This window comes from Zingiber officinale, chromosome 3B, assembly GCF_018446385.1.
Source record: "Zingiber officinale cultivar Zhangliang chromosome 3B, Zo_v1.1, whole genome shotgun sequence".
Taxonomy (NCBI): Eukaryota; Viridiplantae; Streptophyta; class Magnoliopsida; order Zingiberales; family Zingiberaceae; genus Zingiber; species Zingiber officinale.
Window position 1 is genome coordinate 49,677,135 of NC_055991.1, and position 72,089 is coordinate 49,749,223.

At 39.5% G+C, this 72,089-nt stretch overlaps 1 protein-coding gene and 1 long non-coding RNA gene across 5 annotated transcripts; both read right to left on the bottom strand.

Annotated features, from left to right (window-relative positions):
• Window positions 1-16,020: 16,020 nt before the first annotated feature.
• LOC121968278 lies at window positions 16,021-17,227 on the bottom strand. The gene is made up of 3 exons (XR_006108038.1): window positions 16,848-17,227; window positions 16,374-16,714; window positions 16,021-16,081 (listed from the first exon to the last, which is right to left on the bottom strand). It is a non-coding gene; the product is annotated as an uncharacterized LOC121968278 (long non-coding RNA).
• Window positions 17,228-28,424: 11,197 nt separating this feature from the next.
• LOC122056475 (FT-interacting protein 3-like) lies at window positions 28,425-33,129 on the bottom strand. Of its 4 annotated transcripts, none has more exons than XM_042618447.1 (3): window positions 32,934-33,129; window positions 31,084-31,808; window positions 28,425-31,000 (listed from the first exon to the last, which is right to left on the bottom strand). In XM_042618447.1, the coding sequence occupies exons 2-3, from the start codon at window positions 31,704-31,706 to the stop codon at window positions 28,588-28,590; spliced, it is 3,036 nt and encodes a 1,011-aa protein (XP_042474381.1). In that variant the 5' UTR covers window positions 31,707-31,808; window positions 32,934-33,129; the 3' UTR covers window positions 28,425-28,587. The 4 variants fall into 4 exon arrangements, with proteins under 4 accessions (XP_042474381.1, XP_042474382.1, XP_042474379.1 ...); XM_042618448.1 differs by having other exon boundaries at window positions 32,885-33,129; XM_042618445.1 differs by lacking the exon at window positions 32,934-33,129 and having other exon boundaries at window positions 31,084-32,055.
• Between the last annotated feature and the right edge of the window lie 38,960 nt (window positions 33,130-72,089).

Consider the following 72,089-nt stretch of genomic DNA (forward strand, 5'->3'; position numbering starts at 1 on the left):
CCCAAAGGCTTTTACACCACTTGGTGGTTCTACAAGCTTCCAGATTTTATTAGAATACATATATATTCTAATTCTATTATTCATTACTCTTTGCCAAGATGCTTCATATTTATCTTGGAGTGCTTCGTTATATGTCCGGAGATCAGGTTCATGTCCTTCAGGGATCGAGTTCAAAAACTCTCCCAAAACATTAATCTTTTAAGGTTGCTTTAACAACCCTCCCACTACGACAAGGCATCTTCTGTAATTGTGTATCATTTGTGATACGTGTTGCAGTTTTCTTGTGGTATCTCATCTTGTACAGTTGGTACTAGATTAGACATGTCTTTTATTATTTTCTTAAGAACAAATTTACTTATGAGCACGTGGTTCATTATATAGTCCTTTTCTAAAAATCAGTCATTGATGTTATCAATGACCTTCTGATTTTTAAGACTATAAGCCTACTTTTGTTTATCTAGGATAACTTATAAACAAGTGAACTCCTATCCAACTTATCTCTCTTTAACATATATGCTGGATTACCTGAATCCGAATATGCTTCAAAATAGGCTTACGCCTATTCAGCAATTCTATATGAGTAGAGAGTTATGACTTGGAAGGCACTATGTTCACTTTCATTTTCAGAGTTTATCCTTAAAACAAATTTGGTAATTTTCTGAATAACTCATCATCTATCTAATTATTCCATAAGAGTTCTTTACCTTCTTTCTACTACACCATTCTGTTGGGGTGTACCAGATGCAGTTAGTTGGGATCAACTTCTGATAAGTGACTCCTAAAATCTCTCAAGAGGTACTTGCCACTACGATCTTCCATAGTGACTTTTTACTTTATTTCTCCACATCAACCTTGTACTCTTTGAACTAATCAAAGTACTTAGTCTTGCGGTACATTAAGTAAATTTATTTGTATCTTGAATAGTTGTCTATAAATTAGACAAAATATTCAATACTACCTCTTGTCTGGATAGTCATAGGATCACACAAATCAGAATGAACCGATTTCAACATATCTTTGACTCCATACCCCTTGGACTTAAAAGCTTCTTGGTTATTTTTCTTCCAAGTAAGACTCGCAGGTTGGAAAGATTTCCACTACCAATGAACCCAAAAGTTCATCAGCTACCAATGAATCCTACTCAAGTATAACCTAGCTTTATATGCCAAAGATATAATTGGTTCATTTCCGAAGGTTGCTTTCTCTTAAAATTAGAAGATGTGTTACTAATTTCCATTTGTTGCATCGTGGGAGTTATTGGATTATAAATTGTCAACCATCATACCAGAATAGATAACTTTCCTATTTTTCTTGATAACAACTTTGTTATCAAAATAGACATAATATCTATAATAGTTTAGAAACTGAAATCAGGTTCTTTCTAAACTTGATACGTAAAGACAATTACTTAAAATCCATATTTTATTCTTATCAAAGGATAAACATCTCCCACTGCAACAGCTACCACTTTTACAGTAGTGCCCATGTGGACAGTGATTTACCTTTCAATTAGTTGTCGGGTTTCCTGGAACCCTGCAATGAATTGCAGACATGATTAATGGCATCTTGTATCTACACTCCAGGTTCTGGTAGATAACACCACTGGACATGTTTCAACTAATGAATTAAATACATCTAAATTGTTCTTAGTTTTAAGAAGACAGTCTACCTTAATGTCCAAGTCCTATTTCCAATCATTACAATTGGGACTAATAAGTCTTTTTCTATAGTATGACTACTAGGGATTGACAAACATCCTAAGAATTACAAAAATATTTGGTCAAGATCAACTCCTTAAAATCTCCATGAATTTTGTGTATACAAAATCGAAGAGGAGATTTTATTCATTAATTTTATTATCTCGTCAACTTTACTTTATGACGAATAAAATTAATAGTTGATCTGTCTTTGATCAAATATTTGGTCAAAACTTTTTGAATTTAAAATAAAATATTGATTCCTCAAACAATATTATTTAAATTCACCAACACCTCAAACACCGTGAATTTTGCATGCCACGTTAGTGTGGACGTATACAAATTCAACATTTGTAAAAGGAGGGTTTTACCCATTAACTATCTTGTCAACGTATCTTTATGACAAATAAAATTATCTCAAACACCGTTAATTTTGTATGCCACGTTAGTGTGGACGTATACAAAATCAATCATTTGTAAGAGGGGTTTTAACCCTTTAATTTTATTATCTTGTCAACCTAGTTTTATGACAAATTAATAGTTGGTTTCATTTGGTCACACAAATAATAGCGATGACTCGATGGGAGGATACTATTAGATGTGTCTAAGTGTATACCATTACTTGACACTAAGTCCATTAATAAGATTATGCCCCTTCCGTTGGGGAAGATCACACGCTCTTAATTAACTTCCTATAGTCATCCAAAAATGGAAGTCTGTTCTAGTGATCCACAAACAAGCTCATCCGTTATGGAGGAAGGCACTCAGAGCCAACGCGCAAGCTTGTTTGCATCACTTACAAACCAGTAATGGAGACCATGAGATTTATTTAAAAATCCCTCTCCCACTTAGTTATTTATAAATGAGGAATTTTAACTATGCTAGCCTACTAGTCATGTATACTAACATGCACACACAGCACAATATAAAAGCAATAAATAGAAAATCTAATTTTCAACTATTATGGCTTTTATCTCTAGTTGTCCTCCGTGTGTTGTCATCCCAAGCTGCTGCCATATTTGGCCACCGGGTCTAGCTGTCGCTTCCATCTTGCTACTAGTTCCGCTGCGCCTCTGGTCCTTAGAAGGTTCCACGCTTTGCAAGATTCGATCCGCGATATACATAGAATTTTACATTTTGATCCTATATTCCATAAAAGGAATGTACATGTATCTAGATCAAAAATAAAATCCTAATAAAACTAAATACAGCTCCTGCTGTATTTTAATACAATCATGCACACACAGATAAATGCCCTTGACATGTCCAAGGGTCCAATCACACACATAATAACTAAAAGCCATAATAGTTGGATCCTGCATCCACAAAGTTAGCACATCCTACTATTAACCTGCCTAAATTATATATGACATGTGCATAATTAAACTAATACCAAATACACAGAGGCAAAACCCTAGCTCTGATACCAATTGTTGGTTGCTACTCGGAAAGCCTAGAGGTTCCACTGTACAAAAATTTTGTACAAAGGTCTGAACCTTTTCCTAGCTACCATGTGTTCTTTTAAATTAAATTTTGGATCGCCTGCGGAACTTAACACGTTTGATCCAAAACTTAATCTATTTGTTCTTTTAGGTTTTGACTTGGATCTCCTGCGGAACTTAACACGTTCGACCCAAGTCTCCTTAAGTTATTAATTCCATTAAATATTAATTTCCATAAAAGGTTCCCAAGTATCGACGTGGCGAGGCACATGGCCTTCTTGGATATGGGAGCAACCACCACCGACTAGACAAAACCTTTAATAGAAAGCTAATATTTAATTTCCTAAAATAACTTTAGGTTAACCAAAGAGAACAATCAAATCACAAGGAAAAGAAAGAAACAAAAGAACACAACTTCGAAAAACATATTCGAAATTCTAGAACGTAAGCCTCTTGTATTTGGTATTATTTCCATAAATAACTAGCATGATGCGGAAATAGAAATTACTAGTTATACCTTGTAGAAAAACCTCTTGATCTTCTACCGTATTCCTCTTCTAACCTCGGACGTTGTGTGGGCAACGATCTTCCGAGACGAGAAACCACCAATCACCTTCTTCTCCTCCTAGCTAGGTTCGGCCAACAAAGAGGAAGCTTCACCAAGGAAGAAAAACAAAATACTAACCAAGCTCCAAGAGATGCTAGCTTTCTCTCCTTCTTCTTCTTCTTCTCCGAGTAGTATCCGGCCACCACAAGAGCTCCAATAGAAGGGTAGGGTTCGGCCACCACAAGAGGAAGAGAGGGAGAGGTTGGCCGGCCACACCAAGGAACAAAAGAGGGAGAGGAATAATAGATGTTGTGTCTTGTGAAGGCACCCTCACCCCTTCTTTTATATTCCTTGGCCTAGGCAAATTAGGAAATTTAATTACAATAAATTTTCCTTAATTTCCTTGACATGATTTAATTGAGAGAAATAAAATAAAATTTCCCAATTAATTTCAAGTGGCCGGCCATTATTGGAAAACAAAGAGGACAAGTTTTAATCAACAATTAAAACTTCCTAATTTGTTTCCGGAAATTTTAAAAATAAAATTTCTCTTTAAAATCTCTTCATGGTTGATAAAGGAAATTTCTATAATTTTAATTTTATCAACATGTGAATAATTTTAAAGAAAAATAAAACATCTCTCCAATCTACAAATAAGGAAAGAGATCTAATCTCTTTCTTTAATCTTTGTAGATCTTTTACAAGAGAGATATTTTAATTTTAATTCTCTTTAAAATATATCTTCCACATAATAATAAAAATTAAAATTAAATTTCTTTTTAATTTATTTTGGCCGGCCCTACTAGCTTGGGTTCAAGCTAGGGCCGGCCACCCATACCTAGGCCGGCCCTAGCTTGATCCCAAGCTAGCTTGGCGGCCCCTATTGGGTGGGTATAGAAGGTGGGTATAGGTGGGTATAGAACTCTATAAATAAGAGGCTACGATAGGGACCAAGAGGAGGAATTGGTTTTGGTCTCCGATAAAATTAAGTTCGCCTCGAACACACAACTTAATTTTATCAATGATAATTCATTCCACTAGAGAATTATCATTGAACTACCGCACCAATCCCAAATTACATTTTGGGCTCCTTCTTATTATGAGTGTGTTAGTCTCCTGTGTTTAAGATATCGAATGTCCACTAATTAAGTGAGTTCGACAACTCATTTAATTAATATCTAAGTCCAAGAGTAGTACCACTCAACCTTATTATCATGTCGGACTAAGTCCACTGCAGGGTTTAACATGACAATCTTTATGAGCTCCTCTTGAGGACATTATCAACCTAGTATCTCTAGGACACAGTTTCCTTCTATAATCAACAACACACACTATAAGTGATACAATTTCCCAACTTATCGGGTTTATTGATTCAACGAACTAAATCTCACCCATTGATAAATTAAAGAAATAAATATCAAATATATGTGCTTGTTATTACATTAGGATTAAGAGCACACACTTCCATAATAACCGAGGTCTTTGTTTCTTTATAAAGTCAGTATAAAAGAAACGACCTCAAATGGTCCTACTCAATACACTCTGAGTGTACTAGTGTAATTATATAGTCAAGATAAACTAATACCTAAATACACTACGACCTTCCAATGGTTTGTTCCTTTCCATCATGGTCGTGAGCTACTGTTTATAATTTATAAGCTACTGATAACATGATTTTCTGTGTGTGACACCACACACCATGTCATCTACAATATAAATTAATTGAACAACTACATTTATCATAAATGTAGACATTCGACCAATGTGATTCTTATTTCTAGATAAATGTTTATACCAAAAGCTAGGCTTTTAGTATACACTCCAACAGACCCGACGCCTATTGTTCCCTCTACGGGGAACGCGTCCTCACCTACTCCACTCAGGAGATTTACCTGTTGCCAGTCCGGTCCTCCAGACCGACTGGACTTTTCGCCTAGGGTTACCACCCCCTAGGACCTAGGGTTACCGCCCCCTAGGGTTTTTCTCCACCTAGGGTTACCGCCCCCTAGGACCTAAGGTTGCCGCCCCTTAGGGTTTTCCTCCACCTAGGGTTACCGCCCCCTAGGACCTAAGGTTGCCGCCCCTTAGGATTTTCCTTCACCTAGGGTTACCGCCCCCTAGGACCTAAGGTTACCCCCCCTTAGGATTTTCCTTCACCTAGGGTTACCACCCCCTAGGACCTAAGGTTACCCCCCCTTAGGATTTTCCTTCACCTAGGGTTACCACCCCCTATGACCTAAGGTTACCCCCCTTAGGATTTTCCCTTGCCTAATCGCAGTTAGGACTTTCCTGAAACCTTATTTAACCATGTTAGATAACAAGGAACCTTAACTTTGAATCTCTTTGCCATTATCAAAACTGAGGTTCGATCGTCGGATGCTTACTGCACCAACAATCTCCCCCTTTTTGATTATGGCAACCGAAATTCAAAGTTAAGTAAAAATGCAATAGAGATGCGCATAAATAAGCACAGGCATAAATAAAGCATGGCACATTCACAACAAAATTTTCGTTTTAATTTTCTTTGATTTTTAATTTATAATTTTCTTTGAATTTCTTCCTACTCTCCCCCTTTGCCATATATCAAAATACCCAAGAGAGTGAAGAAAATCTTGGCCTTAGCTTAACTTTCAAAGATAATTTTCAATCTTATCTTTCAAAGAGAAAAATAAAGGGTTAAGCATACTTTTGTAAGACTTTTAGCTAGGTGAAATCATAATTTTGAACGGAAAATTCTTCTTTTAGTTTGAGAGATACTTTTAGCTGAGATAAAGTTATTTTATCTTTAAACAGTAACTTAGCAAATTTTTGTGATATCAAAAAGATTTAGTTTTTCAAAAAAAATTACTTTGATGAAATTTTGAGAATGCTTTGGAAAATACTTAGCTTTTTCAGCAGAACTTAGTATTTGAAAACAATTACTTTGAGAGACACTTAGCTAAATTTTTTGTGATATCAAAAAAATTTAGTTTTTCAAAAAAAATTATTTTGATGAAATTTTGAGAATGCTTTGGAAAATACTTAGCTTTTTCGGCTTAAAAATGATTGCGTTGAGAAAATATCTTGCCAAGATAATTTAAAAGTTAGGTCATAAATAATTTTAATTTTAAAGCTAAGTTAAAGATAGCTTGAATTTTTGAAGATATGCCAAAAATAGTTGTTAATTTTAAGGTCAAGTCAAAAAAAATTTTAAAGAAAAACTATTTTAACACCGACTCAAAATCACTCCCCCTTAATTAATGCCTTAATAAATTTTTGAGTTCAGGAGTTCAAGCATGAGAGGTTACAAAATTATTTTCCTAATTTTCCAACTCACTCATTCTAGATTAACAAGCATGTTTAGCATATGAGTGAGTGTGAGATGGAGTTTACTTTAATTTACAGCATTAAAAATATTAGTTAGAATTCCAAATAAGTGACCATTATTTTGAAGAAAAATTAATTTTAGAATTTCAAAGAATTTAAAAACTTCTGAAATTTTTCAGAGGATATTTCAAATGATTTTTCAAATAATTTTTTAAGTAGTTTTGAAATAATTTTGAAATTAATTTTTCAAGGGATTTTTCAAATGATTTTGAAATGATCATTTTCAAATGATTTTACAAATAACTTTTGAAATTAAGTTTTAAAAGATTTTTTTTTAAAATGATTTTAAAAATATTTTTCAAATAATTTTAAAATGAAGTTTTAAGATTTTGAAATGATTTTGAAAAGATTTTTCAAATAAATTTTAAAAGAATTTTGAAATTAAGTTTCAAAGATTTTGAAATGATTTTGAAAAGATTTTTAAATAATTTTGAAAAGATTTTTAATAATTTTGAAATGAATTTTGAAAAGTTTTTTTTTTTTAAATAATTTTGAAATGAATTTTGAAAAGATTTTTAAATAATTTTGAAATGAATTTTGAAAAGATTTTTAAATAATTTTGAAATGATTTTTGAAAAGATTTTTAAATAATTTTGAAATGAATTTTGAAAAGATTTTTAAATAATTTTGAAAAGTTTTTTAAATAATTTTGAAATGAATTTTGAAAAGATGTTTTAAATAATTTTGAAATGAATTTTGAAAAGATTTTTAAATAATTTTGAAATGAATTTTGAAAAGATTTTAAAATAATTTTGAAATGATTTTTGAAAAGATTTTTAAATAATTTTGAAATGAATTTTGAAAAGATTTTTAAATAATTTTGAAAAGTTTTTTAAATAATTTTGAAATGAATTTTGAAAAGATTTTTTAAATAATTTTGAAATGAATTTTGAAAAGATTTTTAAATAATTTTGAAATGAATTTTTAAAAGTTTTTTAAATAATTTTGAAATGAATTTTGAAAAGATTTTTAAATAATTTTGAAATGAATTTTGAAAAGTTTTTTAAATAATTTTGAAATGAATTTTGAAAAGATTTTAAAATAATTTTGAAATGATTTTGTAAAGATTTTTAAATAATTTTCAAATTATGTTTTAAATCAATTTTAATTTCTTAGTCATCTCACCCGATCTAAATTTTCAATCAGGGAACCCTATAATTGTTGTGAGATGAATTGAGGTTCAATTTAAGGGTTTGGTTTAACTTTGTGTTAGATTCAGGTTTAGCTTTGGGTTCAACAAATAAGCATTCTTTGGATAAACTTCTGGGCTATGGTGAGTCACAAGGAATTCATTAAAGTAACCATGCCTTCGAGGTTTTCCAAATAGTCCTACCCATTGAACTTAATACTAAACTTTGGTCTAACTAGTTAGGATCCATTTAAGGGTAGCTTCGGTCAGTTCCACTTGGCCAAATGTACCAGGTCGAAGCCATATCTTCCTAGACATGCGATGCCCAAGCTTCCCTAACGTACTATCATCCAAAAACTTCACCAGTACCGTTGGTTAAGTTAAACCTAATCCATTTTAATCTAACCTTAATTACCCTGCCAGGTAATCTACTCTTGTTTACCCTTATCGGGTGGATTAATTTCGGAGGTGCCAGCTATTCTGGAGCCTCCTCCTATGTTATTGATTTACGTTTTATTAAGTTAAGTAAATAAAAGGTACTTGATTATAACTTGGTTTGTACTGTTTAAGTTTTACTTTAGATTTATAACCCAAGTCTAGATTTCGTGATTTGACTAAATTATTAACAATCTTCTCTAATTTATCAACTTTATCTTTTAAAATATTATTTTGTATTTCTACTTTTCTAAGAGTTAATTTCTTATTTTTATTTGAATTAATTTTGTTCATTACATTATTAGCATGCATATCTAATTTTGAAGAGAAATCTATACTAGAGCAAGCAGGATTAGTTAAGCTAGTGCGATCATGTGTTGTAAAAACTGGATTTTCATATAATGTAAATGTACTAACCTTGATTTCTCCCTCTGGATTCTTGGGTCTTCTTTCAGGGCATTGTCTTTTGCAGTGACCCATTAGTTTGCATTTGGAGCATTTGATGTATTTCTTCCCTCTCCTGATTATTTTCTCCTTCTCCTCCGATTGTGTCGGTCGAGTCTTACGAGTGGGGCAGTCGTTTCTATAGTGCCCTCTCTCCCTACACTTAAAACAGATTATGAGAGATTTATAATTTGAATTTATAATTTTACCTTTTAGATCTGTGATAGGATCCTCCCCCTTGACCGTTGCCATTTCAAATTCTGACTCAGATTCAGATATCTCGTCTTTGGCCATCAGTGCTATGATATCGGTTTGCTCTGATTTTTCTGAGTCTGGTTCGGAGGTTGACTCTGAGGATTCAATTTCAAATTCGGACTCAGGTTCTATTCGATCTTCTAACTCTGAAGGGATCTCATAAAGCTTGAGCACTTTCTCCCAAAGCTCCTTAGCATTGTTGAACTTTCCAACTCGATCAAGATCTGAATTTGTTAGTCCGCATAGGAGAATGTAAGTTGCTTTTGCATTTGCCTCGAATGTCCTTATTGTTTGTGCATCCCACTTCTCACAGGTGATGAGTACACCTTCTTTGGTGGGGAGAGTGAATCCAATATGGATTATGGTCCATATTTCTGCTTCGGTCTTTAATTGATGCTCCACCTGGTCTTTCCAGTATCTGAAGTTCTCGTCAGACAACAATGGTAGGCATGTGGAGTTGTACCCATCTTCGTAGGCCATTAGAAGAAATCTCATAAAATAAACACAATAAAACTTGTTCCAAGACTTAGTCTTGGATTAGTAGTGCGGGAGAGAAATAAAGATAGTAATTCAGGAATTTCGAAAAAAATATTATTAAAATAATATTAAAATAATATTAAAAAAATATTACCACAAGTTTTTGAAAATGCAATATTTTGCTAATTCCAACCAATGGTGAAAAGATGAAAATTAATTTTTCAAAAGCAGTTTTGGAGGGAAAAAAACGAAAGGGGGGGTGAACAAAAAAAAAAGAGACGTGCTAGAAACAGTTTTATTTTTAACCTATACAAACGACAAAGCCAAAAAAAAATGCTTGAATGGTGGTTGCATCAGTTCAAAGAGACCCTGCTCTGATACCAATTGTTGGATCGAGACGTGCTAGAGGGGGGGTGAATAGCACTCGTGGCTATTTGTTCGATTATCGGAATCGTAAAGCGTTCGTAGAGTAATTAAAGCAGCGGAATAAAACAAAACAAACACACAGAGACAGGAGGATTTTTACTTCGTTCGGAGCCTTGATCGACTCCTACTCGAAGGCCCGTGATCCTTGATCGCTTCCGGTGGGCAACAACTATAAGCTCGATAAAATGATTACAAGATGAAGTACAAGTAACTGGAAAAACTAGTTATACCGACGACAACAGTAGAATATTGAAGCTTCGGGTCGTCGGAGACTTGTTGCAGCACTTCCGGGCGTCTTTCGGAGCAGCACGTTGAAGAGAGAAGACTTGGAATTCGTTATTCTGGTGCTGCTGCTCGAGACCCCTTATAAAGGGTGTTCAAGGCGCCTTGAAGCCCTTCAAGGCGCCTTAAACAGGCCGAGTCACCCGCGGAGATCAGCACAGACTTGGTCGAACTTCATCCAGTTCAAGGCGCCTTCAGCCTACCCAAGGCGCCTTCAACCTTCGACCCAAGGCGCCTTGAACTTCATCTAAGGCGCCTCCAACCTTCTGCGCTGGCTTTTCCTGGTTCGCACCCGAGGCGCCTCCAAGCTCCATGGAGGCGCCTCGGACACTGTTCATCCGAGTTGTAACTTGCTCCTTTGTTCCTGCAAAATGTGTTAGTCCCAAACACATACCCTGCAAAACAAAGTTAGCACAGAAACATAATGAATGATAATAAAGGTTTTGACAGCATTCGAACTGTCCGGGTCTGACTTCAGGTTTCCAACCGGAAACCCTAGGTCGACCCGACGCCTATTGTTCCCTCTACGGGGAACGCGTCCTCAGAGATTACCTGTTGCCAGTCCGGTCCTCCAGACCGACTGGACTTTCCGCCTAGGGTTACCACCCCCTAGGACCTAGGGTTACTGCCCCTAGGATTTTTCTCCACCTAGGGTTACCGCCCCCTAGGACCGAAGGTTGCCGCCCCTTAGGGTTTTCCTTCACCTAGGGTTACCGCCCCCTAGGACCTAAGGTTGCCGCCCCTTAGGATTTTCCTTCACCTAGGGTTACCGCCCCCTAGGACCTAAGGTTACCCCCCCCCCCCTTAGGATTTTCCTTCACCTAGGGTTACCACCCCCTAGGACCTAAGGTTACCCCCCCTTAGGATTTTCCTTCACCTAGGGTTACCACCCCCTAGGACCTAAGGTTACCCCCCTTAGGATTTTCCCTTGCCTAATCGCAGTTAGGACTTTCCTGAAACCTTATTTAACCATGTTAGATGACAAGGAACCTTAACTTTGAATCCCTTTGTCATTATCAAAACTGAGGTTCGATCGTCGGATGCTTACTGCACCAACAGTACCCCTTCAGATGGAGAAGATCACACATTCCTAAATAATTTCCTATAATCATCCATAGAGGAAGTTTGATCTAGTGATCCGAAAATAAACTCATCTGATATGGAGAAAGGCACTTAAAGCTAACGCGCAAGTTTGAATGCATCACTTACAAACCAGTAATAGAGATCATGGAATTTATTTAAATAATCCCTCTCCTACTTATTTAAATTGAAGAATTTTATCATACACACACATCACAGCACATACATCGTAGCACACACATCACAACACATAAAACAGCATATAAAGGCAATAAATATGAAAATAAAATTTTCAACTATTATGGCCTCATCCAACGCTGTCCTCCAATATGCTGCCAATGGATCAAGCTATCACGTCTATCTCGCTTCCTTCTCTGCCGCGCCTCCGGTCCTCCAAATAGCACCACGCATAGCAAGGATACAAGCTGCAACAAAAAAATAAAATTTTACATTTATCGATCCTATATTCCACAAAGGAATTTACATGTAATCTAGATCGAACAGAATGCAAAAAAATACTACGGCAACCGGCTGCATTTAATTATTATAATCATGTACACATAACAATATCGACATGCCCGAGGGTTCAAATCATACACAAACACACAAAGCCATAATAGTTGGACTTAGGACGCTTACAACCACAGAGTTAATCTATCTTGCACATCCTACCATTATCCGACCTAAATTCATATATGATCAGTGCATAATTTAACCGAAAACCAACTACACAGAATCAGAAACCTCGCTCTGATACCACTTGAAGGCGTTGGAATTCCGTTATGTTTAAATTCCCACGTATAAAAATTATACAAGTACAAAACTATTCCTAGCAACTCGCATGTTCGATCATACATGTGTTTGATCAATCAAGCAAGTTTTTGAATGATCAAAGCACACCTTGATCGAAGTACAAGATCGTTGGCCTCTTGTGTTGGTATTCCAAAATCAATACAAAGAAAACTAACTAATTACGCAGTGGAATTAAGAACTAGTTGTACCTTTTCTTTGTAGCTAAAAACCTCTTGATCTTCTATCGTATTCCTCTCCTCTTCTTGGACGTCGTGTGAGCGATGATCTACCAAGACAACACCACCCTCCTTCTCTTCTCGGTTTCCAAACCGTCGGCTACAAAAGGAGGCTCTAGGATGGGGCACCTTCTAATATTCTTCCTCTTCTCCAATCCGCCGGCCACCAAGTAGGAGGGAGCGCTGGCCACCAAGGAGGAGGGGCGCCGACCACCAAGGATAAAGGGGGCGCCGACCCTAACAAAGGAGAAGGGGAGGGGCACTGGCCCTAGGTGAGGAGGAAAGGGAGGGGCGCCGACCACAAGTAGGAGAAGAGATAAAACTAGGTTTTAGGGGGCCACCACTTACTTCTTTTTATAGGCTTGCCGTCGGTTACAAAGAAAGAAAAAATAACAGAATTCTATTTAGAAAAAATCTTCCTTTCTATAACCAAATTAAACCAAATCAAGTTAAACCAAACCAGGTTAAACCTAATCAAGTTAAATCAAACCAGGTTAAACCAAGTTAAGTTAAACCAAACTAGGTTAAACCAAACCAGGTTAAACCAAACCAAGTTAAACCAAGTTTAGGATGGGTGGATGCGAGGCTTTATATAGAGGCTACAGTAGGGACATAGAGGAGGAATTGGTTTAGGCCTCCTGATGGGCTTGACCTTCCTGTGTTCAGCCCGAACACCCAACCCAAGTCCATCAATAATAACTCATACCACTAAAGGGTTATTATTGAACTACCGTACCAATTTCATATTACAAGATGAGCTCCTTCTTATCATGAGTGCGTTAATCTCCCCGTGTTTAAGATATCATATGTCCATTAATTAATTGAGTTACTAACAACCCAATTAATTAACATATGATTCCAAGAGTAGTACCACTCAACTTTATTATCATACCGGACTAAGTCCACCTGTAGGATTTACATGATAATCCTTATGAGCTCCTCAAGGGGGCATCATCAACCTAAATAATTAGGACACAGATTCTTTCTATAATCAATAACACACTATATAAATAATACTATCTCCCAACTCATTGGGCCTATTGATTTAACGAATAAATCTCACCCATTGATAAGTTAAAGAAATAAATAAGTATATGTGCTTGTTATTATATAGGGATTAAGAGGACACACATCTATAATAACAGAGGTTCTGTTCTTTTACGTAGTCAGTACAAATTGAACAACCTCAAATGGTCCTGCTCAATACACACATAGTGTACTAGTGTAATTTTATAGTCAAGACAGACTAATACCAAATTAAATTACAATCGTTCCAATAGTTTGTCCTAATCCATCTTGGTTGTGAGCTACTATTTATAATTTATAAGGAACTGATAACATGATCTTCTGTGTGGCACCAAACACCATGTTATCTACAATATAAATTAAATGGACAACTACATTGACATATATATAAATATAAAATGCAGACATTTGACCAAAGTGATTCTCATTTCAAAATATTTCAAAATAGATGTTCATACAAAAGCTAGGCTTATAGTATATATTCCAACACTAACGTCAATGAAAAAAGGATGAATAGGAAACCTAAAACCACACAGAACTTGTTCCTAGAAAATTACCACACTTTCTGGAGGAGGAAGATGAGGATGATCCCTAGGAGTAGGAGTCACCATGTATGAAGGGAAGTTGTAATTCCATTGAAGCTCACAAGCTTCCGCTGCAGAAAACTCGAAAGAGCATTGGGTGTACCATTCATAAAGGGTCAACATTGTTAACAAAAAGATGTAAGAGGAACGAAAATAGTTAGCGGAGATGTCACGCCCCAAGTAGTCCCTGTCCGAAGAAATTTCGGCAGCATCTCCCCTGTACGGCGGACAATATGAATCTCAGTATACATATATCTATACCTCGGCCACACTCGGCCGGAACAATACAGTACAAATAAGAAACAAACCACGCAGTTTATATCAATATTCCACACAGCTCAACATATACTCAATCCACGCAGTTTAATAAGGAAGAACGATATAAAACCAACAAAGATATACGTACACATCATACTCCACTACAACGAAGAAAACAAATCCACGAAGTAGTGTGAAAATCTGCAGCGGAAAACAAAAGCAGCAAACCCAAAGGTTCGACATAAAGTCCACAATACAAACCCACAATACAAGTATATAAGACGCAAAAGCAGAATAAATCCGACAAAGAAAATCCTCGCACTAATGGGGCTAGCGACTGGAATATCTCCCGACGGCCTCAACCTGAAAAATAGTAACAACGGGGTGAGTTCAAAGAACTCCGCAGGTAAACTAATAGATATGTACAGCAACATATAACTACCAGTAATATCCTAAGGTACAGTCTCCTAAACTATAGGACCTACAGTACAGTCTCCTAACAATATAACAGGTATGCATAGCTGAATAAACTGTAATGAGTAACCAGAAGCATGTAATACAGTTTACAGCAAGAATAATAAGAAATGCATAACTGAAATAAACTGTACTCACCTGCGAGGCTTGGGCGAATGACTGTGGACATACACAGATAAAGATAGTCAGAACAAATACGCATGTATCCTGTATGCATGTCAATCATATGCAGTCACCCAAGTGCATCATCCAATATGCAACAATCACAATAAATGCAATCTGTGCATATGATGCAATATGACATGGTCACCCCTGTCAGCCATCTCACACACAATGGTGAGACCGCGTGGGTAGGGCTGTGACACCGTGCACTCTGCCATCACTACCCCTGAAGAGTGACCGAGTGGACGGGATGCTGTCGGAGTACACCTATCCTCCTACCTCAAACATAGTGAGGGAGCGCAATGCTCTCAACTCCCGGTACGCGATGACGGGGAGGGATCCCGGCTGCAACCCCGCTGTGTCGTGCTACCCATGAGCACCCCGGCGGTGCACCACCGAGCAACCTACCATACACACCCTGAGTGTTGTGCCACTACCCATGCAGTAGACACGTTGTGTGCAGGCCCTCATGTAGCCGGCCGACGAGCTCAACAATAATGGAGTCGTCAATCGCCCAGCATGCAATCATGTGGTATGGTGCATGCGGCTACAGAATGTCATACCTGAACGTATCCTCCTCCATATACGTAGGTGCCAAAAGGTAAACACAGATGCATAATAGAGATATAAACAACATGAATCCAACAATATATAACAAGTATCTCCAGCATCTAATCATGGGTAGATAAGCACTATAAGTAACCATAACCACAAGCACATATACACATGGCAAGAGATAAAAGTAAACCAGACTAATGTAAAGCATCTAACAGTAGAAGCATGTGATAAGTATCAACTAAGCTAAGACCAGGGAAGAAATAAATCTACCATCTATCACTAGTAATTATATATAAACTATACATATCATAAGACAGTATCAAAAGATAAGTCAAAGGGTACCCGCCTCAAATAGAAGTTACAATCCCAAATCCGAAGTCAACGTCGAGATGCTTGTCTCGAATCAGAATCCTGCGTCAAACAATATATATATTTTATTTAGATAAATCCAAAAGAATAGCTAAATAAAATCCCTAATAACAAATTAGGGAAAAACCCTAATCAATATCATCTCAACCTTCCTAATTTAAATCTAATAGTTAATTAGGGTTAATTACCCTAACCCTAATTAACCCATTAGATTAATTCAAACAATTATATCTAATCACAATCAACTAACCAATTACACTTAACCTAATCCATCTAGGACAGTATTCAAATTCGAAACATGATCTACAACAAGATCAATTATCCTATTCCTTACCTCAAATCCAAAGTGATCACCAATAGATCACAATCAAAGGTGTTGCTGCCGGTTAGGGAAAGCTGCTGGATACACCTCAAAGATCACAATCCCAGCCTCACAGCAACAGAACCTCACTGGATCAACAATGCATCAAGCCAAAAGTCCTTAACTGAGCTGCTGTTGATTGCTGGAACCAGGAAGTCTTCCACAGAACAGGGCCTTACTGCTGGATCACTCGGATCAAGAAGGAAGAATCAACAAGCAGATCACTGATCTCAAATCAAGCAATCCAAGACATCAATCAACCCTTCAAGCCTCTGCCCAACAACTCAATGGATCCCATCGTCATCAACCGAAACCTAATCAACCGCAAGAAGATGAGGATCAAGAACAGGGTATCGGTGAACAGAGAAGAGATCGGGGGAATGGCTCCTGGCGATCTAGGGCACAGATCAAAGAACAGGAAAGAGGAATAAGGTTCGGATTGCTTACCCATTGAAGCCCTAATCGCCCCTTCCACGCCGGTGATCGGGTGGCACGGCTCGATCCAGATCCGGCCAAGGAAGAGATGGATCGCACTATGAGTAGTGCGAGGAGAGAAGAACGGAGGTCGATCGGTTGGGAGGCGACGAATCTTGCTCCTCACCGTGCCCTAGCCACCTCGCCGTTGACGCTTAGCCGCAGAACTCACGGGACAAAACCCCTCGGCCGAAGAAGATCTAGGCTCCGCCGTGCTCCAGCAAGCTCCGACGAACGAGGATGATCGCCAACGGAGAAGCTCCGCTCCCGTCGCCTCCGATTCGTCCGCGAGAGAGAGAACATAGAAGGAAGAGGGGAGATCGGGGAAGAGAGGAGAAAGCTCGGGTTTGGGATCGGCGTTGTAAGGGAGAAAGAAAATAAAAGGGAAAAGATTTTATAATAAAACATTTCCTTAATTAAACGAGTATCCCAAACAGGCTTAATCCGAACCTGAAATTGATCCCCTCAAAACCCGTCATACGAGCTCCGAAAAATTCCCAGAAAATTCCTAAAATTCCAGAAAAATTTTATAAGGCTATTTCTGAAATAACCCTATTTATTTAAATTTTCCGAGATCTCACAGGAGAGCAAAGAACAAAAGATACACAAATGCGAGGAAGAAGACAAAGTGATTAGAAAAGGGTGATGTTGTAAAAGATAGGATCACACCTTTATTTAACTTGTTAGAGGTATCACGGGATCACTGTAAAGGGTGTCACGGGATCACTGTAGAAGGTATAATGGGATCACTATAGTGAATAACAAAAAGGCAAAAATAGACTTAGGTCTAGTCAGTCGGCCACACCTCTTTCGATTAGATTTGAAGGGGAGGCTAGTGATACGGATTATGTTAGATAAGTCAAGCAAGTGAAGGAGTGATTTAAGTCCAAAAAGATGGGAAAGGTATATCGTCGATCGAATAAAGGCCAAGCGATCGCCTCCGCACTCACATATGCTCGGTCGGGCAAAGCTCGCTGGAGCATAAAGGCATTTAGCATTATATAAGATTTGTAGCATATAACCGGCCGACTACAGGCTGAGAGAGTGCCCACATGCTCGTATATGCTCGGCCAGGCAAAGCTCACCCGAGCATAAAGACATTTAGCCTTATGTATAACTCTCAGCATATAACCGGCCGACCGCAAGGCGAGAGAGCACCCACGTGCTCATATATGCTCAGTCAGGCAAAGTCCGCCCGAGCATAAAGACATTTAGCCTTTTGTATAACTCTAAGCATATAACCGGCCGACCCCAGGCCGAAAGAGCGCCCACATGCTCATATATGCTCGGCCAGGCAAAACCCGCCCGAGCATAAAGACATTTAGCCTTACATATAATTTTCAGCATATAACTGGCCGACCACAGGCCGAGCGAGCACCCACGTGCTTATATATGCTCGCCCGGGCAAAGCCTGCCTGAGAATAAAGATATTTAGCCTTACATATAACTTTCATCATATTGCCGGTCGAATGCGGGCCGAGTGAGCACCCACATACTCATATATGCTCGACCGGACAAAGTCTGCCCGAGCATAAAGACATTTAGCCTTATATATAACTCTCAGCATATAACTGGCCAACCACAGGCCAAGCGAGCACCCACGTGCTCACATATGCTCGGCTGGGCAAAGTCCGCTCGAGCATAAAGGTATTTAGCGTCATATATAACTCTCAACATATAACTGGCCGAACGAGGGCCGAGCGAGCACTCATGTGCTTATATATGCTCGGTCGGGTAAAGTTCGCCTGAGCATAAAGACATTTAGTCTTATATATAACTCTCAATATATAACCAGCCGATCGCAGGCCAAGCGAACATCCACGTGCTCACATATGATCGGTCGGGCAAACCCCGCCCGAGCATAAAGACATTTAGTCTCATATATAGCTCTCAGCATATTACCAGCCCGAACATATTTAATAGGAGGTATTCTGAATAATATATTCAGCAGACTTGAACGACCGGTCGAAACATATTCAACGGGAGTATTTTGAACAGTATATGCGATCGGCTTGAATGATCGGTTGAAACATATTCAACAGGAGATGGTTTGAACAATATATACGGTTGGCTTGAACGACCGACCGAGACATATTTAACAGAAAGCATTCTCCACAGTATATGTAGCTGGCTTGAACGACTTGCCGAAACATGCTTAATAGAATATTTGGCGGGAAACATCTTCTAGAAGCTTCTTCAATTATGATGACGTGTTATAAACGATAAAATGGGTACATCTGGGTACAGAAAAAATTTATTAAAGGATTAGCGCACTAAGTGTAGGAGATGATTTCATCTCCTAACAAACTCTAACAAATCGGGGACTACTTCACGACTACGGAGGTCACGTGAGGTGGTATAGAAAGGGGGATCTTCTCCATTGGTAAGGTACGCAAGTTCTAGCATCTAAACTGTGTTTTCACTTCAGTTACTGTTTTTCTTCTTCTTCTTCCATCTGTGAGAGGAATTGACTTGAGCGTCATAGGACCTAGCCAGGGATCCCCACCCTGATCTTAGGTCACTAACTCTTTGTTGGCTCGTCTCACTGTGCGTAGGAGCGCTGAGAAGTTTCTTCAGATCTTCAGAGTTCGTCTTCATAGGAGGTCATCGTCATTCATCGAAACTAGTGTTCATCTCTGCAGATCTCAGACAAGATCAGGCACAAACTTATAGTAATGTGATTTTAGCACCTGATAGCTTCTCTTCATAGTTCCAATGGGTCGAAGCTTGCTGTAGTAATCAGCTATATATTTCCAAAAAACTTGATCCTTCTGGTCATTATCAATGACTGTGTCGGTGTTGATAGTTGCCCATGACTTCGCAAGGACCATATCTTCATCAAGAGACCAAAATCTTTATTTAGAAACATCTTTCTTCGATTCAACTTCACACTCTTCTTGTGATGAGTGTGGTGGCCATTGAGATGTTGGAATAGACGATGGCATTAGAAGTTCTTTGTCGCTGATAGATGGGTCAATAATAGTCCTTCTTGCTTCATTTAAAAACATGGCTGGTGGTTGAGGAGGTGAAAATACGAAAGGCATAGAAGGCATCCCAAATTGATTGTTCATGGCTGACCAATCTGGGTGTGAATATATACCAAATGGAGTTGGGGCGATATTACTCAGAAGGGGAGCGAAAAATTTTGAGAACTCTGAAAATTTGAGAAATTTGGAAGACCTTGCGGAATATATGAAATATTTTAAAAAATTGGACGGTATTGCGTATGAGAGAAAAATTGAGGATATTGGGCATTATGGTTTGGAGGAATGCAGATATTTTGAGAAGATGTATTTTTTTCCGCATTTGAAGAATTCAAAAGATTTGTAAAAGAAGCCTTGAAATTTTCGTCCATCTCAAATGCAAATAGCGAATGAAAAGATGAAAGAAATAGAGAATGAAGAGATGAAAGAAAAAAAATATGAGTTCGGGATGTATTTATAGATTTTTTTTTAATTAAAAAAATTAAACGTTGAATAACGACTATCAAAGTAGCCGTTGTTTAATGTCTATCTTTATCAATTAATTTCTTCTCAACCTACCTCCTGTGTGTACATTATTTTTTAAATAACAAATATAAAAAAAATAAAAATAAAAGATTGACGACAAAGCGGCTCTGTGTTTGCGGAGCCGCTCCGTCGCTTGAGGTAATTTCCTACCTCAAGCCATGCCACCAGTGGAAGCTCCGAAGATGCTCTAATAAATTCTCAATAACAACAAGCATTAATAGAAGGTTTTCTATTTTTAAATTTTATATTAGACACTACTAGTGTAAATAAATTGTTATATATAGTGTTAAATCTAAGGAGAACAGGATCTAGACATTCGTCTTTATATCACGACAAGAATCTTCTAAAGAGGCATATAGTCGAATCATTTCTACGTTCATAAGGGTAATCCTCCTTGCACCTATATGTTCAAATGTTAGATAGAGCAAGGAAAATAGCTATGATTGGTGCAATTTGTTCTAAAAAAAATCAAGTAGATCCAAGAGAGGAGACAAAAGAAAAAGAAACAACAAAATAACCTCCAAAACAATCGCACTAGAATCAAAGTGCCTTTAAAGTTCATTTGTGGTGCAAAGTAGAACATGCCCCTAAAAAGATGCCACGCCTCTCTATCTTTCCTCGACCAAATTAAGAACTGATCTACACTTTATCATTCAATATTAGTTTACACTTTCATCGCCAATAATCACTCACCAAGGCACTCACCAAATAATAAAGTCGAGGTATTAATGATAGAGGAACACAAAATTCCCTCAGTTCCACCAAGGCACTCACCAAAATTGTAAAAGTTGAGGTACTGATAATAGGATTTTCAATAAATGTCGCACAAATGTATTCTACACAGTGCATTATTCAAACTATCATTCGTACTTTTATTCGTGCAATAGTTGGATCGTCGGAGGAGCTGCGTGCATGTGAGATCTAGGAAACTTCCAATAACTCCTTGATATCCTTCTGCACAAGGATACAGATTCAAATGTTAGATATGGTGTTAAAAGAAAAATAGAAAGAAGATAAAATATGAGAGTAATAATTAATCTTATTGTTTGTTGATATTTGTCCTCAAAATAATATAATATATAGGGTTTAAACAAGTACTCGGTCAATTAATCAATTAATAAATAACAGAATAATTCTAAAAATTATTCTGAGAATTATTCTAATAATTATAACAGAATTATTAGAATAATCCTAAAACTAATTTGATTTGATTTGATGATTTGATCCGGTCAATTCTGGTAATTCTCTTTTATCTCTTTTAACGACAAACTTAACGGGAGATCTTTGACGTTGAGTTTACTTGCTAACTTATTGAAACGTTGTCTGGATAATGACTTAGTAAATATATCAGCAATTTGATCCTCAGCAGAGATATAAGAGATGGATAATTGTTGAGTTGCCACACGTTCACGAACAAAATGAAAATCAATTTCCACATGTTTTGTACGAGTATAAAAGATTGGATTTGCTGTGAGATATGTTGCTCCAATATTGTCGCACCAAATTTTTGGTGCAATATTTGATGCAAGATGAAGTTCAGAGAGAAGTGATTGAAGCCAAATAATTTCAGACGTTGTATTTGCTATAGCTTTATATTCTGCCTCAGTACTTGAACGAGATACCGTAGGTTGCTTCTTCGAATTCCATGAGATAAGATTTCGTCCAAGAAATATTGCATATCCACTAGTAGAGCGTCTATCTTCAGGAGAACTTGCCCAATCCGCATCACTATAGGCATGTAAATCTCGAGACGATTGACGATATAAAAGAAGACCATGTAGAATAGTACCTTTGAGATAGCGAAGTATTCTTTTTACATTATCCCAATTTTATTCAGTTGGAGCATGCATGAATTGACAAGCACGATTTACTGCAAAAGTAATATCAGGGCGTGTGATAGTGACATATTGTAAGGCTCCAACAATGCTTCGATAAATCTGTGGATCAGACAGAGCAGGAAAGGATGAAGATGGAGAGTTGTTTATAGCAATTGATGTAGAGACCGGACGTGCTCCATCCATTTTGGCTCTTTGAAGAAGTCCAGTAATGTATTTGCTTTGAGAGAGAAGATAGTCATCCTCTTGTGGAATAAGCTCAATACCAAGAAAAAAACGAGCAATGCCCAAATCTCGGATAGGAAATTCTTGATTGAGAAGACTTAATAAAGTTATGATGCCCTTGTGATCATTACCGGTTATCAGGATGTCATCCACATAAATAAGAAAAAATATCATAAACTCATCATTATATTTGTGAAATAGAGACGAGTCAGTCTTTGATCCAGAAAATCCTTGAGATTGTAACCAATTGGATAGTCAATGAAACCATGCACGAGGAGCTTGTCGAAGACCATATAAGGATTTCTTAAGTTGGCAAACATGAGATGGAAATTGTAGATGAATAAACCCAGGTGGTTGCTCCATAAATACAGTTTCCTCAAGATGACCATGGAGAAATGCATTTGAGATGTCCAATTGGCGTATAGGCCAATTGGAACTAACAACTATCGATAATAATAGTCTGACAGATGTAATCTTGATGACTGAACTAAAAGTGTCATTGAAGTCAATACCTGGTTGCTGACTAAAACCTTTGGCTACAAGTCGAGCTTTGCATCGTTCAAGAGAGCCATCAGCTCGATACTTAAGACGGAATACCCATTTAGAGCCCACAACATTCATTGAGGAAGTACGTGGAACTAGACTCCATGTTCCATTGCGAAGAAGTGCATCAAATTCTGTAGCCATTGCACTACGCCAATTTGGATCCTTGTTTGCTTGCGTAAAACAAGTTGGTTCAATAGATTTTGAAGAAACCACTAGAGCCCGTGGAAGAGGATATCGAGTCGCATTTGGTGGGCAACGTTCATAAATGTCACTAATGGGAAGCATGCGACGAGGAGCATTATCATCTGAATCACTTGTTGATGGTGATGAGGAAGTAGGCTGATATGGTGATGTAGATGACGGACTTGCATTATCCGAGCATTCAGAACTAGAGAGCATATTATCTTCGACCGGTGAGGCTTCCAAGATTGGAGCAGCATCCTGAGGTGATTCTGATAGTATAGGGAAGTTATTAGAGAGCGGAGCAGGACCTAGGATGCCATCATTTCTGACAATATTAGGTGATATTAAGAAGGCGCCACCTGTATCTGAAGAAGAGATCGAAGAAGATACTGAAAAGGGGAACAGAGTCTCATCAAAAGTAACATGTCGTGAAATATAAATTCGACCTGTTGGTATATGTAAGCAACGATAACCATGGTGCAAATTGCTATAACCAAGGAAAACACATTGTAGTGAACGAGAGTCAAGTTTGTGTTTAGAGTAGGGGCGTAACCATGGATAACATGCGCAACCAAAAATTCGAAGGAAAGTGTAATTAGGAGTTTGATTATAAAGTGTTTCAAAAGGACATTTATGATTGAACAATGGAGTAGGGAGTCGATTTATGAGATATACAGCAGTGGTAACAGCTTCATCTCAAAATTTACGTGGAACTGATGCATGATGAAGAAGAGCTAAGGCAGTTTCGACTATGTGTCTATGTTTTCTCTCAACAGAGCCATTTTGTTCTGGAGTGTGAGGACAAGAGACTTGATGAACAATTCCACAAGAGATAAGATGACGATGGAGAGCTTGATATTCGCCTCCCCAATCAGAATGAAAAGAAAGTATTTTACGATTAAAATATCGTTCAACTTGATTTTGAAATTTACAGAATATATCCAATAAATCAGATTTTCTTTTCATAGAATAGAGCCAAGTATATTTACTAAAATGATCAATAAAGGTAACATAATATTGGAAACCTTGGTTAGATAAAACAGGTGCATGACCCCAAACATCAGAATGAATTAATTCAAGTGGGAAATTAGAAACATAATCAGATGAATAGAAAGGTAGCTTATGACTTTTAGATTCCATGCAGGCCCTACATGAATGAGATGGAGAGGAGGTAATGGAAGTAGGTAAACCATACCTATTGATGATTGACTCGACAATATGAAGATAAGGATGGCCAAGTCTAGCATGCCAAGCTGGTTTATTTGTGCGTTCACCAACAAAAGCTTTGATTGAAGAACTTTGAAGATAGTAGAGGCCATTTTTGATTCTCCCATGAAACACAATAGCATTTGTTCCTTTATCTTTTATAAGATAATAATTATGATGAAACTCAAAAATGACATTGTTATCAAGACAAAACTGACGGGTAGAAAGTAAATTTTTAGTGATAGATGGAACATGAAAGATATTGCGCATGTGAAAAGTTCGATTAGATAAATGAATATATGTGTTTCCAAGATTAGCAATTTGCAAACATGAGTCATCGCCTATTTGAACTGTATCTGAGCCATAATATGACATTACGTCTGTAAGGATATTATAATTTGATGTGACATGATGAGTTGCTCCAGTGTCAATATACCAATCAGTAGATGAAAACTCTGGGGTTTTACCGCAAGTAGGTACAGATGAGAGAGCTTTAGGATATGCTTGTGAAATAGACGATTGTCTTGACACTGTAGAACCACCAATGAAATTTGAGGCAAATCTTTGAGGGCATAGATTTCCAGGATGACCAATGATGTGACAAATTTGACATTTTACCCGAGAGTAATCAAATCTTTTAGGGCATAGATTTCTAGTATGGCCAATGATGCGACAAATTTGGCATCGGACTGAATTTTGTTTTTGGCCTCCTTGATAGTGTTGAGTATTTGACATCTAAAGTAAATAACTTATCTTGTAGAGAGATTGGATCGCCGGAAATGGGGTTTTTCGCCTGGAGAAACTCCCCTTGGAGGAAATAGAAGCCTTGGCTGGAGCAACCACTTGTTGTCGACGTCGAGGTTTGGTCGGCGTTCGGTGGACAGCGGCGGTAGCACAAAAGGAGAAGTCCTTTTGTCGTCTTGTTTTGCGGTTTCAAAAAAAGAAACTCCTCTTTTGTCTTGGGCGGCGACAGAAAAAGGAAGGGAAGAGGATTTGTGAAGGAGAATTAAGAGAAAGAGAAGGAACGAAGGATCATGGCTCTGATACCATGTTAAAAGAAAAATAGAAAGAAGATAAAATAGGAGAGTAATAATTAATCTTATTGTTTGTTGATATTTGCCCTCAAGATAATACAATATATAGGGTTTACACAAGTACTCGGTCAATTAACCAATTAATAAATAACAGAATAATTCTAAAAATTATTCTAATAATTATAACAGAATTATTAGAATAATCCTAAAACTAATTTGATTTGATTTGATGATTTAATCCGGTCAATTCTGATAATTTTCTTTTATCTCTTTTAAATGGAACATGTGTTGCAAATGGTCTGTGGAATGAACCGAGGGAATTTTGTGTACCTCCATGCTCAGAGGAGATGTGGTTAGCGCATAGCGATATATGAATCACTTTACCATCCTTGTCGACCAAGAACTTTGTGAAGTTCCACTTGATGCTATCCCCAAAGATACCATCCTTGCTGCACTTCAAGAACTTGTATATAGGTGCAGCATTTCGACCATTTACCTCAACCTAAAGTAGGAAGAAAGGTTAAACGAGAGAGTGATTACACTGTTCAGGAGCAAACAACAAACAGGTAAAAAAAATTATGAAACATTAAGAAAATTCTACAACTAAGCTTTCAAATATATATAGGATATTCAGCTTTGAAGCAAGTGCAAGCAAACTCGACAATCTCCTTGCTTCCAGGTTCTTTCCCGGCAAACTGATTGCACGGGAAAGCCAAAATCTCAAAACCTGCTCCATGTATGCAATCAAGGCAAATATAAGGTTTTGGAGAACAGAAATGAACTTCCAACTATACTCACTTCCATCAATAGACCGGTGCCTCCAAGGGATCCGTTATTCCTTATCCAGCTCATGCATTCTCAATTTTGTTCTTCGCAGAGAACTTGATTCCATTGATGCCAGTTGAACAAGCTCTTTCACTATTTATTCAGTGTATCACTTATTTATTGTGAGTGTAGGGAGCATCATAGTCAAACCTATATTTTGATGTTATTAAAGGTTCAAGTTAAGTCTTATTATTATCTGATCAATTAATCAAGTGTGCATGATCCTCAATCTGGAAAATCCTAGTAGGTCAGTTGGACTCGATACTAGGCAAGGGAAGTTTTAGTAAATCGTGGAACTATGCAAGAACTCCAGATGGATCAAGTGGACTGACATCTGGCAAGTGGACTCAATAGGTCTGAAGGACCCGATATCGAGTCAAGTGGAAGCCCTGACAGTCGATCCGATGCTAAGCAGTTAAGTCCAAATAGATCTGGAGGATTCGATGTTTGATAGGTGAGTTGAGGGAAGTTCCTAGAGTGAGTGCAGTAAGGTCGTGTCCTGGTAAGGACAAACATTAGGTGTTGAACCAACCAAAGAAATTGCCAGAGATTTCTAAGTTGAGATCATGAAACTCCATGATATCTTATTCAAGCATATGTATATCTATTTAACTCTGTCTTTGTAGTACCATTAATATGCTAACTCTATTTTATAGATAAATCAAAATTCTGGGTTAACAAATGGTTTGATCGACCGAACCAGAGGTTCAGTCGGTCGATCAAGGCAGAATAAAATGATCAAAGCCAAGCTCATAGATTTGGTATCACAGCGTGATCAGTCAAGTGATATAGTTTATCAATCATCCGATCCATAAAAGGAAGCACACTCAGAGGTTCGGTCGACCGATAAGCATGATCAGTTGACCGAACACCGAAAATCATGGGATTGCACGGATCATATCATAGCAAAGAAGGAAGGTGCGGGGTTCAGTCGACTGGAGAATCAGTCGACCAAAAGCATCAATCGACCGAATAAGGGTTCAATCGACCAAATCATGTATATAAAAGAAGGTCTCCAGGTTCGAGCGCACAACAACTTTTCTCTCCGATTCATTCTATCTCTGTTGCTACTGTTCGTGTAAGCGACGATACCTCTGCTCCGGAAAGCACTCCAACAATTTTGTTAAATTTTCATACTTGTGTTGTTAGTAAATTATTTTCATACTTGCATTTATTGATTGGAGATAGTAGGATTGTTACTATCATCTTTTCATACGGGACGATTTGGCTTCCTCTAGAAGAACTATATAGAATTTCCCACCGAAAGTAATCAAAGATCGCGAACTTTGGAATAGTAGTTGCCGGACTACGAATCAAGTAAAAAACTATTGTGTCTCTAAATGTTTGTCTCTTTATATTCCGTTACAAATTATACTTTGATTCGTTTTTATTATTATGAAAAAAAAAAAGATTTAGAACGAACGAGATTCATCCTCCCCTCGTCTATCATGATCCAACACTTATGCATGGAGGAATTGTGGACCCCTTGGTGCAAACTCAATCTGGAAATCCTACTGGATGACGAAAACCAAAGTACTAATTTGGTTGATATCCCACTGGTTTTTTATTGTAACTAACGACAGCAAAAGTATAAAAAAGGATAATAATTCCAAATTGATTGTAACCCATCAAGATTTGTCACATTCGGTGTCATAATCCCAATCAACCTGCTGATTAAAAAAATGGCAACCCCGATATCCATTGAAATCAATTTGGCAAAGAGCTGTACTATGTTGTGTTGCTACATGTATTGTGGCAAAAGATCATAACCCTCACCCTAAGCCCCTCTAAAACCATCCCAATCACACTGAAAGGGAGTAGATGATGGGATCATTTGGCCAGGTGGCCTCCTACATACATGAATGCCCAGACGGTATGTTCGATGGACCAAAAATCTACTAAATCCTATGAATTAAAAACAAAGAGTATGACCCAGTGCAATCTCCAAAATTAATTAACAGATGAAGCATACCTTGACGGTAAAGTCATGGAAGGAACCGGAAGTTTTGGAGGGAGACATACATCAGACGATGAGACAAGAGGACGAAAAGTGATCTGAGGACGATGCAGAGAAAACTTACATGGCCTTGGCGTTGGTTCATTTATAGCAATGAACAAAACCATTCTAGGCAGCTGTGCAGTATCAAGATGAATATCTCAATTTACAGCAGAATTAATTCCGATAAGTTAACTAATAAAGGACGGATTTATTGGATGGTTTATGCAGATCGCTGAATAGGAACACATAAGTACAGAATTTGGAGTAAACGTCCTAAACATCTACAAATTACAGTGTACAAGTGAACAAGATCAACCAATCCAAGCAGCTCCAAACAAACTACTTCCTGCTCTAAAGCAGGCTGTCGGTCCTCGCCGGCAATCGCCTGAAGAAATTCAGAGGCGCCGACGGCAGCTTGTGCCTGAACCGCGGATGCCTCATGTAGTAGAATCCGCAGACGGCAGCTATAATCTGGAAAGGCGTCACATAGAGCACCATGGCCGCGCACAGGCAGAACACCAAGAACATAGCGGTGGCCCGCGGATCCCTCCACGTCAGCAGCAGGAGCAGCCTCTCTCCCTGCGTGGCTATGTCGCCGACCACCGTCTGTATCCTTCCGGCCACACTCCTTAGCCGGTCGTACCTCATCCTCACTATCTCTGGGCTCCGGCTCGTTGGGTACGTGTCGAATTCCTCGTCCAGTTCGTCGGGGTGCACTGCCTCCACGTGCGAGATCTTCGTGTTCATGTGAGGCGGATAGCGCGGCCGGAACCGGTAGTTCCACACACCGATGAGAAACATGTAGACGAAAACCGTCGGCAGGATCAGTTCCGGGAAGCAAACCAGCATTACAAACAAGATGTGCACCAAGATGGTGGTCACGGGGTTCTTCCACGAGCACACGTTGTCGAACCACTTCCAGACAGCGAACAGGCCGGAGAAGACCGCCATCAGCCTGAAGAAGTTGGCCTTGCTACGGCGCATGCTCCACAGGTGGGAATGAGCGTCCGACATGTATTCTACCACTTCCCTCCGCAGTGGCGGCTCCATCCGACTCAGCCGCGCGGCCACGATCTGGACGGCTTGGTGCCGGAGCAGCTCCTGCTGGATTATGGGCAGCGGCAGCACGTAGTGCATCTTCGGCAGCAGCGGCTTCGAGTAGATGTATATGGTGCTCAGCATCGACGTGACGGAGAAGCGGATCGCGAGGTGGATTTCTCCCATCTTCTTGACGCCGGAGTTGTGGAGGACGAGCAGGGGATAGGAGTTGGTGTAAATGCGCCCTGTTTGGAGAGTGGAGAGCCGGATTCTCACTTTCCCAATCTTCACGTCCTTGTTTCCGCCGTTGGAGCCGGAATCCTTCTCCACGAGTTGCCAGTTATCGAAGACGCCGACGGTGAGCACGGTGGCGTGGTCGTACACATCCCACGTGTACTGCTCGTTGAACCGCGGGTTCAACTCGTCGACGACGGTGCGCGTGCGCACCCACTTGTGGCCGTACTTGGCGACGCAGTAAGGGTCGCAGGTGCCCCGCGTCTCGCGGGTCTTCATCGGGTGAAGCCCGGCGACATTGAGGATGCCGAGCTCGAGCAAGCCGATGGGGGGCTTCCACAGCTGCTTCGCTGTGGGGCGCAGGTCGCTGCTGTACTGCGTCGACTCATCGAGAACGTGGTAGCCGCCGTCGAGGCAGATGCGGGCGTGGATCTTGCTGGAGAACTTGGCCTCCTTCAGCTGATCCAAGTCCAGCGCCACGTGCTTCTTCAGGTTCCACCACCGCGAGTGGATGATCCGGTTGTCGGCGCGCTTGTCGATGGTGGTCAGGGGGATGTGCACGCGGCCAATCTCCTCGTCCTTGTTGTGGGCGACGCGGTCCTCCACGGAGAGGACGAGGTCCTCTTCGAAGGGCTCGGCGGCCACGAACATAAACTCCTCGTTCCACAAAAAATTGGCGGTGCGGGACAGGATCGCCTTCGTGCGCAGCATCTGGTTGCCGAGGCGGACCTTGCAGAGCACGTCGGGGACCCTGCTTTTGTCGAACGCGAACACATCGTGGGCTTCGATGATGTTGACTCGGACGTACCAGAGCCGCGGCGCGTGGTACACCTTGGCGCGGATGAAGTTGCTCAGGGTGTGCGGGTCGACGGCGGGGATGGAGTCGGAGTGCGTGGCATAGGCGAAGGACTCGTCGGCCTGCGTGCCGAGCCACACGGCGAGCATAAGCTCGCCCTTGCTCAGCTTCTCGCCCTTCTTGCCCTCGAGGCGGTACCACTCGGGAGCGAGCGGGCTGTCGGGGGGCACGCGCGTGGGGATCTCGTGGAGGTCGAGGCGCACGATGCCGACGAAGTCGTCCTTCACGACGTCCTTGTCTTTGAGCACCACCTCGACGACAGAGGCCTGCACCCGCTCGTTGGGGAAGGCGAACACCTGGTTCCACTCCGGGTTCTGGTTCTTCTCGAAGTGCCTGGTGGTGCCTTTGTAGTTGCCGAGACGCACCTCGACGTAGGGGTCGAGACTGCCGGTGATGTCCTTCGCCGGCAGGTCGCGGGCCTTCACCACTCGGATGAACAGGTACTCCATCTTCTCCACCAGATCAAACGCGCCGGCCTTCTCGCTGGGGATCATCCGACCGCCAACGATACGACCGCCGCCGAGATAAGGGCTAGTTTCCTTGAGCTGGAAATCCACCGGCTGTTGTGCCGACGACGACAACATCCTCATCACCCGCGGCGGCTCGGCCTTCATCTCACTGCCCACGTGCCTGGTTCTACGACATGAATTCGTTAGATCTAGCTGCTATATTACACGCCACTCAATGCCCAATTGAAATCCGACGGACTGTGTTTGTACCTGACGGACTCCTCCACCGCCGGGGCACCAGCGGAGTAGAACAGCTGCTCTGGATCTCTGGGAAGATGGTGGAAAGTGCGGACAGGCACCGAGTCTGGTCGGGTATCCTGGAAAAAGCTCTCGGTGGCCGCCGCGACCACTGCCTCCGCTTGGCTACCGCCCGCCGGAATATTCAAGAGCGGCTCAACCGCCGGCTTCGGATTCGAAGCGCGAATCGAAGGGTCGTTGGTTAGGAACACCTTGAGGCCGAGCTCGCCCTTGACACGCGACCACAGAGCCCGCTTCTCCAAGGGGTAGAACAGTTCGACGGCGTCGGTGTATGGGACGAAGGAGGTGCCGGCGATGCGGACCTTGCCAATGCAAGACTGGAATCTGGACCCGCGGTTGGCGTGGTAGACGAAGGCCTCGAGGTGGCGGTCGGAGAGCGCGGAGGGGTCGGAGATATTGAAGTAGAATATCTCGTTCCAGACGGGGTTCACGTCCTTCTCCTTGACGGTGGTGCGGAACTTTTGGCCGTCGAATTCGAGCTCCACGTAGGCGCTGACGGTCCCCTGGCCGTCCTTGCCTATAAGGTCATGGGCGCTGACGACTTCGACGCCAAGCTTCAGATTGCCGCTCATCATGCTGCTTAATTCCTTCCGCTCTGGTTGGTGGGGAGTGGATGAGAATTCGAGCCACACCAAACGCTCACCTGATTGACAATTATTGCTCCAGCGATTGATTACCTGAAAACAAAGAAGACTTTGATCGATGAACTGCTCTCGGAAAGAAACGATCAGCAAGTAGCTGACACAAGATATAAAAATATAGTCGACAGCCATGGCTGTTGGATGTTCAGTAAAAGAGAAGGTTTGTTACATCGACATTTTATAGTCTGTCCCTTAGATGTTGTAATGGCTTAGGAGCAATCAGCTTGATAAGTCACATTACGGTGGCATCACAATCAAAATTTGTCATCTACTCTCCTCTCTTTGGGCAAGAATATGAATAGGGTTGTAGATGAATAAAATGTTTGTGAGTAAAATGTGTTTAACTTGGTAAGAACTTCTATATATGTTCATTCCATATACATCAAAGTCAAAGTCAATTAAATGAATAAATTTAAATAACTGGTTGAACATATTTATATTTAATTTATTAATATATATTCATGAGTAGAGATTATGAATTAATAGTGCATAATGCTCGATCATTAACAATATTTATGAACAAAACTTATGAAATATAAGTTCATTAATCAAACTGTTACTAAACTTTTAAATAAGCCAAGAACATAGTTTTTTGAAAGTTGGAGCGATCTAATTTTCCTAAAAGTAAGGGTTGCTTATCATTTAATTATCTTCAAGAGAAATCTCCTAAGCAGTGATGTAACTTCAACTTCCTTCAGTCAAATTGGTTTGTGAAACATCTTGATTGACTAGAAATGTTCAACAGAATCTTTAAAAGCTTTTACACATGAACAGTCAAACTGTATCAGAAATGTTAGTATTTGACTCCTGGAGGAGATAAACGAAGGATCCAAATATAGAGAAGGATTGGAAAACCAAAGGCGAGAACTCAGGAATCAAGACCTCACATCACAAGTTCTTGGAACGCAAGCAACCCTTGTGACACCACAACTCTATTTTTGCTTTGGAAAAAAAAAAAAAAAGATCAAAATACAAAAGTACTAAAGTCAATTTCTAGTAAACCATCACAGAAATCAGAGAACATTTCTAGGCCCTCATTTCTTGCTTCAGTAAGTTCGATTCGACTTTCTGTTGACTTCAAGAGAACAGAGCCTAAGATTAAGGAAAATAACCGGAAAAGGAAGAAACTTTTAGCTTCAAAGCTACAACTTCTCTTCTTACTCTTCGTCGTCGATCGTCTTCAAACAGATATTTCTCTGAAGCAAGAGGAAGGGAAACATAAGAGGAAATGAAGGAGAGAGCGAGGAGGCGTCGATGAAGGCGAGAAATACGTTTGTGTGGAAATAGGATGAAGAATCGAGGCCATCGCCGTCAACCATGACAAAGATATCGCTCTCCCTTTTCTTCTTCTTTCTTATCTTCAAATATTTATCTATTTATTTATTTATCATGCAGAACAAGTATTCATTTATTTGTGGGCTTCGTTCAGCCTCTGCGTGGAAAAAAACATGTTTGTTTGTTTGGTCTTTGCTTAATTTAATGTCGTCGTGATTAAGTTTTTTATTTTTTTTTAATGATAATTTCTTAATAGTCGATAAGCACCGACCATGGGATATAACTGTTGTGCGGGGCCTCCACGTGTGATCATCTGAATGGTCCCTGCTGCTTTCGTGTATGCATTTTGGCATAATTTATACTTAAAATTTATAATTAATATCCATATATAATAATAACGTAATTCATTATTGTCCCTTTGGATGGTCCAATGACTAGTGCGATCGTTCAAATTTTGATAAAATTTAGGTAAATATTTTTTTTATTTATCTCTTTCGTGTTAATCCTGGGACAGATTGACAGATTACTTCACACCCGATATGAACACCCACTATACTTCTTATACATTTCGTTCAATAATGGATCTAGATGATATAGCAACTCGGCTACGGGCCAGACAATTATCAGGAAATAGAGGCGATGAAGGATTGGTAGTGGGGCGAGAGAAGCGATCGAGTTGGGAACAGAAAAACTCACCAAATGCCTATTAGTTATAGCCCTAGAGTCAATCATTTAATGATTGTTGTATGGACTCATTGTATCATATTTCTTATATATAAAGACATTTGGTTTTTGATTATTATGCTTACTTGTATTGATGCCAAATAAACTAAGTATAATAGCGTCCTTTAGTAGAAGGTTCTTACCTACATCAATCGATTGGTTGAATCGATAGTGAGATGATATAGGGAACACTACTCTTAATCATTCTTAGTCGAGTATTAACATTCAGGGACAATGTTAATGCAATAAGACTAGCATGTAGGTCAACTCGATGACTTGATCTCACAAGTCATGGATATGGAGATATCAAGTTGACACATGGGTATGCATTGGAGAATGTATACTGAATGACCCGCCATGAGAAAGTATCATGGATCGTTATAAGGAGTTATGTACTTTGGTTTCGTCAAACGTCACCCGTAACTGGGTGGACTATAAAGGCGATTACTGGGTATGTAACGATTTATGCAGAGGGATGTGAGTGATGTAGATGAGATCTATCCCTCCTATATGACGGGAGTGACATCGATATTCTTGATAGAGTAAGACCACGAAGTGTATGGCCATACCCAAATGAGTCAATATGAGATATTGAGCTCATTTGATTGAGTGAGTCTACTTGGAGTTCAAGATTTAGATTGATCAGAGGATGACACGGTCTATGCCTCACATTGATCAATCTAGATGTCTAGGATAGAAGGACACTTGTCATATATTGTGAGAAGTCACAATTAATAGTCACAAGGTGATGTTGGATCTCAACATTCTTGTAACTTGGGTAGCAATAATGTATTGCTAGATGCCGCTCATTGCTTATGTTTCTAAAGGAGTTTAGAAACATTGCCAACGTTACAAGAGCCTATTGGGTCACACACAAAGAACAAGTGGATGGAGATTAGGTTCATATGATGAACCAATTGGATTAGGTTCATATGATGCACCAAAGATTGGATTCGAATTAGACTTATTCGAATTAGTACTAATAGTCATACTAATAGCCACATGAGAAAGTATATGACACTCATATAACGATTCATGATACTTTCTCATGGCGGGTCATTCAGTATACATTCTCGAATGCATACCCATGTGTCAGCTTGATATCTCTATATCCATGACTTGTGAGATCAAGTCATCGAGCTGACCTACATGCTTGTCTTATTGTATTAACGTTGTCCCTGAATGTTAATACTCGACTAGCAATGATTTAGAGTAGTGTTCCCTATATCATCTCACTATCGATTCAACTAATCGATTGATATAGGTATGAACCTTCTACTCAAGGACGCTATTATACTTAGTCTATTTGGCACTAATACAAATAAGTATAATAACCAAACAAATACCTTTATTAATATACAAGAATATGATACAATGAGTCCATACAATCATCAAATGATTGGCTCTAGGGCTCTAACTAACAGCCATGACTAATCACAAATAATTTAATTAATTGCTTAAGTGTATGTGATGCATAATTAGTAATTAATTAGTGCCTAGTGATTAGATTAGATCTAAATCGTGTAAAAGATGCACCCTCTCGATTAGATTAGATCTCAATCGCGTCAACTCAAATGCCTACCGTGCCGTGATTCCTATCACTACCTCGATCACATGTGTTGTTGAATCTGCCAAAGCAGAGCAACACATATTATCTTGGTAGGGTACGAAGGGGCAATCTTGGTCCCACTTATCAATGCATGGGTGAGTACAACTCAATTAGATTGAGTAACTAGTTAACTCAATTGGATCGAGTTTAACTATAGGCATTTTCCAATGGTTGGTAGATAGGTCAAAATCACATTTATATTAATTCTTGGGTGTATTGCCAAAGCTAACTCGAGTTTTAATATAAATGCGGATCTTGATCCTATAAACAAGAGTTGCATAGAGATGTAATTGGTAAATTGTTACCTACCGATCATACTAAGTCTTGGGCGATTTAGCCAAAGCTAACTTAAGGCGTAGTATGATGTGGATCTTGTCCCACATGAATTATAGAATTTAGTGGGAGCATCATTTAGTTAAAGGCCTAATTAAATGATTAAAAGAATATGATATTTACTTTCTGCTTTAATTTCTGTTGTGCATTACCATGACGTCGAATACGAACTCTTTCTCCCTGCGTTATGTCCTTGAGAAGGACAAGCTCAACAGAGCAAATTTCTTGGACTAGTACAGGAACTTGAGAATAGTTCTCACCCAGGAACGTAAATTGTACGTTCTGGAGCAGCCCATTCCGGAGGCTCCTCCTACCAATGCCACGCGAGCAGACAAAGATGCTTAAAAGAAGCATCAAGATGACACATTAGATATGTCCTGTCTAATGCTCGCGACCATGAACTCTGAGCTTCAGAAGCAACACGAGTTGATGGGCACTTACGATATGGTTGAACATCTTCGTCAACTGTATCAAGGACAAGCGAGGCACGAGAGATTTGAGATCTCAAGGGCACTATTTCAGTGCAAGATGTCAGATGAGGCTCACGTAGGCCCATATGTACTCAAAATGATTGGGTACACAGAAAACCTACAGAGGTTAGGGTTCCCGCTTGGCCAAGAGCTGGCCACTGACCTGATCTTGCAATCCTTGCCGGATAGCTATAGTCAATTCGTTCTAAACTACAACATGAACAAAATTGACAAGCCACTGCTCGAGCTGCTTAGCATGTTAAGAACTACTGAGCTCAACCTTAAGAAGGTTAAGCCTAACTCTGTTCTGATGGTTCAGAAACATAAGGGCAAGGGCAAGCCCAAAGGCAAGGGAAAGTCCCAAGCCAAGGGCAAAGGCAAGGCACTGAAGCCAAAAGGAGGGGTCGCCAAAGATGCTACCTGCTTCCACTGCGGTCAGACTGGGCACTGGAAGAGGAACTGCAAGGTGTACCTGGAAGATCTTAAGAAGAAGCGAAGTGAGACTTCCACTTCAGGTATATATGTTATAGAAGTCAATCTATCTATTTCTTCATCATGAGTATTAGATACTGTTAGGATGTATACTAAAAGTCTAGCTTTTGGTATAAACATTTATCTAGAAATAAGAATCACATTGGTCAAATGTCTACATTTATGATAAATGTAGTTGTTCAATTAATTTATATTGTAGATAACATGGTGTGTGGTGTCACACATAGAGGATAATGTTATCATTACCTTATAAATTATAAACAGTAGCTCACGACTAAGATGAAAAGGAACAACCCATTGGAAGGTCGTAGTGTAATTATGTATTAGTTTATCTTAACTATATAATTACACTAGTTCACTTAGAGTGTATTGAGTATGACCATTAGAAGTCGGTTCTTTTTATACTAACTTTATAAAGGAACAAAGACCTCAGTTATTATGGAAGTATGTGCTCTTAATCCTAATATAATAACAAGCACATATATTTGATATTTATTTCTTTAATTTATCAATGGGTGAGATTTAGTTCGATAAATCAATAAGCCCGATAAGTTGGGAAATGATATAACTTATAGTGTGTGTTGTTGATTATAGAAGGAAACTGTGTCCTAGTAATCTAGGTTGAGAATGTCCCCAAGAGGAGCTCATAAGGCTTATCATGTTAAACCCTGCAGGTGGACTTAGTCCGACATGATGATAAGGTTGAGTGGTACTACTCTTGGACTAAGATATTAATTAAGTGAGTTGTCAGTAACTCATTTAATTAGTGGACATTCATTATCTTAAACACAGGGAGACTAACACACTTATAATAAGAAGGAGTTCAAAATGTAATTTGGGATTGGTGCGGTAGTTCAATAATAGTTCTCTAGTGGAATGAATTATTATTGATAAAATTAAGTTGTGTGTTCGGGGCGATCACGGAATGCTTAATTTTATCGGGAGACCAAAACCAATTACTCCTCTCGGTCCCTATCGTAGCCTCTTAATTATAGAGTACTATACCCACCTATACTCACCTTCTTGCCCATCCTATAGGGGCCGGCCAAGCTAGCTTGGAGACCAAGCTAGGGCCGGCCATGGCTTGGTTCATGGTTGAATTCATGTGGCCGGCCCTAGCTTGAACTCAAGCTTAGGTGGCCCGCCCTATTAAAATAAAAAGGAATTTTAATTTAATTTTTTTTTCTTATATGGATAACATGATTTAAAAGAGAGTTTAAAAATTTAAATATTTCCTTTTATAAGATTCTACAAAAGATTAAGAGAAGAGTTAAATCTCTTTCCTTATTTGTAGATTAAAAGGTTGACTTTAATTTTGGTAAAAACTTTCCTTTTAATCATGTTCATGATTTAAAAGAAAGTTTAAAAATTAAAAATTCTCTTTTATTAGTTTCTACAAAAGATTAAGAAAAGATTTAATATCTTTCCTTATTTGTAGATTGAAAGGAGATTTTAATTTTTTAGAGATAACTTTCCTTTTTGAAAATTATCCACATGTTTAAAAGAAAGATTTAAATTTATAAAATTTCCTTTTTATTAACCAATCATGAAGGGATAAAAATTATTAGAGAAATTTTTATAAATTTCCGAAAACAAATTAGGAAGTTTTAATTAAAACTTTCCTTGTTTTGGGGGAGAAAGTGGTCGGCCAAATAAGTTGGAAAAAGAAAATTGATTTTTAATTAATTAATTTTTATTTTTCATGGCAAAGGAATTAAAGAAGTTTTTATTTAAATTTCCTTATTTGCCAAGGCCAAGAATTATAAAAGAGGGGGTAGAGGTGCCTTCAAAAATAGACAATAACCTCTATTCTTTTTCTCCCTCTTTTCCTTGGTGGTGTGGCCGGCCCTTCCTTCTTCTCTTCTTCTTCTCTTTGTGGCCGAACCTCTTCATGCTCTTGGAGTTTTAATTAGTGGCCGGATTCTAGCTTGGAGAAGAAGGAGAGAAAGCTTGCATCCCTTGGAGCTTGGTTGGTGGAAAAAGTTCTTCATCCTTTGGAAGTTTTTGCTTGGCCGAAACTTGAAGGAAGGAAGAAGAAGGTGCCTTGGTGGTTCTCATCTCGGAAGATCATTGCCCACACAATGTCCGAGGTTAGAAGAGAAATACGGTAGAAGATCAAGAGGTCATTAAAAGTTCACAAAGAAAGGTATAACTAGTAATTGTTTTCCGCATCATACTAGTTTTATTTCTTTGTAAAAATACCAAATACAAGAGGCATGTGATTCTAGATTTCGAATTAGTTTTCGATGTTGTGTTCTTTTGTTTTCTTTTCAAACTTGTGCTTCGATTATTCTTTTTGGTTAACCTAGAGTCATTTAAGGAAATTAAATATTAACTTTCCTTAAAAGGCTTTGTCTAGGCGGTGGTGGTTGCTCCCATATCCAAGAAGGCCATGTGCCTCGCCATGCAGTCCTGGAAGCCAAATTTGGAAATTAATATTTAATCAACTTTGTGACCTAGGTGATTTGGATTGAACGTGTTAAGTTCCGCAGGAGATCCAAATCTAAACCTAAAAGAATATATAAGTTAAACTTGGGATCAAACATGTTAAGTTCTGTTGGATCGTGAAACGTCGATAGAGGGGGAGGTGAATATCGATTCGAAAAACAACGAGTATAAAAGAGTTAAGCGCAGCGGAAATAAAACAGCTTAGACAGATGAACACGATGTTTTTTACTTCGTTCGGAGCCTGTGACGACTCCTACTCGAAGGCCCGTACTCCTTGAGTACTTTCGTTGGACAATCACTAGCAGTTCGAATATTATTACAATTTAAAGTACAGAAATGCTAATGAGAATAAAACAAATACCGACAAGAATTAAAGACGAGGAAAAGAGCGTATTGTCGGATCTTCGTTAGCGTCGCAGGAGCGCAGAGCAGTAGAGCAAGAAGTCTAAGAGTTCTGAGTTGATTCTGATCTCTGCCTCCGCCCCATCTTTTATATGAAGCTCGGGGCGCCCTGGATCCCTTCCAGGCGCCCTGGTGAGACGTGGCAAGTCCAACCAGCGAGCTCCAAGTGGCGACGCGCGGTCAGGATAATTTTTGCCTCCAGGGCGCCCGGACCTCCGGGCGCTCGGATCCCCTCCGGGCGCCCGGATCCCCTCCGGGCGCCCAGACCACCTTTTTCCAGCGAACAACTTTCCTGCAAAACAAGGTTAGTCCGAGACAAATAGATCCTGCAAAATAAAGTGTTTAACACAGTTTATGAGTTTAGTATAAGAAGTATGACTTAGAAAAACAGAGTATGACCTAGATTCCGTCTTTTCGAGACTGGAATCTAGTCACGATCTCGACTTAGATATCCGAAATGGATCTAAGCCAGATCGACGCCTAATGTTCCCTTCCCGGAAACGCGTCCTCGCAGTCACTCCCCTCCAGTGACTTACCTTACTTACCTGCCAGACGTCCGGTCAGCCCTTCCGCCCGTTTGGACTTCTCGCCAACTATCCGGTCAGCCCGTCGACCTAGCTGGTCTTCTCACCAAGCGTCCGGTCAGCCCGTCGACCCGCTTGGACTTCTCGCCAGCTATCCGGTCAGCCCGTCGACCTAGCTGGGCTTCGTGTCAGACATCCAGTCAGCTCGTCGACCTGTCTGGACTTCTTCTGCACACTCGATCAGAGTGTTTAGACAACAACAGACTAACTTAACCTGATTTGTCATTCATCAAAACCTGGGTTAAATCGTTAGTGTTAACCGCACCAACAATCTCCCCCTTTTTGATGGAATGACAACCTGGTTAAGTTAGTGAAAACATATGCAAGAAACAACATGCATTTATGTGGTTTTAAAGTTAGTTTGTATTTTCAAGTTGGTCAAATTGGTTTAGCTAACTTAACCACCCACCTAACCCTCCCCCTTTGGCATTTATAAAAAAAAAGTATGGATTAAGTAAGCATCAACATAGACTTCAGACAAAGTAAGAAATAATGTCAAGTTAATCTGGGGGAGTTAAACTTTTGAAAACTTGTTTAAAGCATTAGCTGTTTAGAAAAATAGCTAAGTTTAGATAGTCTGATTTTCAAGTTTAAATTTTCAAAACAAATTTCAACTTTGAAACGCTTTTCAAACAAAAGTTTACAAATTCAAAATTCTAAAACTAAGTTTTAGATTTAAGGAAACAATCAGTTTTAAAACTTTGAAATTTATTTTTCAACAAAAAGATTCAATTTTCAAAATTAAGGAAAAATGATTTTGTAAACTTAAGTTTTTTTTTTAAAAAAATCTAATTTTCACAATTTTCAATATCAAAGCAATTTTTACAACTAATTTAAATCAAATTGTCAAAATTAAGTAAAATCAAATTTTAAGAACTAGATTTATAAATTCAATTTTCAAAACTAAGTTAAATCTAATTTTCAAAATCAATTTTCAATAAAAAGTAAAACCCAATTCTTAGAAACAACTTAGTTTTATAAGACTTAGTTTTCAAAAATAGGTTTAAGAAAATTTTTTAAGAAAAAATTTTTCAATACGAACATAAAATGTTGAAAGAATTTGCTAAAAATATTCAAAGTTGAATAAATTTTAAAACAAAGGAGTTTTCAAAATAATTTTGTAAAATTCTTTTTTAGAAATTTTCAAAAATAAGTTGAGTTTAAACTTTTGATGAAAAAAATAAGTTTAAAATTCAATTTGAAAAACTGAAGTAGTTTTATATCTCCCCCTGAATCTGACATTAAATCAAATGTCTAACCAGTTTGTTACTGACTGACTTATCATAAGATAGCAGCTTTCACTTGGTTAGTCAAGTTAAGTTCAACCTTAATTTGATTAATGTATATTTTGTATTTAACGCCCAGACTTATATCGATGCACTGAAATAAGCATCTTAAGTCTTAGGCAAGTGACCTATACATCTCACCCCTTTCTATGTTCGTCAAACACAAGCAAGGTAAGCCTAGGGTTTTGGTGAGATGTTCAAAACTAGTCATATGGGTACATGCTTTCTAAGGATTTTAAACTAGTCTAAGGCTAAAACTTCATTTAAAAATCTAAAAATAGGAAAGTTTTGAAAATGAAATATGTTTTAACCTATAATTTAAGAATAATCATTTTTGAAAATATTTTTGAAATTCGAAACTCCTAGTCTATTAGACACATCCCTAGTTTTCTACGTAAATAGCTAAATTCATTTTCAGGGAGTGGTTTAGTGAATATGTCAGCTAAGTTTGACTTGGACTCAACGTATTTGAGCTCAATGTCACCCTTAGTAACATGATCCCTGATAAAGTGGTGCCTGATTTCAATGTGTTTGGTTCTTGAATGATGCACTGGATTTTTTGTTAAATTTATTGAGCTAATATTGTCAATTAAAACTTTTACATTTGTGATTTTTAAGTTGAAATCTTTTAAGGTGTGCATCATCCATAATAATTGGGCTACACATTCTCCTATGGCTTTGTATTCTGACTCAGTTATAGATAGTGCAACACAATGTTGCTTTCTACTAAACCAGCTAACAAGTGATGGCCCTAGTAGTTTTCATCCACCACTTGTGCTTTTGCGGTCTAATTTGCATCCAGCATAATCTGAATCAGAATATCCTATTAATTCAAAGTCACTAGTCCTAGGATACCAAATTCCTACGTTTGTTGTTCCCTTAAGATATCTAAAAATCCTTTTGACTTGAGTCAAATGGGATTCTTTAGCACAGGTTTGGTATCTTGCACACATACTAACTGCAAATAAGATATCAGGTCGGCTTGCAGTTAAGTAGAGTAGACTGCCTATTGCACTTCTATAATACTTTAGATTTACTGGTTTTCCATTTGGGTCATTGTCTAAGATTGTGTTTACTGCCATGAGTGTTTTTATTTCTTTTGTATTTTCCATTCCGGATTTTTTAAGTAATTCTTTAGTGTATTTATGTTGATAAATGTAATTTCCTTCATTTGTTTGTTTAATTTGTAATCCTAGAAAATATGTCAATTTTCCTACTAAACTCATTTCAAATTCTTGTTCCATTAGGTTGATAAATTCTTCTAAAAAGTCTGAGTTAGTTGAACCAAATATTATATCATCTACATATATTTGTGCTATAAATATGTCATTTTTTAGTAATTTAACAAACAAGGTTGGGTCAATTTGACCTTGTTTGAATCCTTTGGATGTTAAGTAAGATGTCAGCCTTTCATACCATGCCCTAGGTGCTTGTTTAAGTACATATAATGCTTTCTTTAATTTAAAAACATAATCAGGATGTTCTAGATTTTCAAATCCAGGAGGCTGACCTACATAAACTTCTTCTTTTATTAGTCCATTGAGAAAGGCTGATTTAACATCCATTTGATATAGTTTGAATCCCTTATGGGCTGCATAACTTAGTAACATTCTAATGGATTCTAATCTGGCTACTGGGGCATAGGTTTCATCGTAGTCAAGTCCTTCAACTTGACTGAACCCTTTGGCAACTAGCCTAGCTTTATTCCTAGTAATTTCCCCAGATTTACTTAATTTGTTTCTAAATACCCATTTTGTTTCTATTATTTTCTTATCTTTAGGTGGTGGTACTAGATCCCAAACTTCATTACGCTCAAATTGAGCTAGTTCCTCTTGCATAGCGATGATCCAATCTGGATCAAGTAGGGATTCAGCTACAGTATTGGGTTCAATTTTTGAAATCAGGGAAATTTGACTTAGGTTCCTAAAGGATGATCGGGTCTGAACCCTTAGGTCTGGGTCACCAATTATTTGATCAGTTGGATGGTTAGGGTTGATTCTTATAGTTCTTGGAGGTTGATTTGCTTGAGTGTGTTCATCTTCTTCATGATCTAGGGATTGATTGGTTTCTTCAGAATTATTATTTTCAATAGGTTGAAGTTGATTTTGCCCTTGGGTTTCTTCAAATTTTATGTTTGTGGTTTCCTCGATTTTTAGCGTAATTTTATTGTATATTCTGTAACCCCTACTGTTTAGAGAATATCCTACAAAAATTCCATTTTCTACTTTAGAGGTAAATTTTCCTAAGTGTTCTCTAGTATTTAAGATGTAGGCTGGACACCCAAATACTTTAAAATATTTTATGTTGGGTTGTTTGTTATAAAATATTTCAAAGAAAGTTTTATTATGTCTTTTATTTAATGTTGGTCTATTTTGCACATAGCAGGCTGTACTTACAGCTTCTGCCCAAAAATATTTAGGTAGGTTATATTCATTTAACATAGTTCTAGAGGCTTCTAGTAAAGTTCTATTTTTTCTTTCTACAATTCCATTTTGTTGGGGGGTTTTAGGACACGAAAATTCGTGATGGTAGCCATTCTCAAGACAGAACTTGTTGAAATTATGATTTTTAAATTCTCCCCCATTGTCACTTCTAATTCTTTTAATTTTAATATCTTTTTCGTTTCCAATTTGTTTGCAAAAGTTTGCAAAGATTTCAAAAGTTTCGTCTTTATGTTTTAAGAATTTAACCCAAGTAAACCTAGAATAGTCATCTATTATTACTAAGCAGTATAAGTTTCCATTTATGGATTTGACCCCATGGGAGTCAAAAAGGTCTAAATGTAGAAGTTCTAATATCGAGTAGGTTTGTGGTTGATTGGTTGGTTTGTGAGTGGATTTTGTTTGTTTACCTTGTTGACAAGCATTACATATGGTTGAATCTAGGTTAGGTAATTTCGGTAAGCCTCTCACTAGTCCAATTAATTTGCTTATATTTCTAAAGTTGGTGTGAGACATTCTCCAATGCCATAACCAAGTCTCTTCTTTTTGTGTTAAATAACACTTAATTGAAGAGGTGGTTAAGTTGATAGCATAGATGTTGTCTTTTCTAAAACCTTTTAGACTTATAGTAGGATTATCTAGATGTTTGATTAAACACTCTGTGGATAGAAATTTAACCTTATACCTAGTATCACACAATTGACTTATACTCAGGAGATTGTATTTAAAATTCTCGACAAGTAGAACATTTGTAATTATGAAATCTATTTTTAGTTCAATATTACCTATTCCGATCACCTTGAGTTTGCCGTTGTTTCCAAAGGCAACTGTTCCTAAGCTTTTGTTGGTGAGTTGAGTGAACTTGGTGTGATCTCCAGTCATGTGTTTGGAGCAACCACTATCCAAAATCCACTTGGTTTCCTACAATAAGTAGGATTTAAGGTTAGTCTTAAAAATGGGTTTTCAAGTTAATTTGGTTTTAAAATAATTTTTTTTTAAAAAAATAGTTTTTAAAGTTAAAATAATTTTTAAAATAGTTTTTGAGGTTAATTTGGTTTTAAAATTAAAAATAAATTAATCGTAATTCATTTTAGTTATTTAATTCGAAATTTGATTAGTTCAAAATTTAACTTAACTAATTCAGTTCGAAATTTAATTTGATTAATTTAATTTGAATTTGAATTTAATTAATTTAATTTGAAATTTAATTTAAATTTGAAATTCGAATTTTAATTTTAATTTATTTTGAAATTCAAAATTTAATTTTAATTTAATTTGAAATTCGAAATTTAATTTTGATCCTTAGTCATCTCACCCGATTTAAGTTTTCAATCATGGAATCCTATAATTTTGTGAGATGGGTTGTATTTTAATTGTGGAGTTTGGTTTAACTTGGGTTAGATTCAGATTTAGTTTTGGTATCTACAAATAGGCATTCTTCGGATAAATTTCTAAGCTTGGTGAGTCACATGGACGTCATTAGAAGTAACCAACCTTTCGAGGTTTTCCAAATAGTCCTATCCATGGAGCTTAGTACTAAATCTTGGTCTAACTAGTTAGGATCCATTTAAGGGTAGCTTCGGTCAGTTCCACTTGGCCAAATGCACCAGATCGAAACCATATCTTTCTAGACATGCGATGCCCAAGCTTCCCTAACGTACTATCATCCAAAAAATTTCACCAGTACCATGATTCAAGTTAAACTTGATCTCTTTTTAACTAATCCTAATTACCCTGCCGGTTTAGTTTGTTTAGGTTACCCTGTCGGGTAAGTTAGTTTTGGAGGTGTCAGCTATTCTGGAGCCTCCCGCTGAATTATTGGCCTTTAATTTAAATTTTTGTTTTAGGTTTGTGTCGATTTCTTTTATAATTATAATTAACTTGGTGATAATTTATATTTTGTTGAGTTTCTGATTTCTTTGACTTGTATTTTGATTTTTGATTTTGTTTATTCGAGTTTATATAATATATTTTTTCTTTAGGTATGTAATATTGATTCATTCCTACTTGCGTGGTCAAACACGCTTTCGGAACCCAAGCTTGATTAGTTGATTTGTATTGAGTTATTAATGACTTAAAGGTTTTATTTGAGTTCGACTTGTATCCAAGTCCGGTTTTATTATAACAAGCTTTTTGATTGTTCAGGATTAAGTCTAGATTTTTTGATCTTGTAGTGAATTTTTCTAGTATTTCTTTTAAGTTATTAATTTCTGATTTTAGTGATGAATTCTCTTCAAGTATTAGATCTTGAGTTGGATTTAAATTTTTTATTTGTTCCTTGAGGTCTTGATTTTCCTCAAGGAGTGATTTGTTTTCATTTTCTATTTTAATTAACTTACTATTTAAGCAGGAAATAATTTTAAAAAACTTTTTGTTTAAATTAAAATGTACCTTATCCGGGCCTTCGGAAACGAGTACGGACTCGTGGCTTGATTTGGGTTCAGACCCGTCTTCATCTTTCGACTCATCTTCCGTTTCAGCTTCGCGGGCCATCAGCGCGAGGTGGCTCTGGTGTTTCTGCTCTTCTGCCTCCGATTCGTCCGAGGAGTCGTCTCACGTTGCTTTGAGGGCCTTCTTTTTGGTTGGCTTCGGTTTGTCGAATTTCAGTCTTGGGCATTCGTTCTTGTAGTGCCCCTTTTTGTTGCATCCGAAGCACGTCACGTTCTTTTGTCCCGAGGGAGAACTGATCTTTTGAAGGTCCTTCTTGCTGAAGCTTCTTTTACTCCTGGTGAACATTTTTCTTACCAGGTTCACCAGGTGTTCTTCGTCTTCGGAATCTTGATCAGAATCTTCTTCAGATTCAGGCTTGCTCTTCTTTTCTTTGGATGAGCCTGCAAATAAAGCAATACCTTTCTTGGCTCCAGCATTAGTTTGTTCATGTAATTCTAACTCACAGAAAAGCTCATCTAATTTTAACTTAGATAGATTTTTCAAAATTTTGTAGGCATCTACGATTGATGCCCACAAGCTATTACGAGGAAAGGCATTTAGTGCGTACCTTATTAAATCTCTGTTTTCCATCTGGTGACCTATTGCGTGGAGTCCGTTGAGGACGTCCTTGATTCTTGCATCTAGTTGACTTGCCGTCTCCCCTTCCTGCATTTTTATATTAAATATTTTATTTAAAAGTAGGTCTCTTTTTGTTACCTTCGCGTCGCTTGTTCCTTCGTGCAACTCGATCAGTTTGTCCCACAATTCTTTGGCATTCTGATGCGGTCCGACGCGATTCAGCTCTTCTCGTGTTAGGCCACAATGTAGCGTGTTGATTGCCTTGTTTCTGTTGATGCCTTTTTCCTCATGTCCGGAGTCCACAGTTCCGGGTCTAGTGGATTTCCGGAGTTGTCGACTGGAGTTCGGTACGCCTTTACAACGCTGAACCATTGATCGTAGTCTGTCTTTAGGTACACCTCCATTCTTTTCTTCCAGTACGAGAAGTCATCCCCATTGAATAGGGGAGGACGTATTGTGCTAAAGCCTTCTAGTTGAGACATCCTGCACACAAGTAAACAAGAAAAAAATAATCCAAGACTTGGTCTTGGATTAGCAGTGCGGAAAAAGATTATAGCAGTATCTAAATTAGTGTTGCACCAATATAGATTTAATTGCGACGAAAAAAATTCCCAAATTAACAATAATATCAACTTATAATTAAGCGTAAAGCTAAAAACGGAAAAAAATATTTTCACCCCCTGCCTGATTGGTGGTTGCACCAAATCAGAGCAGTACCTGCTCTGATACCACTTGTTGGATCGTGAAACGTCGATAGAGGGGGGTGAATATCGATTCGAAAAACAACGAGTATAAAAGAGTTAAGCGCAGCGGAAATAAAACAGCTTAGACAGATGAACACGATGTTTTTTACTTTGTTCGGAGCCTGTGACGACTCCTACTCGAAGGCCCGTACTCTTTGAGTACTTTCGTTGGGCAATCACTAGCAGTTCGAATATTATTACAATTTAAAGTACAGAAATGCTAATGAAAATAAAACAAATATCGACAAGAATTAAAGACGAGGAAAAGAGCGTATTGTCGGATCTTCGTTAGCGTCGCAGGAGCGCAGAGCAGTAGAGCAAGTAGTCTAAGAGTTCTGAGTTGATTCTGATCTCTGCCTCCGCCCTATCTTTTTTATGAAGCTCGGGGCGCCCTGGATCCCTTCCAGGCGCCCTGGTGAGATGTGGCAAGTCCAACCAGCGAGCTCCAAGTGGCGACGCGCGGTTAGGATAATTTTTGCCTCCAGGGCGCCCGGGTGCCTCCCGGGCGCCCGGACCTCCGGGCGCTCGGACCACCTTTTTCTAGCGAACTACTTTCCTGCAAAACAAGGTTAGTCCGAGACAAATAGATCCTGCGAAATAAAGTGTTTAGCACAGTTTATGAGTTTAGTATAAGAAGTATGACTTAGCAAAACAGAGTATGACCTAGATTCCGTCTTTCCGAGACCGGAATTTAGTCACGATCTCGACTTAGATATCCGAAATGGATCTAAGCCAGATCGACGCCTAATGTTCCCTTCCCGGGAATGCGTCCTCGCAGTCACTCCCCTCCAGTGACTTACCTTACTTACCTGCCAGACGTCCGGTCAGCCCTTCGACCCATCTGGACTTCTCGCCAACTATTCGGTCAGCCCGTCGACCTAGCTGGTCTTCAAGCGTTCGGTCAGCCCGTCGACCCGCTTGGACTTCTCGCCAGCTATCCGGTCAGCCCGTCGACCTAGCTGGGCTTTGTGCCAGACATCCGGTCAGCCCGTCAACCTGTCTGGACTTCTCCTGCACACTCGATCAGAGTGTTTAGACAACAACAGACTAACTTAACCTGATTTTTCATTCATCAAAACCTGGGTTAAATCGTTAGTGCTAACCGCACCAACAAGTTCCGCAGGCGATCCAAGTTTAATTTAAAAGAACACATGGTAGCTAGGAAAATGTTCAGACCTTTGTACAAAATTTTTATACAGTGGAACCGTTAGATTTTTTGAGTAGCAACCAACAGATATCGGATGTGCTTCTCACATTTGTAATAATGTGCAGGCGCTGAGAAATAGCAGGGCATTGGCAAAGGGCGAGGTGGACCTACGCGTAGGCAATGGAGCACGGGTTGCTGTGTTGCTGTAGGGACTTATTTTCTATCTCTGCCCTTTGGGCTTGTACTAGAGTTGGATGATTGTTGTTATGTGTCTGCTTTAACTGAGAACATAATTTCAGTTTCTTGTTTGGACAAGAAAGGTTTCTCTTTTATAATAAAGGACAAATGTTGTTCTGTTTATTTAAAAGATATGTTCTATTGTAGTGCACCTCTGATGAACGGACTCTACATTCTAGACCTTGAAAGCCCTATCTATAACATAAATACCAAGAGGTTCAAGTCAAATGACATGAACCAAACCTATCTCTGGCACTGTCGCTTAGGTCATATAAATGACAAGCGCTTATCCCAGCTCCATAAGGATGGTTTGTTGGAATCATTTGATTTTGAATCTTATGAGACGTGCGAGTCATGCCTACTAGGCAAGATGACCAAGACTCCCTTTAGTGGGCACAGCGAAAGAGCGACTGATTTGTTAGGACTTATACATAGTGATGTATGTGGCCCTTTCAATGTCACTGCTAGAGGTGGTTATAGGTACTTCATCACATTTACTGATGACTTCAGTAGATATGATTATGTGTACTTGATGACACATAAGTCTGAATCCTTTGAAAAGTTCAAAGAATTCAAGAATGAAGTACAGAACCAGCTTGTCAAGAGTATTAAGATACTTCGATCAGATCAAGGTGGAGAATACCTTAGCCATGAGTTTCGTGACTATCTAGCTGAGTGTGAGATTCTATCTCAACTCACTCCTCCTGGAACACCACAGTTGAATGATGTATCTAAAAGGAGGAATCGTACCCTATTAGATATGGTACGGTCTATGATGAGTCACACAGATCTTCCTACATTTCTTTGGGGCTATGCTCTAGACACGACAGCTTTTATACTCAATCGAGTTCCATCCAAGGCCGTGATAAAGACACCATATAGGATATAGACTGGGAGAGATGCCTAGGTGTCTTTTATGAGGATATGGGGTTGTGAGGCTTACGTTTGACGTCAAGTCTCAGACAAAGTAGGACCCAAATCCGACAAGTGCTACTTTATCGGATATCCCAAGGAAACTAAGGGATATTACTTCTACATTCCCAGTCAGCACAAGGTAGTTGTGGCAAAGACTGGGGTCTTTCTAGAAAGGGATTTTGTTTCTAGAAAGACTAGTGGGAGTACGTTCGATCTTGAAGAAGTTCAAGATGCGGACCATTGCACTGAAGCCTTGATGGAAGTTGAACTGGAACCACAAAGTGTTGTGGATGATGTAGTTCCACAAATAGTTGAGGAACAACAACCAGTTCAAGTAGACATACCTCTTCGCAGGTCTGATAGGGTACGTCGTCAGCCTGAGAGATACTCATTTCTCTTGTCTAACCATGATGACGTTGTGCTCATAGAGGATGAGCCTACCACCTATCAGGAAGCTGTGATGAGACCAGATTCCGAGAAATGACTAGAGGCCATGAGATCCGAGATGGAATCCATGTACACTAACCAAGTATGGACTTTGGTTGATCCACCTAAAGGGGTAAAACCCATAGGGTGTAAGTGGGTCTTTAAGAGAAAGACTGATATGAATGGACTTATCTATAAGGGTCGCTTGGTAGCTAAAGGTTTCAAGCAAATTCATGGTATTGACTATGATGAAACCTTTTCTCCAGTAGCGATGTTTAAGTCCATTCGGATCATGCTTGCTCTTGCAGCATACCATGACTATGAGATATGGAAGATGGATGTTAAAACTGTGTTTCTGAATGGAAACCTACTCGAGGATGTGTACATGACACAACCTGAGGGTTTTGTAGATCCACAGCATACTAGCAGAGTATGCAAGCTGCATAGGTTCATTTATGGACTAAAGCAAGCTTCTCGGAGCTGGAATCTTCGATTCGATGATGCAATCAAACAGTTTGGTTTCATCAAGAATGAAGATGAACCTTGTGTCTACAAGAAGGTTGTAGGGGATATAGTTGTCTTCCTCATATTGTATGTGGATGCCATACTACTCATTGGGAAAGACATCCCTTTGCTACAGTCTGTCAAGACCTGGCTAGGGAGTTATTTCTCAATGAAGGACTTAGGTGAAGTATCTCGCATTTTAGGCATACAGATCTATAGAGATAGATCTAAGAGATTGCTTGGCCTAAGTCAGAGTACATACATTGACAAGGTACTCCTTCGGTTTGCCATGCAGAACTCCAAGAAGGGATTTCTGCCGATGTCACATGGCGTGAGTCTTTCGAAGACTCAAGGTCCCTCTTCTAGAGAGGAGAGAGACCGCATGGATCAGATCCCTTATGCCTCAGCCATAGGATCTATCATGTACGCCATGCTATGTACTCGTCCTGACGTCTCGTATACTTTGAGCTTGACGAGCAGATATCAGTCAGATCCAGGTGAAAGTCACTGGATAGCGGTCAAGAATATTCTTAAGTACTTAAGAAGGACTAAAGAATATTTCTTGATATATGGAGGCGATGACGAGCTAGCTGTAAAGGGTTACAGTGATGCTAGCTTCCAGACCGACCAGGATGATTATCGATCGCAGTCAGGGTTCATGTTTTGCATAAATTGTGGTGCTGTGAGCTGGAAGAGTTCGAAGTAGGATACAGTCGCTGATTCTACAACAGAGGCCGAGTACATTGCTGCATCAGAGGCAGCAAAGGAGGCAGTTTGGTTTCGCAAGTTCATCAGTGAACTTGGGGTGGTTCCTAGTATCACTGACCCTATTGAGCTCTATTGTGACAACAATGAAGCTATAACACAGGCTAAGGAACCTCGCTCACACCAGCGGACCAAACACATACTATGGTGCTTCCATCTCATTCGAGAGATTATCGAGAGAGGAGATGTGAAGATTTGCAGAGTACCCACAGAGGCTAACATCGCAGATCCCTTGACCAAGGCTTTGGCACAGAGGAAGCATGATGAACACACTAGGTCATTGGGGCTTAGAGCCTACACTGATTGTCACTAGTGCTAGTGGGAGATTGTTAGTTAGAGCCCTAGAGCCAATCATTTGATGATTGTTGTATGGACTCATTGTATCATATTTCTTATATATAAAGGAATTTGGTTTTTGATTATTATGCTTACTTGTATTGGTGCCAAATAAACTAAGTATAATAGCGTCCTTGAGTAGAAGGTTATTACCTATATCAATCGATTGGTTGAATCGATAGTTAGATGATATAGGGAACACTACTCTTAATCATTCCTAGTCGAGTATTAACATTCAGGGACAATGTTAATGCAATAAGACTAGCATGTAGGTCAACTCGATGACTTGATCTCACAAGTCATGGATATGGAGATATCAAGTTGACACATGGGTATGCATTGGAGAATGTATACTGAATGACCCGCCATGAGAAAGTATCATGGATCGTTATATGAGTGTCATATACTTTCTCATGTGACTATTAGTATGACTACTAGTCCTTAGACCTGAAGTCACCATGGTTCCCTACATAAGGAGTTATGTACTTTGGTTTCGTCAAACGTCACCCGTAACTGGGTGGACTATAAAGGCGATTACTGGGTATGTAACAAATTATGCGGAGGGATGTGAGTGATGTAGAAGGTATCTATCCCTCCTCTATGACGGGAGTGACATCGATATTCTTGATAGAGTGAGACCACGAAGTGCATGACCATGCCCAAATGAGTCAATATGAGATATTGAGCTCATTTGATTGAGTGAGTCTACTTGGAGTTCAAGATTTAGATTGATTTGAGGATGACACGGTCTATGCCTTACATTGATCAATCTAGATGTCTAGGATAGAAGATCACTTGTCATATATTATGAGGAGTCACAATTAGTAGTCACAAGGTGATGTTGGATCTCAACATTCTTATAACTTGGGTAGTAATGATGTGTTGCTAGATACCGCTCATTACTTATGCTTCTAAATGGGCTTAGGAGCATTGCTAACGTTATAAGAACCTATAGGGTCACACACAAAGGATAATTAGATGGAGATTAGATTCATATGATGAACCAAGAGGGTTAAATTCATGTGATGAATCAAATTGGATTAAGAGTAATCCTAATTGTACTAATTGAGTTGGACTCAAGTTGATTCATGTGTTCAATGAGTCTAACTTAGATTATGACTCATTGAATCAATTTAATTAAATGAATTAGATTCATTATATTTAATTAGCTTGAATCAAATGGTTGGATTAGATCAACCATGGGAGTTACAATGTCAAGTTTGACTTGACTTGAGAGGAAGAGGAAAAGTCAAGTTTGACTTGACTTTATGCAACATCATTTGTGAGTTGGCATTAAGTGACCAATAATGGTGTTACACATCATCATGTTTAGAACATGTGTGTGCCACCTCATGAAGGCTACAAATCTCCTCCTCATTTTAATTGCCACATTAAATGAGAGGAGGTTACAATAGTGGCCGACCACTTATTGTGATGAATGGAATTCATTTTTGATAAAAAGGCATTTTACTTCATCTTCTTCCTCTTGCTCTCACTCTCTTCTCTCTCTCCTCCTCCTTGGCTGAACACTTCATAGGTGCTAGCACACGTTTTGTTTGGCCTCTCCATCTAGTTTGTTCGTGTGGATACTTCTAGAGGTTCGTACGCTTGACGATCTTGATATCCGGCGAACCGTTGGACGAGCGGGATTGCGAAGGGCATCGGGGTTTCGGGGCATCGTGTGGATACTTCCTTCTCCTAGTGTAGATCTAGATGTAAGAAACTCGTACTCATAAAATTTTTGTTTTATTTTACTTCGCACGAATCCGGTGGCTTGGGGTTCGGGGTTTCCGCAACGCGAAAAAGCGATTTTTGCGGCCCGAAATTCTCAACATTGCCTTGTTGCTAAAGTTCTGTCTACAAAATCAGTGAATAAAGAAACGTTCAGAACCCATATGTCCTGAATTTTGCAACTGATGAGGAAAGTGAAAATTGATCCAGTCGGGAAATTTCTTTCAAAACTTGGTTGTGTTTGAAGAACTAAAAGGCCTGTAAATCCCTAATGAATTGGCCTATGATGAAACACCAATGTGGATTCAATGTCATAATCTTCCTTTGGCTTTCATGCGCAAAGACATCCTGCAAGAGGTAGGATCAATGGTTGAAAAAGTGCTCGATATTGATAAGGGGGAGACCGGAACTTTGTAGGGGCAAGTTTGCAAGAATTAGGGTTGGGTTTGACATCATGAAACCATTGAAACAGTTTTTGAATTGCGCCGGAAACTTACGAGGAAGATATTTTCGTCCGACTGACCTATGGAAGATTGGCTGATTACTAGTAGTGCGTCGTCGGCTAGGCCACACACATAGGGAATGTGCAGATGAAACAGTAGATAAGGAAAATCATTGATGATACGGATTATAGTGAGTGGACACAAAACATGAATAGTCAAAATCAAAATGACATGGTAGTTAAAATCAATGAAGGACAACATCTCCCTACCTGGCTTTGATTAGCTGCCCAGTGTTGAGGGTCACCTAATTGGCTTAGTCAAATTCTGAACTGGGCGGTAAAAGGCCGATCGACCCTTGGGCCGGTTGTACACAAGGGGTACAGTAATTTACCCTTGAACTAAGGAGACAGTGTACTCGATCACTCAATAGCTGACCGAGTTAGAGGTCAGTCGTCCTTGTGGGCCGACCGGAATGACCAACCCACCTCACATTCGACCAGTATTAGACTTGATCAAAGGAAGAGAGGGTTGAATGCTTTACTCTATATAAGCCCATGTACTAGGACCGTAAATATGCTAGAGAGGGGCGAATAATGTTTTTTGAAAATTGTGAATTAAAATTAGTTATGCAGCGGAATAAAGAAAATAGAAAACAACGCTAACACAGATGATTTTACTTGGTTCGGAGTATGTAATGACTCCTACTCCTAGGCCTACGATCATCGATCGCTTTAGTTGGGCAATCACTATCAGTTCGAATAATTAGTTACAAATATTGAGTACAAGAACTGAAATTAGTTGTTTGTGACAAACATAAAAGAAATTGGAATCACTCGTTCTTCGAACTTTGGAGCAATCTTTCAGTGTTCGGAGCCTTTTCAGAGCAGCACACAAGAACAAAACTTGTAGTAGCTGATATTCTGAAGCTGTTGGTCGAAGGCTCTTATATAAGCCCATTTCGGGTGCCTAGACTGTTATTGACGTAACGATCTCTCGTTGAAACTTCATCCACGAAGTTTATCCACTTCTGAGCACCCAGACCTCATCCAGGCACCTAGACCGTTGACGTGGGCTAGGCCAGTCGATAGGGATGGCAATGGGTCGGGTCGGATTCTATATCCTCCGTCCCTATACCCATCGGATATAGGATCTCCGATGGTATACTCATACCCATTAAATGATCCGATATCTTCTATAGTTATAATTTATCTTCTTTCTATCCAACTATTATCATTCAACAAAAATATATTAAAATTAACAACCTATATATATATATATATATATATATATATATATATATATATATATATATATATATATATAATTAAAAAAATAGATTAAACATCTATATAGTCTCCTCCTAATATCAACAAAAATAGTAAGTTGATTTTGGAAAAAAATATTTTCTTTAATATATGTATATATATTATTTAATCGGGTATTCAGGTCGGGTATCGGGTATTGATAGTCCCTCCATACCCTCCTCCATTCGGGTCGGATGTCGGATCCTCCATCGGGTTCGGGTGAAATTGCCATCCCTACCAGTCGACATACTCCAACTCAGCTTTGGGATAAATTTTCTGGTCTGGGCGCTTGGACCAATTCCAAGTGCTTGGAGCACTCGAGTGCCTGCCCAAGCACCCGCTGGTCAAAGTCGGTCCGGGCCCCAGACTCTAGGCGCCTGGACTCCCTTTTTTTAGCCTTTGAATTTCTGCAAAAAGAAGTTAGTGCAGGTAAATAAAAATATATTTATCCTGCAAAAAATAGTTAGCACAACATTAATAAGATAGGAGTAATAATTAGATCATGTCTCCCTGAGATTAGGATCTAGTCAAGATCTCAGCTTAGGTTTACCAAATGAACCTAAGCTGAACAGACGCCTACAGTTCCCTCAATCGGAAACACGTCTTCACTGGATCTCTCCTCCAGTTGCTTACCTCCACTTATCAACTACAGTCGCTTGACTTGCCTTTGAGCCACCAGGTCTTCCCCTAATTGTCAAGTCCGCAGACCCAACCGGACTTCCCACCAGATATCAGGTCCCGCGGACCAATTTGGACTTCATACAAGCTATCAGTTCCTGCATACTTAGCTAGATTTTAGCCTGGTGTCAAGTCCTCCAGACCCATCAACTAATGCATACTTGGTAAAGCAATTAGACTACAAAATACTCTAACTTTAATCCCCTTATCATTTATCAAAACCTGAGTTAGATCCTTAGTGTAAATTGCACCAACACATATGCTTGATCAACCTAATTATCTGTCAGCCTTATGAGTATTCGTCTAATAATAAGACCCAACGAGCTTATATGACTACATACCCCTCTATCACTTGCATAAGGGTAAGGTAACTTTATAAATTCGGTCAGGATGCTAAGTGAGTCTTACCTACAAATTATTATACACCTGGACGGATAAAAGACCAGCTAAGCCTAAGACACCTTGGCTCGAAATACCGACCGAACCTCTCAGAGCATAGATTCACTTCTCCAGAATCCCAGTGTAAACCTGGACAGACAAAATATCGACCGGGCCTAAGGTGCCTATCTTCATATTGTGGACCAGGCAGTTCTATAGTACACACAAGTTTCCAAATGGATTTCCAGAATACATGGGTTCTCATATTATTTCTCGAACAGATTTCTGCGTGGCCTTTAATATCTAACAAAGCATCTCAATGCGAGGACATATATAAAGACGATCGGACCTATAGTCCGGGCAAGATATACTCAGCCAACATCATCCTTAGAGAATTCCAACAACCTGTTAGAATAACAACTATGTGTCAGAGAATATTCTTTTGGAAATTTCTTCAGGGACCATCATGTTATTGGGACCTATGTGCCCGCTAGAGGGGGGTGAATAGTATTTTATCGCGCTTGCATCGGTTTGCTTCATCTTGTTGTTGTGCAGTGGAATACTCAAAGACAAATACTCATAATGCTAACACCTAGGATTTACTTGGTATCCACTTCAAGAAGAGGTGACTAATCCAAGGATCTACACACGACACGCTATCTCCACTAAGAACAACTCCTTCTCGGTTGCAGTCGGAGATGAAGAAGCCTCGTACAAACTCACACACAATACAAATACAAATACAAGAAGAAACTCTAAGAATACAAGTAAATACACCTTTCTTCTTGCTACTTGTTGTTGCCTCTTGAACCTTGGAGATGCTCCCCAAGTGCCTTCAAGAACTGGCGTGAGTGCTGAAGAAATCGTTGTGAAGATCGCTGTAAGCTCGCAGGAGAAGATCGCAAAGATCTACGGAGAAAACGCTCCGCAACGACTATATCCTATGCTCTCAATTGATTGAAATCAAGTCCGATTGATTGCCACATCAGCTCCGCACAATCCCAGCCATCCATCACTTGCATTCTGCGCAACGGTCGAATCCCAATCGATCGGCCAATCGATTGGGACAGTCTGAATTGATCGGTGGATCGATTTAGACGCTTTATGTGTTCTCGCGATCGCGCGAGAACTCCCAGCTCCAATTGATCTACCGATCGATTGGAGATTCCCAATCGATCTACCGATCGATTGGAGATTCCCAATCGATTGGGAAGGTTTCTGTGCTCGCGACTCATGCTCCCAATCGATTGGGTCATTCCTTCCTTCGCAGCACACTCTAATCGATCGGCTGATCGATTGGACCCAGGTTCAATCGATTGCCCAATCGATTGACCAGCCTGGACTTGACTCAATCTCAAGTCCAAAGTTTCCAACCCAACTCCTAGTCAACCGTGACCTGTTGGATCTCCATGCCTAGCATTTGGCCACACCTGACCAACCTCAAACTAGCCTTCTAGCCTCCTCCATCAGCCTTGCGTCCCTCGAATATCTCCCCATCATTCACGCCTTGCCTTCAGGAGCTTCCTTCGGCCTCATCCTAATTATTGGGTCTTCCTTGCCAAGTCATACCAGGACTTACCTTGCCAAGACCACATGCTTGGACTTCCACCCTTTGCCAAGATCATACTTGGACTTTCCAATTGCCTAGCTCCTCACCACGACTTTCTCCTGCCTAGCTCCTCACTAGGACTTTCCAAATGCCTAACATCCAGTTAGGACTCTCCCAATCAAGTCTCTTGTCAACCTTGACCTACTTGACTTGTATTCTCATCAACCTGGTCAACCCTTTGACCATCTCCATAATCGGACGATTGCTCCAGCAATCTCCTTATATTGTCAAACATTAAAACTCGAATCCCAACTCAAGCTTGATTCAACTCAAGCTTAGTCAAACTGGTCAAACTTGACCTAGGAAAATTGCCCCAACAATCTCCCCCATTTTGATGTTTGATAATACCTCTAAGTTAGGCTAAATCCTATAGCCTTAACCTCTTCTTTATCACAAGGCTAAATCCCATAGCCTTAATCTCTTCTTTATCACAAGGCTAAATCCCATAGCCTTAATTCCATGATAAAGCATAAATGAAGGTTTCCTTCATTCTCTCCCTTTCCTAGAGAGCAAACTCCCCCTTCTTAGGATGAAGGCCTAGCTTAACCTTCCATTCTTCCCCTTTGTCACACATCAAACCAAGAAAACACACTCTTCTCCATAAGAGTTAACTCTACGTTGTTTACAACCTCATATGTTGTTAACAACCCCACAATGAAGATCTCATATTCTTCATTGCCGCCTAAGCTCCCCCTTGCGCTCTACTTCACTTCACAATGCTTATCCTAGAGCATGTATCAACTTTCCAGTGAAACTCCCATTCATTGTATTCAATGCTCCCCCTTGAGCAGTAATCTTCTTCTCAATGCTCATCCAAGAGCATTTTTCACTTTACCAATAAAGGTCCGATCCCCTTCATTAATCCAATGCTCCCCCTTGAGCAGTAACCTACTCCACAATGCTCATCCAAGAGCCTTTATCATCCTAGTAATGAAGATAACCAATCTTCCATTGTTCCCTAATACTCGACCTTGAGTATTATCCATCACGAAGGTTTAACCCCCTTCCAAGGTCCTTGAAAGTGAATTTTCATGCATTCAAGGAGTAACTCCCCCTAAAAACATGGTCAAACTTCTGTCATTGCACCAACAATGACTTGGAGTTCCTAAACAATTAGGAAAACCAAACCTTGAAGTTTTGAGGTTCCAAAATTCGAAATTGAAACTAAACCCCATCCAAAACTTCACCTAGATTTATCTTAACCAATCCATACTTGTTTTCATCAAGAAAACTTCCCTTAAATGTATATAAATTTATTCCAAGGGATTTGGAATCGTTATTGGAACTTGAAGTGGCTTAAAGTGCTGAAATCAGGCTTTTCAGGCCAAAATCAGACTTTCCAATCGATTAAAGTTGGGACTCAATCGATTAAAATCACTTCAATCGATCCATTGATCGATTCCGCAAGTTACTGCTTGTAGAAATTCCCTATGAATCGATCGGCTGATCGATCCAGCCTGGGTGAATCGATCGGCTGATCGATCCACTGACTCTCTGTTCATGGGAATTGGCTTCCCAATCGATCAACTGATCGATTAAAACCATCCTAATCGATCGGCTGATCGATTGAGTTTCTGATTTTTTGAAATTTAGTTTCAGCAAAATTCAGAAACTCTCCAAAAATTCTACAAAATTACACAAATCATGAAAATTCATGCAAATACTCTTTAGGGTATACTCTATCAAGGAAAAATAGTTTTCTATGAAAATACTTCCTATTTTCAAAGATTGACATAAATTTAAAAACTTCAATGTTTTCTCCTATTTTGTGTCTAACTTTTCAATGATGAATACTATCAAAAGATAGTCTTCACCAAGGTTTTCAAAAATACTTTAAAAATCAATATCCAACCATGTTCTTTGGGCTCAATGCACATGACTTGTACATTAGCTTTCCCAATGATTGAAAAACACATAACTATGTGTTTTGATGAACCTAAAACTCAACAAGATACACTAAATCAACATCTTGAGTTTTGTTCACCATCCTAACATCTCACTTGTATCTAATGTATACTAAAACACATACAAGTCACCTTATGATTCTTTGTGAGATGTATATTTGGTTTTTCCCTAAACTAAGGGATCATGCATAACTATCTAGGCATTATAAAACTTATGATCATCCACCTAGGATGTCACTTGGTGTTATCCCACTTGTTGAGATATTTACCATTCATGATAAATGCCTTTTGTCCTTAATTATAAGGAAATTAACATAATGCATGATGTTACATGGCATACATCAAAATGAGCAATTTTTAAAAGGAAAAAATGCTATAGCTACATGATGTATGTATGACATGACATGATATTTTTGTGTTTTTCATACTAAAAATGAATGCAACACATGATGTCATGATATGTGATAAGCAATCAATCATGGCACTTTAGCATACATAAAATATACCTAGATAGACTATCTAAGTATCCTTAATCCCTTAGCTAAGCCTTTAAATTCTAATCCTAGATTGCCTATTGAAGAAATGCCACAACCCAACTTAACATGTCTTTTACCCTTTCCTTTTTGTGCCAATTGAAATTAAAAATTAAATTCTCAAATTTTATTTGGCACATTTTACTCTTTCTAAGAGTGACAATTAGGATTAAGGTTTACATTTCCCTTAATTCCATAAGAAAAATGCCAAATTCCCAATTTGGCATTTCTTTTGCTTCTCTCAAGTGTGTCAATTTAAATTAGATTCAACTCCTCAAATTTTGACACATTTTACTATTTCAAAGAGTAACACTAATAATCCTTCTCATTTTCAAAGGTTAGTAATGTTGGAACCCCAAGGTTGTTTTGGTGTGATCAACAAGTTAAGTTAGGTCCTGTGTGTATTTAACCTTGTGTCTAAGTGTGCAGGAGCTTAGGAACACAGGTACTCGAGAGGAAGACGCAGCTAGCGAGAAGGACGGCACGCTGTGCGTCCGAGGGATGAGGTTCTGCGGAAGAGTACACCGGCGGACGAGAAGGAAGTGCACGCGGTGGTTCCGAGGTACGAAAGCCGGAGCGGAAGATTGCTCGGGGAGCAAGAGACGCAGCTAGCGCGAAGGTCGGCACGGGGTGCGACCGAGGGACGAAGTCTGCGGATGAGTACGCTGGTGGACGAGAAGGGACACGCGACAATTCCGAGGGACGAGAAGCCGGAGGGAAGCACGCTCGAGAAGACCGGAAGATGGGTTCGGGTGAGCCCTATTCCGGATGTCAGAGATCACCCAAGCAAGCGGAGCCGGAGCAGAAAGACCCGGACCAGAGGTGAGCTGAACCGGAGAAGAGAGCACGGACCAAAAGTCAATTGGGTTGACTTTTGGCTCCGGGCGCCCAGAAGTGACTTTTTCACAGGATCGAGCTTTGACTCGATCCAACCGTTGGGGGATAAATCTTATCCCCCCCAGGGCGCCCGGAACCCTTCCAGGCGCCCCGACCAAGGCTATAAATATAGCTTTGGTCCAGAAGCTTTTCAACAATCACGATCATTCTATTTCCAAACACTTGTATGCTTTAGTTGTAGTTAAGCTTCTGTTTTCTGTGCCTAAACGCTGCAAGAGGCTTCTCCGCCTGAAGGAGTTTTTGAGCTTAATCTTCCTTGGATTAACAACCACATCGGTTGTAACCAAGTAAACATCTGGTGCCTCATCTTTTTCTTTTATGCTTTTATTTATCTGCTTAATTCATTTTACAAGTGTTAGCTTAATCGTTCGAGGAAGGGTTGTTTGTTTTTAATTAACAGGTTATTTACCAACCCTTCTAGCCGGCCCAATGGTCCTACAAGTGGTATCAGAGCCGAGACGCCTCAGAAGGACTAACCACCGTTTGAAGCAACAATGGCCGGAGCTAGCGACTACCCACCAGCATTCGAGGGGGAGCTTTCTTCATGGAAGCAACAAATGAAGGTATTTCTTAACTCTGATATTGGTATTTCTCTAATAATGAAAACAGGTTATGAAGCACCGAAAGACACGAACGGAGAGAAAATCGGCATACGCCTCTGGAACGAGAAGCAACGTGAAGAGTCCATGGCGAATGCTCGGGCAGAGTTTCACATTCTAAGCGCAATACCAACTAAAGATTTCGACAGAGTCGGAGAGTACAAAAGCGCGAAAGAACTTTGGGAAAAGTTCTTAATGCTCTATGAAGAACCGGTTGAAGTCGTCTCCTCAATAGACATCGAGCCGTCATCAGAAGAATCCGAGACGGAAGAAATTACCAAGACAGCCCCAACAGCCGAAGTACATCCCGAGATCGATGAAGGGGGAGAATCTTCGAAAGAAATTAATTCAACAGGGGGAGAACCAACGGCCGACGAGGTAAGTAAGGTATGGCCTCTACCCTCTGAACAACTAGTTCAATTAATCAAATTACCTGAAGATTTTTGCGAACCAAAATTTGAATTATCGAAAGAACTTTTCGGATTAGAAAATCTTTGGTCGAATAATTATTGCAAATTACAAAATATTTTTTCGAAAGAATTATGCAACTTAGAAATATTATCGAAAACTTTGTCCGGATCTAAAAATTTTGAATTACAAATTACTTTACTGAAAAAGTTTTGTGAATTAAAATTGATTCATCAAACAAAATTTTCAGATTAAGAAATCTATTATTAATAGATTCCTACAAACTCTTATTGTTAAAAAATTCTTGCAAATTACAAAATATTCCTTCAAACGTATTTTGCACATTGCCGAAAGAATTTTTTATATTATTGAAAAATTTTATCAAGTTAAAATCTATGCCATCTGAATATTTCTGTGAAATTGAAATTCAAAAAATAATAGAAATTAACATGATACAAATTTCTGCATGTATAATCTTTGTGGCGTTAAATCTAAAAAAGATTGATTTAAGAAATTATGATAAGTTAAAATGGAAATTTAAAACTTTCTGATAAATAGAATTAAGAACTAAATAAATAAATAAATTTTTTAAAAATGTTTAAATTTTCTTGCATAAAAGTCTTTTGGGCTTAGAAAGTTTTTTTTTAACTTAGAAACTTTTCAAAAAGCTATTGTTGACTTAGAAATATTTTAACAGATAAATTTTCAAAATTTTCTATGTCTTTTAACCCTTAGAATTTTAAACCCCATTTTTATTGTGATCAAAGGGGGAGAAGAAGAAGTATAAGTCTAGGGGAGGTAGAGAAAATTTTCTGTTGGAATTTAAATTTTTTTTCTATCTTATTGCACTTAATTGCAATATAAGTTAGTTTATGTTTTATGTCTATTTTTTTCGCTAGCTTAACTAGGGTTGATCACACCAAAAAGGGGGAGATTGTTGGAACCCCAAGGTTATTTTGGTGTGATCAACAAGTTAAGTTAGGTTCTGTGTGTATTTAACCTTGTGTCTAAGTGTGCAGGAGCTTAGGAACACAGGTACTCGAGTGGAAGACGCAGCTAGCGAGAAGGACGACACGCTGTACGTCCGAGGGACGAGGTGCTGCGGAAGAGTACATCGGCGGACGAGAAGGAAGTGCGCGCGGTGGTTCCGAGGTACGAAAGCCGGAGCGGAAGATTGCTCGGGGATCAAGAGACGCAGCTATTGTGAAGGTCGGCACGGGGTGCGACCGAGGGACGAAGTCTGCGGATGAGTACGCTGGTGGACGAGAAGGGACACACGGCAATTCCGAGGGACGAGAAGCCGGAGGGAAGCACGCTCGAGAAGACCGGAAGATGGGTTCGGGTGAGCCCTATTCCGGATGTCAGAGATCACCCAAGCAAGCGGAGCCGGAGCAGAAAGACCCGGACCAGAGGCGAGCTGAACCGGAGAAGAGAGCACGGACCAAAAGTCAATTGGGTTGACTTTTGGCTCCGGGGCGCCCGGAGCTGTCCGGGGCGCCCGGAGCTGTCCGGGGCGCCCGGAACCCTTCCGGGCGCCCGGAAGTGACTTTTTCACAGGATCGAGCTTTGACTCGATCCAACCGTTGGGGGATAAATCTTATCCCCCCAGGGCGCCCGGAACCCTTCCAGGCGCCCCGACCAAGGCTATAAATATAGCCTTGGTCCAGAAGCTTTTCAACAATCACGATCATTCTATTTCCAAACACTTGTATGCTTTAGTTGTAGTTAAGCTTCTGTTTTCTGTGCCTAAACGCTGTAAGAGGCTTCTCCGCCTGAAGGAGTTTTTGAGCTTAATCTTCCTTGGATTATCAACCACATCGGTTGTAACCAAGTAAACATCTGGTGCCTCGTCTTTTTCTTTTATGCTTTTATTTATCTGCTTAATTCATTTTACAAGTGTTAGCTTAATCGTTCGAGGAAGGGTTGTTTGTTTTTAATTAACAGGTTATTTACCAACCCTTCTAGCCGGCACAACGGTCCTACAAGTGAAACCTTGAAAATGCTCTCCAAGTGCTAACTTCATCAAGGTTGGGTTGACTACCCTTCCAATTAGAGTTGACACTCTCTAAACCTATCTAGGGTGTAGAGAATATGCTCCTAGGAACCGAAAACCTATTGGTACTCCTTGGATGCTCTAGGTACTCACTAGGGATGACTTCCCTAGATACCTTCCTAAGGACCTTTCTAGGCTTCTTAGAAGCCTTGGTCACCTCTACTAGGTCACTTCTAGGAATAACTTCCCTTGTAACCTTCTTTGTGACTTTATAAGGCCTCTTTGGAGCCTTAGTCACTTTTACTAGATCAACTTTAGGGATGGTCTCCCTTGCGACCTTCTTTGTGACTTTGTTAGACTTCTTAGAAGTCTTAGTTACATTTTAATTTTTGGAACCCTATGAAAGGAAGTCACATCCTTCTTGGCTTTAGGTTTGTATCCCAAACCCCTATAGCCATTGGATGACTCTTGTCTAACTTTTCCTAGGTTATGCTCATTTTGAACCCTAAGCATATTTTCCATTCTTGCTAAGGTCCTTTCTAAATTATCAAGTCTTGTCCTCAAGACTTGGTTTTCACTCCATAAATCCCTAGATTTTGGTTTTTCATTGAATCCTTGAGCATTTCTATTTTTAGGTATATATCTAAAGTCCTTGGTGTTATTGCCTAAGTTGTTATTTACCTTCCTAACCTTAGGTGTGGTAAATCTAGCATAAGGAGGAATATATTTATCCTTAAGGCTATCATGCCTCCTATTCTCATGATAAATAGAATTAAGATGATAAGTGTAAAATATTGAAAATGGAGAATATCCATAAGGGAATTTTCCGGAATTTTAGAAATTTTTCAGAAATTTTTCGGAGCTCGTATGACGAGTTTACGGGGATAAAAACTGGGCCCCAAGAAAGCCTGTTTAGGCTACCCCTTTTTACAAGGAAAAATTTATTTATTTTATTTATTTTTCTTTTTCTTTTATTTTCCTCCCCTTCGACATTTCTTTTTTTCCCCCAAGCCTCACGCGACACCGGCTGTTTCCTTCTTTTCCTTAACCGATGCGCCGAAGCGCCGCTCTTCCTTGCATCCGTTCTTATTCTCCCCGCATACAAGACCCTTCGGTCAAGGAAACCATGAGCGATTTCTCCCCTTTCTTCTCCTCCCCTGCCGGTGCTCTAGGTTCCCTCTCCTTAGCCTGAGTGATCCTTTTCCCTAGGTACTGACGTCACCGATGCCCTCTCCGATCTCTTCTGTGCCAGCCATCGAGACTCCTCAGCCGAGCTCCCACCGTGCCCTAGTCTTTTGCGGCATCGCCTCACCGATCCTCATCTTCCTCGCACCCCATCGCCGTGGAGATCTCTACGCTGGCTAGTTCCCTGTGCCCTAGCTGCTAGCCACCGAGAGCTTTCTGATTTACGCCACCGATGCCCTAGTACCATTGCTGTTCTCTGCCGGTTCACCACCACAGTAGCAAGTGGAGTTCGCCTGAGAGAAGGCTGCGAATCGAGATTTGGGGTGAAGCTTGCAAGGTATTGGATTAGCAGGATTTGATTTCATAACCTATACTGGAATTGTAAGCTATATGATGGATATTTGACCTATACAGCAGGGTTTGGGAATTTTAGTGTGGATTTGGAGGTTAACGGCTCCACCTAGCTTCGGGCATCATTCTGGCAGCGACTACTCCGGCTGTGATTCAACAGAGGAGGGCAAATTAGGTAAGTTTAGAGGTGATTTCATTTATACATTGGAGATGATTTGGAAGGGTTAGGGTTAATGGAGCTAACCCTAATTAACTTGTGAATTATATTTAATTAGGGATTTAAATAATAGATTTAATCTAAGTCTCGGATTAGACTCGAGTTATGTAGCTAACCGAGATTTAATAAATGAATTAGGGTTCTTGGTAAATAAGGATTTTAGTTTAGCTATTTTGTTTAAAATAAAAACTTAGCTAAACTGTACGATTTATTACAGGATTCGGATTCGGGATGAGCACATCGACATAGAGGTTGATTAGCTCGATCTACGTTGGAGGTGGTACCTTGACCTATCTATTTTGATACGTCTTGTTGATATGTTTAGTAGATTTTAACAAGTAGTAATAAATATGATTATATCTGCATCGGCATGACACTATTTATTTCCGAGCATGCATTGTTTGTTACCTGTTTATTATTTATGCTATAGAGGTAGTGACATACCATGCTCTATGATATACTGGACTGGTTAGATACCCTACTTGATATGTGTACCTAGATCATATTATTTGATCCACATATCTTGGTACACATTATATGGAGAGGGATAGGATTAGGATATTTCCTGGCTTAGTGACATGCACCATCTTGCATGATTACATGCTGAGCGGTTGGTAGCTCCATTATTATTGAGCACATCGCTAGTTACATGGATCTGCACACACAACCACTCATGGGTTAGTGATTTTTATTCAGGCAGGGTGTGTTGCAGCAGGTTGCTCTATTTGGCTCCGTTGGTCTACTCATGGGTAGTGTGACATAGCGTGGTAGCCGGCAGGGATCCCTCCCCGTCATCGTGTACCGGGAGATGAGAGCATTGCGCTCCCTCACTATGTTTGAGGTAGGAGGATAGGTGTACTCCGATAGCATCCCGTCCACTCGGTCGCTCAGGAATAGTGATGACAGAGTGTACGGTTGCCACATCCCTACTCACTCGGTCTCACCGTCGTGTGTGAGATGGTTGAGTGGCAGTAGGGGTGACCAGGACATGTTATTGGTATCATATGCATTATTTGCATTTATTACTTGTGTTTGTTGCATTTTATATGCTGCATATTGGATGGATGCATTGTTTGACATGCATACAGGATTTATGATACTTTAGGTCTAACGACCTTGATATCCCTATACCTAGGTTCTGGTTAGTACAGTTACTCCTTATCTTTCGATTCTGCACTTTCTATATGTTATATCAGGAGACTGTACGCATAGTTATTGCTATTTGTTATAGTTTACTATGCATGTATTCACTGAGTGTTGAACTCACACCCCATTATTACTATTTTTAGGTTGAGGCTGTTCAGGAGGTTCTAGTCACTAGTCCCCCATCACTGCGCGTCGCGACGAGTTTGCACAGTTTGAGTTTTCTTATTTCAGACTTATAGCTTGACATTTGGTTTAACAAACCAAATTTCCTCATTACGAGTCCTAATAGTACTTAAAAATATTTAGAAGTTCTTTAGAAATATTTTAGAGATTTTTAGAAATTTTTAGAGTATTTTTATGCAATTTTTGGAGTTCGTTTGGTATTTTTACCAAAAGAAACGAATTTAAGGCAAAAAGAGGTCGGGCCGAGGATCGAACCGGAGACCTCTAGTTAAGCAAAGTCTTAAGTTGTTTCGGATGACCAGGAACCCAACAAGGCCATGCTGATCAAAGAGAGGGTGAAAATAATTTAAGCAGTATTAGATAACAGGAATATTTAGGTATTAAAAGGGATAAGTTAAGAGAGGAAGGTTTTATATTTGCCGTGACCTAAACCTCTTCCTCATCTCTCTCTTGCGTGCGACGGCGGTGCTCGGGCGAAAAACAAAGCCGAAGTTAGGGTTAGTCTCCGGCGGCCGGCCAAGGACCAAATCGGAGAGTCATCTACACCATCGTGATCACCTCGTCGAGGAGAACGCGTGGACGTGAAGAAGTTGCTGAGATTTCGAGTTTCTTCGAAACCCTAGAAGTAGATCTCGGCTGTGAGTCAAGGGATTCTAGTAAGTGCTTCTCACCTGCAGTAGGAGTAGCTATTGGAGTCTTATTTCTTCTTGTTTCTGTTCGAAGCATACCATAAGAAACGGTGCTTTTGTGCTTGCTGCCGTGAACCTCAAAGAAGGAAAGAGGATGATTAGTATAGGTTAAGCATGTGGTTGTTTTCTTCAGGCCTTGAATTAGAAGTTCAGATTTTGATTTAAAGCTTGCTGTACGGTTTAGTTGCCTTGGAGATTTCTGTGAAGTTTAATTTGTTTTGGAGCTTGCTGTACAATTTAGTTGCCTTGGAGATTTCTGTGAAGCTTGATTTGTTTAGAGCTTGCTGTGCAGTTTCAGGTGGTGCTATGAAAGGGGCACGGGCAGTTTCCTTTAGAGATCACTGTGCAGTTTTGGTTTGTGCTATGCAATAGGCATGAATAGCTTTACTTTTGGGAGTGCTCTGTTGGATTTCCGTGACTTAATTAGACCCTTTTGTTATCAATTGTTTAACATGCTACTAGATCCCTTTGTTATTGATTCTTTAACCTGCAGTTCTAGATTTTTAGTTTAGCATGTCAGTTTCGGATTTCATAAGAGCATTTCAGATATAGATTTTCAGTCTTAGTTATATATATATATATATATATATATATATATATATATATGCAACGAACATCCTTCTTTAGCTTTGCTGTACTGTGTTTGGTTTGTGCTATGTAATGAATATGAACAGTTATTCTTTTAGCTTATTGTATAATTTATGAGGCATTCTTTTATTAAGAAGTATTAATAAGTAACAAGTATTTTTCTTGAAGAGGCTAGTACCCGACTTCCGAGGTTGTCGTTAAACAAATCCAGGTGATCGTTTCCGAGGTCTCGGCCCTGGTAAGACCAAGGTCTTTACCCTCGTAGGACTGGTGGCTCGCTACCTCAGTTTCTATTAAGGAGCGCGCAAATGGTACTAAGCCTGGGCCCAAGAGATTATTATTTTGATGTATAAAATTATAAGTTTTGAGCAAATGGAATAAGCTTCCCATAAGTTTAAAAATCAGCAAGCTTAGCTCTTTTATTCTTACATGTTTAGATTTTCTTATTGCTATTAGATGAGCATGAGCAGCTTTACATGTTTAGATTTCCAGTCTGTTTGATTTCCTTGCTATTAGATGAGCATGAGTAGTATTTCTTTTAAAGCATTCAGTTTTTAGATTGCTTCTTGTTCACATGCATATTCAAGTTTTGTGAATTAGATAGCGCTTACTAAGCATTCACTTATAGTTGCATTTTCCTCTTACTGCAGATAAAGGAAAAGGAAAGCTATAGTGAAGGAAGGCGACGGAGGTGTGGATGGATGTGTGATGTCTGGACTATGGAAGCCTTGGGATTTTCTTAAAGAATTTATTAAAATTTTGTATTTAGATTGCTAGTGAAATTTAGGTGGATTATGTCCTGTTTGCATTGTTAGAACTATTCTTTCATGTTGATGGCTTATTCATAGAATGTTTTTATGTATTTAGAATTTTTCCACTTAAATTGCTATGCACATTAGTTCCATTATTTGAGTTGTATTATTGACGCATGTTAGTTGAGAACAAATGCTTGAGTAGAATGTATAGATGAGTTATTTATGTTTTCAGCTGTTACTTATTGCATGTTTCGAGTTTCTAAGAGTTTTAAGTATTACTATCTCCATGTTTCGAGTTAAGTAAAGTTAATAGTACAGTAATGTCCCACCCTCACAGACTAGTAAAGGGGAGGGTGGGGTGTTACAAGTCGGTATCAGAACAGTCCCCATTCTCCAGCATCACACACACATCAGCATCAGCCTTGCTGTCTTCAAGTAAGAAAGTACTTAAATTCTTTTATTTAGTATGTCTTTCCTTATTATTTGTAGTATAGAGAAATCCTTAGAAATAGTTGCTTATATGTGCTTAAGCTAGATAAAAGTTCTTGTTTATCTTTCTATGTTTTTTTTTATATCTATGTCTAGAGAGTATAGAGACAATTTCAGGTTTTCTCTCTCTACATGACTAGATGTCAAGAAGAGGACGTCCCCGTACCGCTCGTACTGAGGACCAAGCATAGGAGAACGAAGAGCCCAGAGCAACTGAACCAAATCTCTCTGAAGTTGTTGCTCAACTCCAGAGATAAGTGGCAGAGCAGCAACAAGTGATCGTCAATCTGATGGCTAATCGGCAGCTAGTCCCTCCCACTCCCCCAACTATCAATGTGGAGACCCCAGTGGTGACTGAAGTTCCACCAGCTGCCCTGGAAGTCACCACAGCACCTAAAAGATAAGAAACATATATGATACAGTGGCTGAAGCTGAAGCCAGAAAGTTTCTCAGGCACGACTGAGCCCTGGGATGCCCAGGCTTGGTTCAAGACACTGGAGAACACAATGGAGCTTCTTGACTGGCCAAAAGTCGAGAAAGTCAAGTGTGCCTCCTTCTGCCTATCTGGAGATGCTCGTATGTGGTGGGAGAGAGTGAAGAGCAAGAGAGCAACCAACCAGATGAGTTGGGCTAACTTCGAGACAGAGTTTTACGAAGAATTCTTCCATCAACGGATCACCAATAAACATTATGAGGAGTTTATAGAATTCAGACAGGGTGACCTGCCAGTAGAAGAAGCAGTCAAGAGATTCAACAGGCTAGCTCGTCTCTTCCCAGAGCTAGTAAGTACAGAGAAAGAACGAGTCAGACTGATGCTCCGAATGTTGAGGCCAGAAATAGCACTTAACGTGAGTAGTGGAACTCACCGACCACAGACTGGTGAAGAGGTGGTCAGCAGGGCTTTAGTCGTTGAGCACTATCTGAATAGCATTAAGGCACAATAAACGCAGCTCAAGCCGGTCAAGATAGAGGACATGATAGCAGGGAATCAAAAACCCCAGGCAAGCAAGCAGAACTGGAAGGGCAAAGATAACAAAAGGAAACGATGGAATACAGGAGGCAACCAAAAGGGAGGTTCAACAAATAAGCAGGCCAAGTTCCCTCCCTATCCTAAATGTGGGAGAGTACATCCAGGAGCCTGTCTTTTGGGTATGACTGGATGTTATTCGTGTGGTCAAGAAGGGCATCTGGCTAAGGCATCTCCTAACAAGCTCAAAGCACCTCAGCAATAGACAGCGCAATACGGGAACAAGCCTCAGTTACACTACATGCCTGCAACTCTGGACGGACCTCAGCTCAGTCAAGGAAGGTTGGAGGCCCCACCATTTTCAGCCAGTGCCAGAGTATTCTCCCTCACTAAAGAGGAAGCTGCTAGTGCCTCCACGGTCGTAACAGGTCAAGTAGTTATTTTTCAGCATTTAGCTACTGTACTATTTGATACTGGGGCGACCCATTCTTTTATATCAGTACCCTTTGCCAAGGAATCTCAAGTGCCTACAGAGAGCATGAACTCCAAGTTCTTAACAACCCTACCTTCTAGGGAAGTCATGGAGTCCAACCAGTGGCTTCGGGGTGTACCAGTCAGAATTTTAGACCGAGAGCTATATGTTAATTTAGTAGTCCTTGTGATGTAGGATTTTTGACGTTATTCTGGGTATGGATTTCCTCAGTAAGTACAACACTTCGGTGGACTGCCGCAGAAGGAAAGTGATTTTCAGCTCAGAAGGTGAACCATCCTTCGAGTTTACGGGAGTGCCAAAGAGGAAGACCCAGAAATTCCTCTCTTCCCTAATAGCTCAGCAAATGTTAGCTAAAGGGTGTGTTGGTTTCCTTGCACACATTGTGAATACAGAAGAACAAAAAGGACCCAAGTAGGAAGATGTTCGGGTAGTCTGTGAGTATCCAGAGGTATTTCCAGAAGAGCTACCTGGACTACCTCCCAACAGAGAAGTGGAGTTTGAAATTGAGTTGGTTCCTGGTACCGGTCCAATTTCAAAAGCTCCGTACTGGATGTCTCCAGCAGAGCTGAAAGAGCTACAAGAACAACTCCAGGAGCTGCTTGACAAGGGTTTCATCCGCCATAGTCATTCAC

Excerpts from the sequence above, each read along its gene's own strand:
- LOC122056475 (XM_042618445.1), bottom strand. The coding sequence starts at position 31,904 with ATGGCTGTCGACTATATTTTTATATCTTGTGTCAGCTACTTGCTGATC. Across the intron at positions 31,001-31,083 it reads GCGGTGGAGGAGTCCGTCAG|AACCAGGCACGTGGGCAGTG; the intron begins GTACAAACACAG and ends TTCATGTCGTAG.